This window comes from Urocitellus parryii, chromosome 5 (assembly GCF_045843805.1).
Source record: "Urocitellus parryii isolate mUroPar1 chromosome 5, mUroPar1.hap1, whole genome shotgun sequence".
Classification (NCBI taxonomy): Eukaryota; Metazoa; Chordata; class Mammalia; order Rodentia; family Sciuridae; genus Urocitellus; species Urocitellus parryii.
This window is the reverse complement of record NC_135535.1, coordinates 28,994,274-29,066,362: the sequence shown is the minus strand read 5'-3', so window position 1 is coordinate 29,066,362 and position 72,089 is coordinate 28,994,274. Positions and strand designations below refer to the sequence as shown.

At 34.5% G+C, this 72,089-nt stretch overlaps 1 pseudogene; it reads right to left on the bottom strand.

Moving 5' to 3' along the window:
• Positions 1-16,658: 16,658 nt before the first annotated feature.
• LOC144254978 (long-chain-fatty-acid--CoA ligase 1 pseudogene) lies at positions 16,659-46,611 on the bottom strand (annotated as a pseudogene).
• Positions 46,612-72,089: the final 25,478 nt, after the last annotated feature.

Below are 72,089 nucleotides of genomic sequence, written 5' to 3'. Positions count from 1 at the left end.
CAGTCTTATTCACTTCCCTGCCAAGGTCAGGTAAGGACCAGGCCTCACATCCTATCTATCATCTTCACAGTCCCATTCCATGACCCAAGAAACTACGTAAACAAGATCTCACACACCTACACACAACACTCTAGAAATAAAAGCATAATTTTCAAAGTAAAATTCAAATGCATAATTTTTAAGAACACATTTTTTTACAAGAGGAACATAGTCTGCAGAGGCAATCTCTAACTACAAAGAGAATTGTTTGTCTTTTAATGGAGCAAAGAGTGGATTCATTCCTTAGGGCCATAATTTCACAATCACCGCCATTTCAAGAGAATGTTCACAGCTTTATAACTAAAAGTTACATTTTAACAGCATAGAAAACAATCTTCTCCATAGTTGAGTTTATGTCATTTCTTCTCTTGGCATCAAAAATTTTAATGCGAGTGTAGCATGCTTGCATTCTGGTTGTTTTGTTGCTATCTGTTAAAGGTTTTGAAGATTGATGCTAAATTCCAAGGAGAAAACCAAGTCGTGTTATGAAATAACTTCAAATTTAGTTGCAGTTTAAGGATAAAACAGAAAAGTTCAAAAAATTGAGGTTCTGTAGTAGACTTTTTTGATTCAAGCTTCCCAAACTACTGTGTGATACAAGCTTACTTTTCCCAGGTTGAGAACAATTTCAGACATTAAGAAGCACATCGTGACAAGATGAATCTAATAATACAGACTTTGAGTGGAATTTGTACATCTACTTTCTACTGAGGAACAGTTGGAAAGGAAAGGCATATGTTGGAGTATGTCCTCAGATAAAAGAAACAGAAAGAGAGAGTATGAGTTTAAAGACAAGGAAGGAAATAAAAGGGGAGAGGTGGATACAGAGGTAGGACTTGGGGTTGTTTCTAGAGGGTACAATTTCCTACCTTTTAGGAAAATGAAAAATATAGTCTCCTAAGATTGTATGCAAAATTGAGGACTAGTCACCCCAAACACAGGAATATGGGAGGATCTATGATAAGCCCCAATACTCTGAGAACGTGGCAATATGCAGAACACCAAAGAGTGACTAAAAAAGTGCTGTATGAAGTTTGAGGCTTCTATTAGTAGCACTTATGAGATGCAATAGGAAATTTTGCAAGTAGCAGTTAGTAACTGGAGTATAAACAAGGAAGAGAGGGAGAGAAGTCAAAGCACAGGCTACTGCACATCCATGAAGTATCTGCATCGTCGATGACATTAGAGAGATGGGTTTGGAAAGAGTGGAAGTCAAGCCAAGATGGAACCCTGATGCAAATAAGGGTTCATCATGAAGGTGATGCCCTTCAAAGTTATTACGTACACCTGTGTCCAGAGCCACTTGTGAGCTACTTGAGGGGTTTTTACTCAATACCAAGCCCTGGAGACCTAGGTTTTTTCCCCTTGGGAACTATCCTGGATTTCCCGTGTGTATAAGATCACCCAAGGCATGAGATCTCTGCTTCCCTCTACTAGTGGGACAGCTCTCATAGCTCCAGAGTTGGGAGTAACTTGCTGGGAACTGGACAGCCTACCTCCTATCTTATTTGGCAAAGAACATTCTGTGGAAAACCTTTGATGTCTCCCATATAAATAAAGCAAGCATGGGCTCTATCACTCTCTGTCCAATGTGGAAGCTCCATCCCTAAGATTAGAGAGCTGTCCTGCCCCCGCTTTCTAAAATTACTTCCCATGTACTGTTTTTTTTTTCTTTTCACCAATTTCTTTCTTAGCTTTTATTCTGCAGCCAACCCACTCCACAAAGAAAGACCCCAATTCCATTGCCTGCACATGATGTGGGCGAGACACCTGCTTTTTCTCGTCTACTCTGGTTGTAAGGAAGCAACACATATGCATCCATATAATCATTACTTGTATAGAAGCATGTATTTATTGGGGCCTATTCAAAAACTCTGTTGTGTATAGAATTCCAAAGAGGGAATGATCTTTATTTTTTTTATTGGTTGTTCAAAACCTTACAAGGCTCTTGACATATCATATTTCAGACATTAGTTTCAAGTGAGTTATGAACTCCCATTTTTACCCCAAATACAGATTGCAGAATCACATCAGTTACACATTCACCTTTTTACATAATGCCCTATTAGTAACTGTTGTATTCTGCTACCTTTCCTATCCTCTACTATCCCCCCTCCCCTCCCCTCCCATCTTCTCTCTCTATCCCATCTACTGTAATTCATTTCTCTCCTTGTTTTTTCTTCCAATTCCCCTCACAACCTCTTTTATGTAGTTTTTTATAACAATGAGGGTCTCTTTCCATTTCCATGCAATTCCCCTTTTCTCTCTCTTTCCCTCCCATCTCGTGTCTCTGTTTAATATCAATCTTTTCTTCCTGCTCTTCCTCCCTGCTCTATTCTTAGTTGCTCTCATTATATCAAAGAAGACATTTGGTATTTGTATTTTAGGGATTGGCTGGCTTCACTAAGCATAATCTGCTCTAGTGCCATCCATTTCCCTGCAAATTCCATGAATTTGTCATTTTTTAGAGCTGCGTAATACTCCATGGTGTATAACTGCCACATTTTTTAATCCATTCATCCATTGAAGGGCATCTGGGTTGGTTCCACAGTCTAGCTATTGTGAATTGTGCTGCTATGAACATCGATGTGGCAGTATCCCTGTAGTACTCTCTCTTAAGGTCTTCAGGGAATAGACCAAGAAGGGCAATAACTGGGTCAAATGGTGGTTCCATTCCCAGCTTTCCCAGGAATCTCCATACTGCTTTCCAAATTGGCTGAACCAATTTGCAGTCCCACCAGCAATGTACAAGAGTACCCTTTTCCCCACATCCTCTCCAGCACTTGGTATTGTTTGACTTCCTAATGGCTGCCAATCTTACTGGAGTGAGATGGTATCTTAGGGTGGTTTTGATTTGCATTTCTCTGACTGCTAGAGATGGTGAGCATTTTTTCATGTATTTGTTGATTGATTGTATGTCCTCCTCTGAGAAGTGTCTGTTCAGGTCCTTGGCCCATTTGTTGATTGGGGTATTTGTTGTCTTATTGTCTAATTTTTTTGAGTTCTTTGTATACTCTGGATATTAAGGCTCTGTCTGAAGTGTGAGGAGTAAAAATTTGTTCCCATGATGTAGGCTCCCGATTTACTTCTCTTATTGTTTCTCTTGCTGTGAAAAAACTTTTTAGTCTAAGTAAGTCCCACTTGTTGATTCTTGCTGTTAACTCTTGTGCTATAGGCGTCCTGTTAAGGAATTTGGAGCCTGATCCCACAATATGTAGATCGTAGCCAACTTTTTCTTCTATCAGGTGCAGAGTCTCTGATTTGATATCCAGGTCCTTGATCCATTTTGAGCTCACTTTTGTGCATGGTGAGAGGAGGGGATTCAGTTTCATTTTGTTGCATATGGATTTCCAGTTTTCCCAACACCATTTGTTGAAGATGCTATCCTTCCTCCATTGCATGCTTTTAGCCCCTTTATCAAATATAAGATAGTTATAACTTTGTGGATTAGTCTCTGTATCCTCTATTCTGTACCATTGGTCCACCTGCCTGTTTTGGTACCAGTACCATGCTATTTTTGCTACTATTGCTCTGTAGTATAGTTTGAAATCTGGTATTGCTATACCACCTGATTCACACTTCCTGCTCAGAATTGCTTTTGCTATTCTGGGTCTTTTATTTCTCCATATGAATTTCATGATTGCTTTATCTATTTCTACAAGCAATGCCATTGGGATTTTGATTGGCATTGCATTAAACCTAAATGTTCAGCAACGAGCGATGTTTTCCAACAGCAAGTAATACTTAGGACGAACTTTGTCACATAAAATGATTTAGGGAAAATGGCATCGGTGTACAAGAGTGTGATCCTGGGTAGCTAAAAGCCAGCTGAGAAGAAAAATCAGAAATAAGGTCAGAAAGGTGTGTGATAATGGTCAGGAAGGAGCCAAGTGAGGCGGAAATGAGAATCTGGAACAGCAATGTATCCAGACACAGAAACAAGTTGTTGAGGCTTGTGATAAAGGTGTATGACAAAGGCCAATACAAAAAGGTGTGTTTTCATTCTCTCTTGAGCTTTCTGATAAAAATTTTATTTTTTTTTGTTGCCTTATTATTATTTTTTGTGGGGGGGTGGGGTGGTACTGGAGATTGAACTCAGAGACACTCAACCACTGAGCCACATCCCCAGCCCTATTTTGTATTTTATTTAGAGACAGGGTCTCACTGAGTTGCTTAGCTCCTCACCTTTGCTGAGGCTGGCTTTGAACTCACGATCCTCCTGCCTCAGCCTACCGAGCTGCTGGAATTACAGGCATATGCCACAAGGCCCAGCTCATAATATTATTTTAACCCATATTTAAACTACTATTAGAATATGTCTTGAGTATTGAATTAAATAAGAATATAAAATGGATATTTTTATCTTCAAATAATTTATATTGTTCCTTAAGTCATAAAGAATTATGCCTAAAAATATTTCTTTTGATGAAAACAAAGTGAATAGGGGCAGTAATCAAATACCTTTAAATTAAATCTTTCAAGTACATTAGGGTAAAAAAGAGTAAAAGATTTTGAGTCTGGAAATCAAAAGGCCTTAATAAGTTTCTAGGACAAACTAATAAAAGAATAAAAGAAACATCCACCTGGAAGCATGTCTAAAATTTTGAATGTCAAAAATAAGAACAGAATTCTGAAACCATCCAAGCAAGTATTATAAATTATCCCCTAGAGAAACAGAATCATGTTAATAAGAGACTTCAGTAAAACAATAAAATTTCATAAGATCAACAAACAATGTTTATAGACCTTTAAGGGTAAGAAATATTGTAACCCTATAATTTTATAGCTACACAAATCATCTTTTATAAAATTTAAAAGGTTCATATTACGCAAATTGTGAAAGGAAGAACTAGCGGTAAATGAAGAAATGTATTAACCATTAAAAGATCAAACGTGAACGTTCATTTATTCTCAGTAGAAATGAACTGATTCCATATCCTAAATATTGTGAATCATGTTATAATGAATATTGAAATACAGGTATCTCTTGGATGCAATGATTGCTTTTTCTTTAGATTTATACTTCATAATGAGATGGTTGGCTCGTATGAAAATTCTGTTTTCATTTTTATTTTTAAGGAACCTCCATGCTGTTCTCTGTAAAGGCTAAACTAATTTATACTCCCACCAACAGTGTTGGAAACGTTCTCCTTTCTCCACATCTTTGCCAGAGTTTGTTATGTTATATATTTTTTTCATAATAGACATTCTAGCATTAGTGAGATGATATCTAATAGTGGTTTTGATTTGCATTTTCCTGATGATCAGAGACATTTAAAATCTTGCCTGGACTCACTGGTCTTCTTTATGTCATCTATTCAGATGATTTGCACATCTTTAATCAGACTTTTTATTTTTGTTATGTTGTTCCCAATATGGAAATAATAATTATTTGAGGAATTGAAAATGTTAGTAGCCCTAATTTGATGCTTATATATTACATTATACTGAACCCCATAAATATGTACAAATATTATGTGACAATTAAAAATAACATGAAAGACAACATATAAAAAAGAATTGTTCTATAGGTCATATGAGTATTTCAAGAAAAAAAGAAAAAACTGAAGATATATTACATATTGATAAAGTATAGCTTTATTAGGACAAATGATTTGGGGTAGCTTCCAAATAATGTAAGACATTTTTTGAAAAAAAAATTTTACAAGAATGTCTAAAGACAATTACTGCACAGGTGAAAAATAGTAATTCACAAGGTACTACATTTTTGGAATTATTAACATATAATTTTTATTTCCTAATATCACTTAGAAATATAGTGTGTAATAAGTAATATGTATTTGCTTTATTAAATTTATTAGAGCTAATGAATAATTTTTACAGTTATACAGTGAATACCTACCTGCTTGGGAAAATCATTTAGTTTTATTCTTTTGTTATTTTTTTTATTAGTTGCTCAAAACATTACAATGATTAGTTTCATTCTTAATAAACATCATATCTAGGGCCTAGGAGTAAAAATGGACACCCAGATTCTAAATTTCCAAGTGTTCAAAGTTATAAATTCTTTTAACTTATATTTTTATAATAAAAGTCAAAAATGCATAATGAATTGTGGTTTTATATATCTAAACATAAGCTAAGTGTAAAAGATGATTGAACTTAATTATTACCACAGATGTTTGGTGCTTTGGGGTTGAGCCATTATAGTTTGATTTATGGAGCACTAATTCATGAATTATTATACACTTTCTGCACAACATTCATTTTCTTTTCTCCATTATAACAAATCAATAATTGTATTATTATCAAGATTTCAACGAAATTAATGTCCTGTTGATAATAATGCCAAATTAAATGACTTTTTTGAATATATATAGTTCTTTGACAATTCTTTGTTAATGTTAATTTATACAAAGTTTGTACTCTCAAGCAGAGTTAACTAAATTTATGGATAAAATTCTTAAAACCTGGAATGATTCATAAATTTCACATGCTTGTTTTTTATTTATTCTTTTTCAGTTTTACATGACAGTAGAATTCATTTAAACATTGAAATGGGGTTGAATAAACTAGATATTTTTACCACAGCATATGTTACAAAAATGTAAATTTTATCATATAAACTAGTATAACTTGTTCATCAAATTTTTATTGCCTTGTAGCAACATGTAGATCTAAAAAACCAATGTAGTGTATAATAATATATCAATTTTTCCTGGATGTTACATCTGAAACTCTATATGTTCCACTTAAAGAGTACTATTAACTATTTAACATTACAAAATATTTCTTCAGACACAATGCACAACTACTGATTGTATCACATTAATTCTTGAAAACTTCTACAACTGTAAATTAGAAGACAAAAAAGAATAAATAGAACAACTGCAAAATGACATTTCATTTTTGTATAAAATATAATCATGTTATCTAACAGGTAGATTTTTATGACATACCTAGTTGGATCTTTATCTACCAACTGGTTTTCATCACTTAAATTTCCCCTATATTTCAAAGCAGCATCTATTCTGATAAAGGAGTAATACAGCCCACACACCGCCACAGCATTTTAATGCAGTTGCCTTTCCATCAAGGACAGGGGGCAAGATATATGGAGAAACATTTTTCTGTGTCCTAATATGTGTCATTATGAGAGTATAAATTGAGGACTAGGGATTATGCAATGTCATAACAGAATACTGAGGACATGAGATTTTATCCTCCTTAAATAAGTAAATTAGTCTTTCACAGTTATGTAGCTGCTTAGAGAAGACAGAAGATACCTGGATCAGAGACACAGGATTTTATTAGTTATGGCATAACAAACAGCATGAGTTTTTGTCTTAGTTGAGGCTCCTATAACAGAATTCTCCTATAACAGAATGACATAAATACATCTTAAAATTCTAGAGGCTGGGAAGTTCCAGATGAAGGTGCTTTCCAATTTGCTGTCTTGTGAGGCGCTAATTCTTGGTTCATAGATAGGACCTTCTCTGCATGTCCTCACAAGGCAGAATCTCGCCCACATCCCCAGCAGGCAGTGGAATTTGGGTTTACTCCGCTGCGTGGAGTGAGTGCCCACGTCTGGTTTATTTATATGGGGGAAACATCAAAGGTTTTTTACAGACTGTTCTTTTGCCAAATAAGGTAGGAGGTGGCTGTCCAGGCCCAATGGGTTACACCCAGTTCCGGAGCTACCAGAGCAGTCTCCCTAGTTGAGCAAAGACTGAGGTCACGTGCATTGTGTAATCCATTAGGTGGGAGGCACTACAAAATAACTTGCAAAGCCAAACCATGATCTCCTTGGCTCAAGGCCAAGTAAAGCGGCTAAATAGCTCAGGAGTGGTTCCCATAGTGGAAGGAGGAAGGAGTTTTTCTTGAGCATCTTTGATAGAGTACCAACCCCAGACCCTCATGATGTAATGACTTCCCAAGGGCCTACACTCATGACTCAACCATGTCCCAAGGTTCCAGCCTTCTAATCTCATAACCTTAGAGATGAAAATTTTATCAAATGAATTTGAAAGATGGCATAAATTTTCAGAACATAGATGTTATAGTTTAGATATTCACAGTCTCTCCCCCTAAAACTCCTGTTAATGCAGGGAAATTCAGAGGTGAAATGATTAGATCATGATAACTATACCTAATTGGTCCATCCTACTTTGAGTGGGCTAATAGGCTGAATAACTGTAGGCAGGTTGGGCTTGCTGGAGGAGTTGGGTCATTGTAGGCATGTCCCAGAAGCATTCTTCTTCCCTGCGGCTCCTTCCTATTTCCTATTCTCTCTCTTTCTCTCTCTCTCTCTCTCTCTCTCTCTCTCTCTCTCTCTCTCTCCTTCCTGGATACCACTTCCTGAGTTGCTTTCCTGTGCCATGCTCTTCTGGCATGATGCTCTGCCTCACCTCAAGCCCAGAGCAGTAGAACTGACCTACCATAGACTGAAACCTCAGAAACTGTGGGCCCCAAATAAACTCTTCCTCCTCTGTTTTATTCTTGTTAGGTATTTGGGTTACCATGCAAAAATCTGACTAACACAACAGCAGATTTGATAGCCATTCATTCCATAAAAATGAGGAGGAGATGATTTGTTTCGTCACAGATATGGTCACGAATTTTCAAAACTCCCGTTCTTAGAGAGGAGATGTTGTAAAATATGTCCAATATTTGCCCCGGAGAGGAAATTATTATTATTATCCTGACTATAAACCAAGTCTCTAGAGTAATATGTTATCTCTATCTTTCACAGCTATTTACTATGAAATCGATCTTTGATAGTTCAGGACACAAGTTGTCAATGTTTCCTCAAAAACCATACAGCAATGCAAGAGATCATGGGGAATTCTCTCCAGCAGGTGACCATCTTATTTTAAATAAATTATGTCATGTATGCCTATAAATTCCAGGGCCTCAAACAGACAGGGAACAAAGAAGTCTCATTTGCCTCGGTCAACACATAGTATTTACAACAGTGAACAAAATGTTTAATTTCACAGAGCTTATATTCCAGTAGTGGAGCTTATCACTAAAAATAATAATAACACGACAGAAAAACAATATAGGGTAAGGAAACAGAGAATGGGCAATATTCTGAATACAAAGAATGAACAGGTATGCTAGAAAGGGTAGGTATGAAAATTCATTCTGAAAAGGACAGCTCTGAAAAGAGACCAAATTCATTACAGAGAAAACTATTTGATATCTGAAAGAAAAACATAAAGTGAAAAATAAATAATGTACACTAAAGCTGAAGGAAAGGGTCATTTGTCATGCTTAATCAATACCTGTGACCCCAAATTGGATGAGATGAATGCGGTAACAGGGAGAGGAAGAAGAAACAGGTTAAGAGAGATGTGTCGCAATCTGGCTGGGCACAAATCACCAGCCACTCAAGCAGGAACAAATTTTATTTCCGAACTCATGCGAACACCACCCAGACGGCCCTTCCAGGCACACCACACACTAACCAGAACTCCCTCCACTGGAACTTCACCAACCAACAGGAACTCTAAAGGAAGCCCTGTGAGTGCTCAACCAGAACTCAATGGGAACTCCCGGAGAACTCAAAAGTAGCAGGCGCCCTCCCAAGGCAGCAGGAGCCTCCCTATTGCTGGACAACAGGGGTCTAATACACAACTGAATACACAGCCTGTTTCAATCCAGCATCATTCAGTCACAGCAATTATACACAGCTTAACTTAATTATCATCATCTTAATGGCTCGCTGGCATCACCTCTCAACCATTACTTCTGGCAAAATGCCAGGGGCCATTCCGACTGGCTGTGGCTCTCAACAGAGATGTATTGGGGTCAGCTTATGTAGAGTTCTATGTGCCATGGAAAATTCCTTTGCTTTTAATTTGAGTGAGACAGGAAAATCTTGGAAAGTTTTGAGTGACATGATCTGATTCATGATTTTAAATACCTCCTCCTACTTCTTTGTGCTGAGTGGTATGAGGACAAGAGTGGGAAAAGGCGGATCAGTTTAGGTAGACTGCAGTAGTCAAAGCTAACAAGTCAAGATAATGCCAAGTTTTGGGGATATAGCAACTAGAAGAAAGGATGGGGGAGTCTGGGGAGAAAGAGTTTTCAAAGAAGAAATCATAAAGTTTTACTTTCTGGACACGTCGAGTTTGAACTAATTTTTGTTATCCAAGAAGAGGCTTTGCTAAGGAACTGGTAAGTAGCAAAAGCTCCTCCCCTTTCTGAACAGGTAAGTGAGAATGAATAAAAATTGTAATTTAAAATTCAGCAATATGGTTGTCTTAAAACAAAAATTAGAATGCATTTAAAGTGAAATCCTAGGTTTGAATTTCTTATTTCCAGAAAATTTATAAGAAAGTTCTTTTAAATAAGTACATACTTTGTGTATACTAAATTTCAAGGTTTCATTCTGAGGGTTTGGATATCTATACATTAACAGCAGATTTTTACCATGAGTTCTAGGGTGTTCCTGGAACCTACACCAAGGAGGGTTAAGTAAAAAAGGCATTAGGATTTTGAATTATTTTTGTTAAAGATCTGATTCAGCAAGGACAAATGAAACTATTTATGTAGAGTAGGAACAATGCAAGTAAGAATAACAAAAAGCACACACTAGTATTTACATACATTTTTAGACATAAAAAGTACAGGCATCAATCTGCCACACAAGCTTGCTTCAAAAGATATTTATTTCTTCTATAAAACAAAAGTGCTCTAAAAACTGAATGCTGATGATCTAATTAATACATAATAAGGTTATACTTCAAGATAAACCTAGGAATGAACTCAATTCTATATTAGGTGCTCTATTGCAAGGTAATAGTAGTGTGTGATAACTTCTAAGATTGCTTGGGTTTAATCTAAGTATAGATATGCATAAAATGATAACATAAAGTTCCATAAGTATTTGTGTCAGTTTTTTGAATCAAAGCTTTATTTGTCTCTAAATCTTTGGAAAGTGCCTAGAAACTAATTATTCTTGGCTATGCAAATTCTTCTTCTCTCTCCCCTCCCCACCCTTTTCCTCTTCTTTTTTCCTTCCCTATGTCTTCCTCCTTCTTAATATCTTCTCTCCCTAAAACCTCGGCAACAGATTAGGAAATCCTTTATTTGTAATTTTATAAAAAAGGAAAAATTATGTTTATATAAAAGAAAAAGGTCATCATCAAGGTATGCCATAAAATTTGAGATAGACTTAAAGCTTAGTGTTATTTTCCAAATATCTAATGGAATGACAGACAAAGACACGGAATTGAAATTCACTGGTATTGGGTGCTAAATTAAGACTAACCAGAAATTAGAGAATTCCTGCCGTCTTTTTTTTAGTCAGAAAAGTGTTCCCAGAGAACTGATCTGTGCACTCAGTCCTGAGTTATGGAGCAGTTGGCCTGGTGAAGAGAGATGCTGCCGAACACGTGGTCAGGTCTAGAGAGTCCTCACTTCAAGGATCCCCAAGGATTCCTTCTCATCACAGGAAAGTCAAGGAGAGTTTACCTGTCACTGTATCCAAATTCCCCTTCCCTTAAACAAATCTTTCCTTTTTTTTTCCCAATCTTGTGACCCGATTTTATTTATTTCAGAGCACTTATACTTACCTAAAACTATCCTTTATTATTCTAAAACTACTTGACATTTACTCAAAAGGAATATTAAATGAGACCTGTCTTTTCATCATAATTGTATCTTGAATGCTCAAAACAATATGTAGTAGATACTATTTGAATGTTCATTGAATGAATAAACAAATGAAAAAAAAAAAAAACACACCCAAAGGTGAAAAACAGTTGAGACCTCTTAAACAAATCCAAGTAGTTATGGTAGAATGTCCCAGGGGGAAGTTGATGAAAAGTGGAATCCTTAATGTGGAATGAATTTTTATATAAATACTTCCTCATTTTTTTTTCCTCTGTGAAAGACATATTGTTGGTTATTACGAGGATTAAGGAAAATGGAGCTGGATGGGTGATGATTATTATAAAGAAAAATAAGAGAAAAGCACATTCCAATGAAAGTGAAACTCAGATTAGGAAAAGTAGAAGTTAGTTTATAATGTAAACAGTGACTTACTATTCACTATCATCTAAACTTTCCCTTCTATTTTACAACATTCATCTCTATGTCTTTTGTTTTTGTTTTTGTTTTTTTTTCCATATAGGGCATTGGCCAACAGAAAAGTCCCCAAACTTAGTACAATTTAATCCTTATTCATGTGTGTGTGTGTGTGTGTGTGTTTGGTACCAGGGATTGAACTCAGGGACACTCAACCACTGAGCCACATTCCCAGCCCTATTTTTTTGTATTTTATTTAGAGGCAGGGTCTCACTGATCTCACTGATTTACTTAGTGCCTCGCCATTACTAAGGCTGGCTTTGAACTTGTGATCCTTCTGTCTCAGCATCTCAAGCCACTGGGATTACAGGTGTGTGCCACCACACCCAGCCTTATTCATATATTTTAACCTATTCTGTTATGCCCAATTATAAGAAGGATAGAAAACAAAAGGCAAACTGCAAAATAGATTGACAAATCCAAAATAACCTACTATTAATTATGTTAAAAATAGTTAAGCATTTGTCAGCATCTTATTAAAATCTTAAGGCAAGGAGAACAAGCTGTACTTGCTTTAAGATAAAAGAATTTTCAAAAATCAGATATGTATTTTGGGTATCTTGACAATAACTGATAATGGTCCTAATTAAAATCTTGCCACTATGGTTTTTAAATATTAGCAGGATTTCAAGTGAAATAATGTTCATTGGCCCATAAATACTTTATTTTTATATTTAAAAAATAGATTGAACAATAGAGCCTTAACTAATACAACTCAGAGTATTAGGTATGATGGACAACTATGATATACAATTTGTTCAATGTCACATATAAATTTCTATTTGCAATTAGTCAATTGTTAGACTTGTTAAGTCTATTTAAAAATGGAATTTATAAATGTAGAACTGATATACAGGAGAAAATAAATATGCTGGACATAGTTTCCTCTATGAAAACTTTCATGAAAGTAGAGGTATACAGGGACATCTTCAAAATTGGAGGATTTAAAGGAAGATCTAGTCATTGTTTGGAGTGACTTCATTTTCTTATTTCTTTATCACAACTTCCTGCAGGCAGTTAACTCATGCTGGGAATGGAAATTGAATGCAAACTGTCCCCCAACCTGTGGTGCTATGAGGAGGCCAGCAGGACCCAGCAGAACCAGACCAACTGAAATTGTTATGCATATGCATAACTCTGGGCTCCCCAATTTGTTCTTTGCCTCTATAATCCTGAAGCTGTTGTTAGTACAAGAAAGACAATTTTCTAGACCAGCTGTCTTCATAGTCTGGCCAAAACAAAATAAATTCCTTTCCTGCTTCATTATCATCTCTCTCTCATTCTCTCTTCCTCCCTCCCTCTCTCCCCCTACCCCCTCTCTTCCCCCTAATGTGCTCTCTAAGAACAAGTGGCCAGACCTAATCATTGAAGACCCCAAGAGTCTGGCCTCTGGCCCAGAACTACAGTAAGAGGATTGGTGAGCCAGCCAAGACAGTGCCTTCTAGTGACATAAGTTTTGCTTCTCTCTAGGTTTACCTCTGGAGGTTGGATGTGGTGCATAACAGCAGTGTGCTGCAGCTAGTCAGACCTGGTTGAGGACAGAAAAGAAGGTCCAGTGCAGCTGCTGAATTTGATTTTGGTGTTTGGACATTGCTTTCTTTCCATTTTGAGTCCGTATTGAATGTTTGTACTACTTTTTGGATGGAGCAGACAAGCAAATATTTTGGAAGCCATAGGCTGAAAAGTTTGCTCCCTAGAAAGTTCTTCTCAGTTGTAAATGTTGGACCTCACACTTTCTTTCTTATTAATTTGGGGTTCTTCTGAGCTCTTTCGTGGGTTCTTTTGAATCTCTTTGGCCTTCAGCTGTTTGGTTGACAGAGGAGTTTTGGTTTTTGTAATTTTGTAGTACCAATTTGCAGGGAGCGGGTATAAGGTGAAGAGAGAAACCAGGGTGCTTGTAAGATCTATTTTGTGATTTAAATAAGTACAGGAATCATTAATTATACTGGTAGACCCCTAGGGAGAATTTTAATTGACTGGTCTACTTATAAATATAACCAAAAAATATTTTGCTACAGGACAGCATGACCTATGTGTCTAAAAGTATACTATGCTTTAATGTAACTGATTCATGTGTACTTTTGTCTATTTGGTTATTAGTCTGTGTTTGTTATAAGTGACTCAATAGAGGATAAGGAATTTGATGACTGTAACACCAATCCTATTAGAAATTTATTTCACTGACTCTTGCTTCATTCACCAGATGAGCCTCTCACAAAATGAGTACTAGAGACAACATTGGACAAAATTTAATTAAAACCCATCAAGACAAACTGCCTAAAAAATAGGTTTAACAGAATACCTGCTGCCTGCCCTCTGTTTGGGGCAGGAATTTTTCTTGTAATTTTTTTCATTGAACTCATGATAACATTTTACAGCCTTTCCTAATAAATTTCCTTTTGAATTCTTCTTGCTTAAGTTGATATATTTGTTTCATGGGTATATCTAACTTAAAAGACTTCTTGTAAATATCTTTAAGGTAATTCTTAAACTGTAACTGAGAGTTAACATATAAAGGTTTGAAAGTCTATTTTATCTCATGTGGTCTTTCTGCTGTATTAATTTTCTTATTTAAGCTTTCTTAGTTGTTATCTCAGCCAGTTTTAACTGTAATATAAATATCTATAAGTTAACTCTAGTTAGGATAAAAAGAAAATAAATTGATTCAAGACTTAAATAGAATTTGCCAATAAAAATCTTAAAGTTAAGCCATTTCGTTTTATCATAAATATAATTTGGATTCAACTGTATAGAAAACTGGAAAATATATATTACCACATTGTTCTTTCTCATGACTTAAATCTTAACATAAAGGCTACATGAACTTGATTCATGTGTGTAGATGATTCTGTGTGCTACCTTTGAGGATATGTTATATGTTGTCTCTCATAATTGCTAGCATATGTTTTTGCCTGGATTTCTAACTAATCAGAATTATGTTTATTTGTCAGATGTTTAAAATATAATGTATATTGATTTATAAACTTCAAATACAGAAAATTTTAGGATTTTTCTTTGACCAAGAAAAAACTTAAAATTACAGGGGAACCTGTTGACCAGGTTCATTGATATTTTGGTTTTCATAAGTAGTCTAGGAAAACTGTTCAAAATAAATTATATATATATACACATACATACATATATATGTAAGATAAATGTTTATAAATGTACACGGTAGAGATATTACTTCTGAGTCATTTGTAAGCTTAAATACTAAAACATTAATTTAATATAAGTCAAGTACTTTTGGCTTCTTAAAATATATAAAAAGGCAATTTGGGCCTATTAAATGTGTTCTCATAAGTTGTCTGTAAATGGAAAAATAGTTTATGTTTGCTTCCTTCCTGAGTGTTCACAAAAAATAAGGTTAACTTAAAAATATTTTATTTTATTAAAAAAGATTTTTTCTAAATTCAGAAATCTCATAAGGATGTTTCAAACTGTAAATCTTAAATTAATTGCTATAATTAAAAATATTAGTTAAAAGATTTCCTATAAATGAAACACCAATGTAGTAATATAAAACCAGAATCTAATCTTTATATTTGAAGCAATTAGGTTTTCTTAAAATATTGATCTTCTCTTAGTAAAATTTCCAAGAACTGGCTTAAAAAATGATATTGTGTTGTACAAAGATAACTTCTTTTGTTTTTTGCTGTCTTTTATTAATTTTTTTTCATCTTATAAATTCACTTTTGACAGTACTGGGGGTGGAATACAGGACTGTTCTGAGTTACATACCTAATCCTTTTTAAACTTTTTCACTGTAAATTAGAGTCTTTCTAAGTTGCTGAGGCTGGCCTAGAACTTGCAATCCTCCTAAGTTTCCAGAGTTGCAGAAATTATAGTGTCTAGTTAGGTTCTTTTTTGTTTTTTTAAACTTTGTTTTAAAACTTTGGTTTGTTATATATGACAGCAGAATGTACTACAATTTATATTACACAAATAGAGCACAATTTTTCATTTCTCTGGAAGTACACAAAGTAGAGTCACATCCTTTGGGTTTTCTTACAAGTTTTCTTACTTACCTAAAGTAATGATGACCATCACATCTAGGTTCTTGATTACTTAAAAACAAAATGTCTTTAAAAAGTGATTTTATTTAAGTACCTGTTTTAAAGTCTTTTAAGCTATTACTTTTAGCTCTGCTTAAAGAGCATTGATATTTCTGGTTAAATGAAATACTGTTACTATTCAATTTGTGGGGACAAATGTTATTGATGGACATATTCTTAAAATTCTAAATTATATAAAATTCTGATTGTCCTTGTGCAATGCTATCAAGTCATGATTGTTATCTTAACATGTTTAAAAATAGCTAATTATCCTGTCAGGTGCTAGACACTAATAAAAATTCCAACCATGGCTGTTCTAAATCTTTTTTCATCTACCATTTTAATTCTTCTTTAAAGCTTTGCAGTCACAATCATGGAAAATCTTCTAGCAAACACACTTGTATGCAGTTTTCTGGCAAAACTAAACTTATTTTACAGACCATTTAGTTTTCATCTATTATCTTCAGTACAACGTGCTATGACAAAAAATTATGCTTCTTTTTTTTTTTGAAATGCAGAAATATTTATTTTGGTTTCCTTCATTGTTTTTTGGAAATTCTGTTTTTGGTTTATAAAACATAGAAATAGCCAACACGTAAAGCAAACATTCAAAACTCCAGTGTGACAAATTATTGATTTTTTTTGTGTGTGCAACTAAGAATACACATATGAAGTTAGGCTACCAAATAGTGTTATTACAATGACAATTCTTCAGTGCAAACCCTGTTGTGCTTGTATAATACATGTACTCTCACATATCCAACAACAGTGGCTTTAAATGTATAAACGACGGCTCGATTCGGTCAAATGTGGCAAAGACTGTCAATAAAGCGAAATGCTGTTAATTTCCCAAATTAACTTTGAAAAAAAAAAAAATCCTTGAGAAGTTAAAACCAGGAAGTGATCTTTTTTTTCCCCCCATATTTCTACATCCCAGAATTTTGGCTTGTCAAATACATTTCCCTAGAAGTCAGGTAGTATTACCATATAAGAACATTTGCTTATTACGGTCTGTTTCAATAAGTACCCAAGTGTATATACTCCCTTAATATTTTTGCAGACACATTTTGCCTGAGAGTTCATTTTGGGGGAGGGGGAAGCGACTGAATCACTACATCAACATTTGATAGGAAAACCACATTAAAAACCCTTGGCCATTACAAACAGTGAGTAGTTCAGTAAGGATCAAGTGGAGAGTTATTCAGGCATCACAGTTGAGCGTGGTAGATCCAGGTGATTCTTCCTTGTAGTGCTGTCTTCACTGTAGAGTCTAAGGCAGATTTTTTTTTTTTTTCTTTAATAACCCCTGGGAAGGATGGAGGGAGGGAACCAGATCTGGAGTAGTCCAAAAGAATCCTGCTGTGTGAGTGAGAAGCCATTTTGCTCTGACAAGCCACCCTTCTTCCAAGACTCTGCACCCACAATGTTCTGAGGTGGATCTGTCCTTTGGTTTACTGAGAAATTTATGTCCCAGCAGGATCAACAGGGGACTGTTGTGAACCCTTAGAAATCGGAAGGGTTGTGTGAGATGGGGAAGGGAAGGTGGCAGGGATTAAAAAAAAAAAAAAGACAAAATCTCTGGTCCACTTGTGACCTTCTCCAGCCAGGACAGTTGCTCTTGTTCTTAAGGGGACAACTTCCCCCCAGTGCACTGCACTAGTCAGAGCAGCAGACAGCCGCAGGATTTTGCAGCAAGTAGCAGACATCTCAGAAAACAGCACAGTCCTAACCCCTTGGTTAGAAAAACAGGGAGACAAGAAGTTTTAACACCCACCTTATTATTAACTGAGGAAGTCTTAAATAACTTAGCACTTTTATAAATTTCCCCTTTACAATTTTTAAGGCTCATTTTGGAAATTGTGTTTCACCATGAACATGGTCTGCAACGCCAGGCGACTGTAAGGCAGTGTTCCATTTCCTCTAATATTCCTATGACAAGACCCTGCGCGGACAAGTCAAACATGGACATTTCCTTCCCTAAGCTCGCTGCAGTCAAATACCAACGTGAAGGCCATCAGAGAAGAAGGGACTGTGGCGGTGCGCCCGTTTCTTCCGAGCTCTCTGCCTCCCGTTAAACCTTGATGGTGGCGTACAGTTCATCTATCTGTGACCTGAAATAGTTCCGGAGCTCTGGCCTTTTCGCCTTCATCGTTGGGGTCAGAAGGCCATTGTTGACAGAAAATAATTCAGGGTGCAGAGTAATGCCCTTGACCTGTTCAAATGGTTTTAGACCGGAATCTTTCCCAAGTCTCACCATGTCGTCTAGGATAGCTTTTTTGACGTCCTTATTTCTGCACAATTCCTCAAAGGTGCCATCGAAGCCTTTCTTTCGGGCCCAGGCACACAATATCTCAACATCTGGTACCACAATTGCTATGAGAAAGGCCTGTAAGCTTTCTCCATGGACAAACACCTGAGCAACAGGTTCACTTCGCAGGTAAACATTTTCAATCTTCTCAGGTGCTATGTATTCTCCTTGTGCCAGTTTAAATATGTGTTTTTTCCTGTCAATAATCTTCAGTGTGCCATTTGGCAGCCACTTTCCAATGTCTCCTGTGTGCAGCCAGCCATCCTTATCCAAAGCTTCGGCTGTTTTTACTGGGTCCTTCAAGTAGCCCTTAAATACATTTGGCCCTTTCACACACACCTCGCCCTCACCCTTGGCAGCCAAGTAGTTCATTTCTTCCACATCAACAAGTTTTATCAAATTGCAAGGCATGGGGGCACCGACATGGCCTGCTGTCCAGTCTCCAGGCACACTGAGAGAGCAGCCGGCCGTGCACTCGGTCTGTCCATAGCCTTCGTAGAACTGGCAGCCGAGGGCTGCTCTCAGAAATGTCAGCACGGTGGCGGACACGGGTGCGGCTCCTGTGACCATCAACCGGACTTTCCCGCCCAGGCTCGACTGTATTTTGTGGAAGATGAGTTTATCCCACAGGCTATTGTTTCTAATGATGCCGCTGCGAAGTTCTGCTTCTTTTCTCTTGGAGGCAAAGTCCAACAGCCATCGCTTCAGTGTGGTGTTTGCTTGTGCAAAAATTGGGTCAAACATCCGGTTCAGCAGTCTCGGAACCACAGGGAAGATAGTGGGCTGAAGCACCTTGAGGTCGTCCATAAGTAGCCTGATGTCTCCTTGGAAAAATCCTATTTTAGCTCCATGGCACAGCATTACACACTCTACAACTCTCTCAAACCTATGGGGGAGAGGCAAAAAAGAGATCAGAGTATCATCTGTGGAAGGAGTGACTGTGTTCTCTGTCACTTTCACAAAAGCCGAACAGTTGCACATGACATTCTGGTGAGTGATCATTGCTCCTTTGGGGTTGCCTGTAGTTCCACTTGTGAAACAAATTACTGCAAGATCTTCAGGTGCTGGAGGCTTGGGTTTCCTTTTGTTGGCTCTTCCGAAGTCCTCCATTGCCTTCATGCTGATGACTTCCACGCCACACTTCTTGCCCCGTTCCACCAAATCACTGCCAAAGGTGTCCATGAGAACTATGATTTTAAGGCCTGGTGTCAACTTATTTTCTACACCATCCAGTAAGAGATTGGCCTTGTCTGGCTTGTCAGCAAAAATCAGAGAGAGCTCAGCTTTGTTGACTATGTACGTGATGGCTTCTTGAACAGGGATGCTTCACTTACTCAATGGTGGTGGTTCCCCTTTACGAAAATTATGCTTCTTGTTAAAAGAAAAAACAAGACCAACGGAATTGATTTTTGCTCTTGTTGATTTTGCTTTATCTTTTCCTTAAAAGCTTTGTAACTGTTGTCTGAAAAAATTCCTAACAATCTGATCTAGTCCAATATTTTGAGAAGCTAGACATAGACTACAGAACAGAAAGCATGAAACTAAGAATGAAATCCAGGTGAGGTTAGCCCAAAGAACCACTCTTTCTAAAATAGTTTTAATGCTGCCTCCTAGTCATCTTTCACTTCCCCTCTGACATGGACCAGATCAGGCAAACAACCAGGAAAGGGACATCTGGTTAAGAGAGACAATTAAAAAAAAGTGATTTTATTTAAGTACCTGTTTTAAAGTCTTATAAATGATCACTTTAAAGCTCCGATTAAATAGCATTGATATTTCTGGTTAAATGAATTACCGTTATTGTAGGATTGGTGACACATGATTCATACGTAAGAATCACAGGGTAGTTTATCCGTGTTGCTTTTAGAAAAAAGAAAAAGAATATTCAGATTCAAAAGGAGAAAGTTGTCAGAATCAAACTGGACTCACCTGTATCAGTCCTACCAAGAAATAAGCAAGATGGAGAGGTTAGAAAAAGGGTTCTTACAAGGATTACCTGACACTAAAAGTAAAAGCCTTCCCACCAGGTAGAGACCGTAGCTTTGATAAGGGCAATCTGTTCAAACAGAAATAAGAAAATATAGCAGTTAATGCATTCATGCAGTCACCTGAGGAGAGAGGATGCTCTACATGATTTGTGAAGTTGGTTTTTAGTTTCTTTTTGTATTCTACTTTTAAGTTTCTAATAGCACTTCTACTTTTTAGACTCAAATATCTGAGTCCTCATGTCTTATAGGTTTAGTGATTATTTAATGACCCAGATTTTCAATAACATTGTCACAGAAGCAAAGAATACCTTTGAGGAGTTTATTCTGCCAATACATATCTATGCCCCTCAAGACTGGAATGAACAAAGACAAGGGGGGCATTGTAACTGGGGTTCCTTTAAAATTGGCATATTTATTTATTTATTTATTTATTTATTTATTTATTTATTTTTAAAAGAGAGAGAATTTTAATATTTAATATTTATTTTTTAGTTTTTGGCAGACACAACATTTGTTTGTATGTGGTGCTGAGGATCGAACCCGGGTTGCACGCATGCCAGGTGAGCGTGCTACTGCTTGAGCCACATCCCCAGCCCAAAACTGGCATATTTAAAGGAAGACCCAGTCATTGTCTTGATTGACTCTATTTTAAGTTATTTCTCCATCCTAGCTCCCTGTAGGTAATCATCTAATGCTTGGAATGAAAACCATCCCCCAAGCCCTGGTGCCAAGGGGAAGCCAGCAGACCTTCACAGAAACAGACTAACTGAAATTACTATGCATATGTATACCTCTGGGCTAGAAGGCCTTGTCAAAATTGTTGTACTTATGCATACATTCTGGCTCCGTGATTTTGTTCTTCCCCTATATAATCATGAAGCTGTTGTCAGTAAAGGGAAGACAATTTTCTAGGCCAGCTGTATTCCTGGTTTGCTCAAACCAAAATAAATTCCTTTCTTGCTTCTACATCATTATATCCTGTCTCTGTCTCTCTCTGTTAATTGGACTCTAAGCAGCAGGTGGCCACGCCTAGTCTGTGAAGGCCTCTAGACTAAGGCCTCTGACTGCAATGGATACAGCAGAAATTTCAAAAGAGAAAAAAATACATATATGTTTAAAGCTTATTAATGCATATATATTTATTGTTTATTCATTCATTCGTTCATTCTCCATATAGTCCTGCTGAGGTTTTAAACCTGTTGACTTTTCTCCATTGTTCTATTTTTATTTGCTCATGTTCTTTTGCTGTGACAGTATTCTTTAAACTCAAAAGACAGATTTCAAAGTAAAAATCATTTTAGCACCAAATCACTTGACAATCTTGGAGAGATCAAATTCTACTAATATATCTAGGTGAATACATGTAAAGTAAAAATCAGAACTTAATTCACTTTTGACTTATTCATTTTGTTGATATCAATTTAGCACAGTTGTTATCCCTTTTCCTATGTTTGCTTCTCATCTAGAAACACATGAGCCAAAATATGTGTTTCATTATAAAATATGTCAATCAATCAGGGACTGGGGATATAGTTCAGTTGTTAGAGTGCTTGCCTTGCATGAATAAGGCCTGGATTCAATCCCCAGCATCACAAAAAAAAAAAGTATGGCAATCAATCAAATGGTATTAGAAAATTGAAGTACAAAAAATATTAACTTGTGTCTATACTAAAGCATAATTGCTATATCTTTAAGTATTTTGATATTCTAGAACCATCTTTCCTTTCATTATAAATCTTCCACTTCAAATTATGGGAAGCTCAATATCCTTCCCAAAATTTCTGTGGATACCAAGGAAATACTGGCTTTCTTTTTCTGGTTATCCATTGTTTCTTGCTCCTTAGTCCTTAATTAATTTAGGCTATCTCCTGCTAAGATCTGTACATTGCTTCATTTTTCTTCAATAGCTTCATGGTCACATAATTCTTATAAAAATTATTCATAGATAATTCTAATTTTAGTCCATTGGTCCTGATTTTTCAGTTCTTCAGAGAAAGCTTCTGTTTCTCTAAGGAAATTTAAGAAACATTTGTGAAAATTATAGAATAACTTTAAGTCAAATACAACATGCCAATTTTCTTGAATACCTGCTGGCAATCCCTGGTTATCAAAAAATCATGTGTTTGTCTCCTCTTTTCTAAAGTTCTGGCTGTGATACTCTTGACGCACGCACCTTCAAAGAATCTAGTTTAAAAAAACAGTAGAAATATTTGCATTAGTGATTTTCTTTAATGGCTTCATATCTGTGAATTGAATTCCAAAGCAGAGTGTAAGATCAAAGAATTTATAGAGAAGAAAGTGGAAGATTTATTCTTCCCCTTCTACAGTTTGTTTGTTTCACTTCTAGTAAGTAAGTGAGGTTTAATTGTGCTCTGTTGAAAGCTTGTGCCAATTCAGTCTTTAGAAAGTTTTGCTTGAAGTCAGACTTTCCCCTTGACATTTGGTAAACAGAATTTTGAGTTGAATATTACTTTCTATTTCTCTAGGAGTGATACAAAGGTCAACTTCATTAGAAATTCAGGAGAGTTTCAAGAGAGATCTCTGTGCCCCAAACCAATTATAAGGAAATAGTATTTCTATGCACTTAACACTTTACTTGACTAAGCTCTACAGATAATTCTCATATGCAAGAAATTTTCTTATACTTGCTACATAGTTTTAAAAACTTAAAGTTATGATTTAACCTATAAATATAAAGCTTAATTACAATCCTTTAATTTCTATACGTAGCACTGTTATTGCTAAAATATTCTGAATAGTCTGTTTCTGATACCTTCTTTCTCTTTATTTTTTCAATACTTTTATTGGTGCATTATAGTCGTACATAATGGTGGAATTCATTGTTACACACTTTTACATGCACACAATATAAAATATGATTTGGCCAACATCACTTCTCAGTATTTCCCCTTTCCCTCTCTTCCTCCCTTCCATTGGTCCTTTTCGTTTACTCTAATGATATCCTTCAATTTTCATGAGATTCCCTACAACCTTTCATTTCTTTTCTTTCTTTTTAGCTTCCAAATATGAGAGGAAATATACAACCCTTGACATTTTGAGTTTGACTTATTTCACTGAAAATAAAGTTCTTAAGTTCCATCCATTTTTCTGCAAATGACAATTTATTTTTTTATGGTGAAATAAAACTCTATTTTATAAACACATCACATTTTCTTTATTCATTCTTCCATTGATGAACACATAGCTTGGGTCCAAATTTTGACTACTGTGAATTGTGCTGCTACAAACATGGGTTATGCATCTACTACAATAGGATGATGACTTTAACTCATGATAATAAATGCCAAAAGTGGTATATATGGTGGTCTCACTCCTAGTCTCTTGAGGAAAATCCATACTGATTTCCTTAGTGGTTGTTCTAATTTAGAGTTCCACCAATAATGTAAAAATGTTCCTATTTCTCCACATCTAGAATACTGTTTATATTCTTAATGGCTGCCATTCTAACAGAAGTGAGATTAAATATCAGAGCATTTTTGATTTGCTTTTCCCTAAATGTAATGATGTTAAACAGTTTTTCATATATTTGTTGGTCATTGGTATTTTTTTTTCTGTTGATAAGTGTCTCTTTAATTTATTTGCCCAGTTATTAACTGGATTGCTGTGGGGTTTTCTTTGGTGTTAATTCTATGTTTTTTCATTATAGAGATCTTTCACTCAGTCAGATTTATTCCTAGGTATTTTTTGAGATTGTTGTGAATGAGATTGTTGTCCTGATTTCTTTCTCAGCAGATTTTTGGTGTACAAGAAAGCTGTTATTTTTTGTATGTTGACTTTGTAAACTGCTATTTTTCCAGATTTATTTATTAGCTATAGCAGTCTTCTTATGGGGCATTTTGGATCTTCTAAATATAGGATCATATCATGTGCAATGATAATTTGATTTTTTTCCTATTTTTATCTCTTTCATTTCCTTTTCTTATCTAATTACTCTGGCAAGAATTTCTAGTTATATATTCAGTAGAAGTAGTGAGAATGAAAATTTTGTCTCATTCCAGATGTTAATAGATATGCTTTCATTTTTCCTCATTTACTTTTATATCAGCTTTGGGTTTTTGTATATAGCCTTTATGATGTTGAGATAGGTTCCTTATAGCCATAGTTTCTCCAGTGTTTTAATCATGAATGAGTGTTAAATTTTGTGGAAGGTTTTCTCTGTATCCATTGAAGTGACTCTGTGACTTTTTTGACCTTAATTTTATTTGGGTGGTGAATTATATTTATTGATTTGCATATGTTAAACCATCTTTGACACTCTGGAATAAAATCAGCTTGGTAATGATGTATAATCTTCTTAATATATTGTTAAATATGATTTTCTAATGTATTGTTAAGGATCTTTTATGTAAATTCATCAGGGACAATTGTCTATAGTTTTCTTTCCTTGATTTGTCCTTTTCTGGTTTTAGTACAAGAATTATACAGGCTTCATGAATCAATTTGAAATAATTCCATCCCTTTCTATTTCATGGAATAATTTGAAGATCATTGGCATTAGTTCTTTACAGATCTGGTAGAGCTCAGCTGAGAATTCATCTGGTCCTGAGATTTTCTTTATGAGAATGTTTTTTATTACTAATTTTATGTCATTTATAGTTATTGGTCTGTTTAGATTTTTGATGTCTTCTTGATTAGATTTTGGTAGGTGAAGTTGTCTAAAAAAGTATCTGTTATTTTTATGTTTTTCAATTTATTGGAGTAAATGTTTTCAAAATAGGCCTTAATGATCCTTTGGATTTGTGTGGCATCTATGGTTATTTCTACTTACTCATCTCTAATTTTGTTAATTTGAATCTTCTCTTTTTTTTTCTTTTAGTTAGTTTGGCTTCTTAGCCAAAGATTTGACAAGGTTTGTCAAATTTGTTAATTTTTTCAAAGAGCCAAACTTATTTCATTGATTTTGGCTCTGATCTTAATTATTTTTTTCTTTTCTTTCTTTTTCTTTCTTTCTTTCTTTTTTTATACTGATTATGGAATAGATCTTATCATATTTTTCAAAGGTCTTGAGATGCATCATTACGTTTTTTATTTGGAATATTTCTTATTTTCTTATAGACTCTCTAGACATCATAAAAATAGTTATGGACTTTCCTCTTAGAACTATATTTATGATGTCTAGAGATTCTAGTTTATTGTATCACTATTCTCACTTGGTTAAACTATTTTTTAATTTCTTCCCCTTTCTTCTATCACTCATTCTTTATTCAAATGTGTATCATTATGATCATATGAAATCAAGAAATTTTAATGATTTTTTTCATACTTGCTAAGCATTAATTTGTAGCCAAAAATGTGGTCTGTTTTGGGGAAGGTTCCATCAGCAGCCAAGAAGAAAGCATATTCAGCTGTTGTTGGATAAAATATTCTATAAATGTCTGCTAAGTCTATTTGATTTACAATAGTTTTTATGTTTGAAACATCTTTACTGAACTTATGTCTAGATCATCTATCTATTCATGTGTTGAAGTGACCTGGTATTATTGTACTGAGATCTGAGTTTTTACATTGACTAGTGTCTGCTTTATGTAATTACATGCACTAATGTTTGGGGGCTCAAATATTTACTGTTTTATTACCTCTTGTTATATTTTTACCAGTGTTAACTGTTCATTGTTATTATTTCTTTTTTGTTATTGTTTCTGAAAATTTTGCTTTGAAGTCTGCTTTGCTATACTTGAGAGTAGCTTCTCCAGAATCTTTCAGGCTTCATTTGCATACTCTATCAACTTCCATTCTTTCACTTTCAATATGAGGCTCTTTGCCTATAAAGTGTGGCTCTTGCAACAGTATGTAGTTGGACCTTGTTTTGTAAACTATTCTGCCATCTAATGCCTTTTAATTGGACAGTTGAGTTCCTTCACATTCATTATTATAGAGAGAGGTTCACTAATTGATTTATTTCTAACTGTTAATTTGGTTCTCTTTCTTATTTGCTTAGCTTCTTTTCAATAGAGATTTGTACTTTTTGTGCTCTGGTGTTTGCTTTTGATTTCTTCTGTGTGAATTATTTCTTCAAATATTTTCTGTGGTGCCAGCTTAGTATTCAGGAATTCTTTAATTTTTTGCTTATCTTGGAAGGTTTTTATTTCTTCTTCTTCGATTCTAAATAATAGCTTTTCTTCTAAAGAACAGTGGTCTTGGTAGACTTGCTTTCTTTTAGGACTTGGAACACATCATTCCAGCCCTCTTGGCTTTTAGAGTATATGTTGAAAAATCAAAAGTATTTCTCATTGACTTCCCTCTAAATATAACCTGATGTTTGCCTCTTGAAGCTTTCAAAATTCTACTCTTGTTCTATATGTCAGGCATTTTAATTATAGTGTGTCATGAAGAGGTTCTTTTTTGATCTTGTTTATTTGGGGTTCTTAGTGCCTCCTGTTTCTGGATGTACATCTTACTCTCAAGCTTTAGGAATTTTTTTTTATTATTATTTCCTTAAAGATGTTATCCATTACATCAGCCTGCTTCTCAAAACGCTCTTTAATTCTGATCTAACAGGGTTGATACAGAGTTTTTGTATACTCTGTTTATTGTTACTTATTTCCTTTTCTTCAATTCTCTCTAAATGCTGGTTACTTTTCCTCCTAGCTCTGAAATTCTTTCTTCAGCATAGTCTAGTTTATTGGAGAGACTCTCAACTGAAAATTGTATTTGATCTATTGTGTCATTCATTCCCAAGATTTCTGTTTTGTTTTCTTTCAATAACTCTACCTGCTTATTGTATTTCTCATTCATATCATGTACTGACATCCTTGATTCATCCTATTTTTCTATATTCTCTTCGAATTCATTGATCATTTTTACAATAATTTTTTGAAAATTTGTATCTGAAATTTTACCCATTTCACTATCAATTGCTCATAAATTGTGAACTTTAATAGGTTTTGTGTTACCTTTTTTCATATTTCTTGTATACTTGTGTTGAGTTTTATGCACCTGTTGGGATGGATTTCTCTGATAGAGTGATCTACGTTTCAGACCGCTTGTAGTTGTTATATCTATAGACTTTATGTTAATTCTCTCCATTTTTGTTGTAGGAGTGAATGTCCATTAGTGGGACTTGAAGGTGCTACCTCATAATTTCTACTTGGGGATAGGTGCTTTGGGGTTTTTTTGTTTTCTATTCTTTGCATTATAGTGTCACTTAATTTTAAGCATGGCTAATTTGTGTGTGGAGCAAGGTGCTCTGTCTCTTGGCTGAGGTTAACTCAGCAGCAGAATCTGTACCCTGTGAACTTGTAATGCCCCAGTAGATTCACAGGACCTCACAGAGTGAGGAAAAGCAAATAATAGCAAAAAAAAAAAAAAAAAAAACAGAGGCAAACAAATTAAAATGAATACCCAGTGCTTACTATGACATCTAAAATACTAACTACCACAAAAACAGGAATGGGAGATCAGCAATTGCTAATCGCAAAAACAACAAATAACCATGAAGTAGATCTGGCATTAAAACAAACAGAGATTGTCAACTATGCAAATTCATAGAACCAATAACTACAACAACATGAAAGGTTGGGGCTTAAGTTACATAGATAGTTCTAAAATATGGTAAAAATACTGTTCATGAAGATTAAAAAAATGTGATAGCAAGGTAAGAAAGAATTTAGAATGTTCAAAATATAAACAGAAATCAGAAGAGATACAGTGAGTAGTGGCTATCAAGAAGGAAGAGAGAAAATAAATAAAACAAAGCAAGTGCAGGGAGAAAGAACAAATGCATTTGGCTGATGGAGAAGAAAGGAGAGAACGAGGAATAAGAGACATAAGCAAACAAAAATAAAACAAAGAAAAACCTTAACCCTTAAAAGACAAGGGAAAATAGCAATTGTAAACAACAATGCTGAAAATGAGAAAAAAAAGATATACGTATGTATAGATATCCAAGAACCAATCAACACAACATGTGTGTGTATGCGCAAGCGCGCGCGCGTGCGCACACACACACACACACATACACAAACAAAATATTCTTAATAAAAAATGAAAACTCTGCTTCAATCATGGTCAAATTTTTTAATAAAAGATGAAAACACTGCCTCAAATACGGTCAAAATTGTCAATAATGATGGCTATGTCTGAGTGTCCTTTCCATTGGTTCTTGGGCTATAGGGGGTGGGGGGACACCTGGAGTTGTTAAATGTTTCCTTTTTGTGTTGCTCAACAAGCTGTCAGTTGGAGTGACCTCAAACTGAAGGTGATTGAAACAGCTTTCAACTTCCCTTCTCACTAGTGTAATGTAGGATAGAATGGAAAGTACTGTGGATTGGGTTGTTGTCTGCACACACAAGATCTATGCTTCCAAGATGAGGCTTCTGCAGAGTTCTAAGAGGGAAGTTCCAGTGGCTGGGGATTAGCTCTAATCAGGCTTTAGGGACTTTGTTCAATGGTATCTTCCGGATGGCAGGGTGGATTAGCTCAACACAACCCCTAGATCTTGGAAGATGCTGCTTTCTTCTGGGAGTCTAGATCCCAGGAGCCTCCCAGGGATTCTACTCCACAGGTCTCACACACTCCACTGTCTTCAAGTATATACTGCCCAGGCTTAGTTCTTGAGGGTATGTATTTCAAACCCTCTTATCTAGTTACATGAATCCTCCAATTCAAAGGGAAAGGAAATTAAACTCTCCTCTATATTGCTTTTCCAAATCCTTGTGGATTTGAAACTTCTCTTTGCCTGTTTCACTCAGGTTTTGCTAGGTATACCCTAGAACACACAGTGGCTACTTACCAGGACCGCATGGCAATACTATATCTCCTAGGTTCCCATAGCACCAAGCTGCAGTGTGGTCTCCAAAAGATGACTCCTCTCTCAGTTCTCTGCTTGCCAGTTGAGAAACCCAGAGCGATTTTCAAACACTAGTTCACTGTACAGCTTATGTATCAGCTAAGTTCAGGCTGCTTTTCTGCCTTTGTGCTTTTTCCAGGCTAAATTTGCCCATTGCTTTTCTTTCTCTGTTGTGATGTCCCTCCCCTCTGTGGTAAACCAGTGTCACTACTGCTGCCACAACTAACTTGGGTCCTTTGTACTCTTGTTCTTTGTTCAATGCTCCTGAATTTCTGAGTTTCTAAGAGACTCCAACTGTCTAATATAGAATTTTAGTGAATTCTTCCTTTATAACCACCTTGTGGAGAAATAGTACTTCCACTTCTTAAATCCTGAACCTTGGAGAAATTGGAAATGCGGACATCCTCTAATCTACCATCTTGAATCTCCATCTGGTTTTTCTTCAATCAAATTGTTTAATTTAAGATAAAACATAGTTCAAATTTTCCATCGTTTTTAACATTTAAAGCATACCAAGTCTAAGAATTAAGTTAATGACTATTTATTTTCTATCTTTTCTTACTTAATTTGATTTTAGTATTCTTCAAATAGTTTTGTTAATCTTCAAAAATGTGTGTGTGTATATACATATTCTCACTCTTATGTTTCCTTATTTTAATGAAACTTAAAAGAATTTTATGTCATTATTTGTAAGGAGTCTTTCCATGAATATTTTACTTACTCATTTCATTGTTGAAGTTCATTTGTTTCCAATTTTGACCTCCATAGACAGTGCACACATAGTGTATGTTAATTAGTAAATGTATGTATACATTTCTGATGTATACATTCCTATACTTCAATTGTAGTGAAAGCTACCAGCTTTTAAAGCAACAATTAGAGGAATTCCTCCTCTTTATTAATATTTTTCATTTTAACTATATTAAAGGTGTGGAATGACATTATGGTATAATTTTCATTGAATTTCATTAAAAACAAAGATCTTGTAACACTTTTATACATTTAATATTTATTCCAATAGCTTCTTTTGAGAAGTATCTTTTCAAATGTTGCTTATCTTTCAGTTTATTGCTAATATATTTTTTCAATACTGTATAATACTTATGTATTTATTATTTTTGGTGTTTTGTCCTGCATTTATTCTTTTAATTTTAAATGTATATTTACATAGATATTAACACAGATATAACATATTTTTAGGATGTCATTTTAATTAATCTGCTGACTTTTGCCTATCTATTGCATTATTTTAGGGCTTTTCCTAGAGATTAAAAAAATGTTAATTTTCACAATCTATATAAAGTTAATTTTGAACCACTTTATAGTTGTCATAATATAAATATTTTATTTTTTATTTGAATTTCAGTAGTTAGCTTGAGCCATAAAATTAGCCTGCTTTTATTTATTCTGCTTCAGTATGCTCAGTTGTTTAACTTCATGAATTTATTTATTTCAAAGTTGAGAATATTTTAACTGTTATTTTTATAGTATTTGTTCTTTTCCAATTTGCTTCTCCTTGGACCTCAATAGCAAATATAGTAGACCTTTTGATATTCTCTTTCAAGTTCCTGAAACTATGTTATACTTTATTCTCTCTTGTTCAAACTGGATGATCTCTATTGATGTAGCTTTAGTTTCACTGAATCTTCTGTCATCTGCATTCCGCTTTTAAGCCCATCTGGTGAATTGTTCATGCCCAAATTTACTATCTTTGCTCTTTTTTTTTTCTTTTTGCATGCTTATTTTTTCTTTCCTTAGTTATGAGAGCTTTTTTAAAGTCCTTGTCTGATAAAGCCAACATCTGGGTCATCTCAGTGTTTCTGTTGTTTCTTTTTCATATTTTTTAGAATGAGTCACATTTTCCTTCTCCATATGGGAAGCAACTTCAGATTCTGAACATTACATCGTGGAAACTTTGTATTCTACTATAGTTCTCTGAAGTTTGCTTTTATTTTTGCTTTAACAGGCAATTAACTTGGATAGAGACAAATTGCAAGACTAGTCATTAGTGCATCAGCTTGAAGCTTGGCTCAGGTCTTCTATCTTTAGCTGCATGCCTTTGATTTTATTCTGGGCCCATCTATTTCAGGTTTAGCCAGAGACTTGACACTTAATGCATCCATGCTCCTGCTCTTGTTTTCTCATGTTCAGGCTTGACCTTTCACTTTCTAGAACCAGTACCTCTCCTTTCCTCTCCCCTCTAGTTTCTCAGGCCAAAAAGATGGTAGCATTTCTGTAGAACTCATACTGCTTATTGCATAGCAACCAAAACTTGTCCTCTGACAATAGATAACCAAATAAGTAAGTGACCAGAAAATGACCTCCATCCTTCCATGTATAAGCTCTTATTGAATATATGCTTTCATTGATTCTGGTAAAATTGTTAATTTTTAGTTTTTACTGGCAAAAATTTGGTAATACAAGTCCAAATTAATGCCATGTATAGTAGCATTCCAACTTGTAAGTAAACATAGGAAACAATATGTAGAAAGGAAAAATAAATGCCACAATTTCACTATTGAAGTTTTCATCATTGATGATTTGGAAACCAAACAAAGACAGGATTGGGGAAAATATTGCTATGTACTTTTTAGTTGAAAATGTGAAGCCTTTAAAGTTTTCATGACAGATCTATATTTATCGACACTATACAAATCTATAATACATTGCTGAGCAAAAAGTAAAAACAGATTAATAAATAAAAATAATGTATAATTCCAACAGTGTAAAAAATCATATGTATATTACATGTACATCAGTGCTTTGAAAGATGTACAAGAGAACATTAAGCAGTGTTAACAATGAAAATTCATTTATTTCATGGGATATTTGGCAATACTTTTGTATTATCTAAACCTGATTAATTATGTCACTTTACAAACACAATACTGCTTATGAAAAACTGAATCTTTCTCTTCTTTCCTCCACCTTTTAAATGCCATTCCCAATTCTGAAAACACCCTCTGTTTCTACCTATTCAAACATCTCCCTTGAGGAGGCCCAGCTGAAATTACACTCTCTCTAGGAAGCTTGATGTATTTGGAGGACTGGAAAAACATCTTTATCTCTTGCTTCTTAGTTTTGACCAACTCTTCAACTAGTCAGACATAATTTATCTCTCCTTTCTCCATATGTCTTGTAGACAGATTCTAATTAATAAAGTTTAAAAGTATCATCATGATTTTACCAGGATGAATAAGCATAGAAAAACTGAATACTTTTTCCAATGTTAAAATCTGATCAATAGGCCACCTGCAATGGTCATAGATCACTTAGAGGATCACAAATAAAGAACAACAAAAATAATATTAACTTGATTGCAACAACAACAGAAAAAAAATTGAGACTGGAAAAAATATGGTTAGATGTAGGTAAAAGTTTCTGGTCAATTTAATAAAGTCACCATGACAGTAATAAGCAATAATGACAAAAGTATGATCATTAGTATAGTTAAGATGGTTGTTCTGAAAATTTCAAATATAATTGTAGCTCTTAGTAACTAACTTATGAGATACAAGAGAGAATTAAGCTCATTTTGTATTATACCAAATCCAATATTTTTTTTAGCCCCATCATGCCATTTAAATATTTAAAGACAGGTTGAATCTATTTTAGAAATGATCTCTTTCTCCAAATTTCATTTTTTGACTGGCACATAATACTTGTACATATGTATGTGGTACTATATGAGGCTTTGATTGATGTATGTGTTGGGTAATGATGAAATCTGAGTAATTAGCATATCAACAACCTTAATTATCCTTTACTTTCCCTAGTTGCCAGTCATCAATTTTCTACTCGTAACTTCTATTAGATCAACTTTTTTAGTTTCCACATATGAGTGATCACCTTCTCATTTTTAAATGGGGAATTAAGACATTTAGTTGATTCTGAATAGCCATTTCAAATTAAAGTTAGTTCCTTTATTTTATCAGTCTTAGATTGCTCCTGACAATGATTCTGTCAAACTTTAGTGCATTACAGTTCTTCATCAGCCAGTGTTCCTGATTACAAATAGAGAAATTAGAGCTGAATATCTACAGTATAAAATGATTCATAATTGGGCATCACACAGATCCAACAAATATAGCTTCTTAACAGAGTTCAGAAAGTGGACTTCAGGAAATAAATATAACACTGAACATGCCAAAACACAGACTTTTCAGGATAATGGGAGTGTTACTTAGATCATGTGTGATAATTTGACTCCCACTGAATAGACTTTTTTTTTTAAAGAGAGAGTGAGAGAGAGAGAGAGAGAGAGAGAGAATTTTTAATATTTATTTTTTAGTTATCGGCGGATACAACATCTTTGTTTGTATGTGGTGCTGAGGAGCAAACCTGGGCTGCACGCATGCCAGGCTTGAGCATGCTACCGCTTGAGCCACATCCCCAGCCCACCACTGAATATTCTTATCTCTGTGTCTAGACTCTGTCTATTGCCACCACTAGTTTATGACCCCATTCACTAGATTTAATGTCCTGGAATAAATTTTAAATTCATCTTGCATTTATGACTCTTAATTTGTATCTGAAATTATAGGTAGATTATTCAATTAGCAAAATGTCTAAAATGTGTCAATATTCTTCATATTGGTTTCATGGAGAAGAACTTGAATTTTCTAATCAAAGCTTAGGAAGTTATGGTGGATTTTTTTTTCAATCAAGAGGACTCTATTATACTGTGAAAAGAAAATTTCAACCTGATCACTTGCTTAAACATATCAAATTTCTAATACCTACACTACATTTTCCGCATTCATACTTATTTGATTCCATCTCCAAATAAAATTCTTGTAAAAATTACAAGTATTTTTAATTTAAAATCACATGTAAAACTCTTGCAAAATGTTACATGAAATATTACAATTGTAAAACTTTATAAATCATACATAATTAAAAATATTACAAAGTTTGATGCTAAGTTCTCGTCCTTGTGTCATAGAGCTATTGCTTCAGCTGTAGAGAATACAAAAAAAATATATTATTAAGAGACTCGCAAAAAAGGGAATCAGAAGAAGTTATATAATCCCTCCTGTCTGTAATATCTGTGGCAGTGTATTAGCAACAGCAAAGCTTCGTAGTAGGTTCTTCTTAAGTAAAGTGGTGCCATGAGCCAATAGATTGCATGGTGATAAATGAGGACCCTGTCTTTGGTAATGAAAGGATGCAGCTGAGAATCTTGGCATCTAGCACTATTTTATGTTAGTTCTCATTGGCCAGCAGGACACCAGCCCTTAACCAGAGATAATGTGGTAGCTGAGCTTGAACCTTAAATATGCACACATGTGGTATGTTAAAAACTTGACTTGTGATCCAATTCTGCCATCTCATCTTTCATGATTATAAAAGTACCTATCCATCTTACCCCACCTTATGAAGTTGTCTGAGTGCTGGAAACGAAGTCCTGTGGTTGCAGCTGTGTAAGGTTGCACAACTTGTGCCCCGAATCACCAATCCTATAACTTACCAGAATTTTTATCTGAGTTGTTTGGCAATAACATCTTTTTTGATTCTTCTCAGACATGAGTCTATAGGTAATCAATCTTAGAGTAGTAAATCCTAAAAATAAATGTAATTCAAAGCATCATACTGTACATGATAAATACAGCTAAATTAATAGATCTGTAAATTTTCTTTATTATAATGTCCATATCAGTTTGGTCTTTGAGGTTTTGCTAGCATTGTATAACTTTTCGGGAAATCTCTCTCTTTGGATCTTATGAAAATATTTGTAGAAGAATGGATTTATTCACTCAGTGTTTGCCAGAATTTTCTATGAAGCCACCTGCGCTTGGAAATTCCATTGTGGGAAAGTTTAAAACTACATGTAATCAATCTCTTATTCAACATTTAATTATATAATTATTCCTATTTTTAATTGTATGCGTGTGTGTTTGTTTGTGTATGTCAGTTTTGGTAATTTTTTTCCCCAGAGTTATCTATTTTGTTGAAAAGTTGAAAAATTTTAACACAAATTTATTCATTATAAATTTTATAGTCTTATATATCTATTAGATCTGAGATAGTGCTATCTTCTTTTATATTTCTTATAATGATTGTCTTTTCACTTTTGAACAGACTGTTAAGAGCTATTAGTCCAAATATTCTTGTAAAATAATTAGATTTTGCTTTTTAGTTCCATTGCATTATGAATTAGTTTTTTTCTTTTACTATTTATTTTCATTGAATTAAAATAGTTCTATTTTCATTTTATCTTTCTTCATTCATGGGTTATTTAAAATATACTTTCTAATTTCCAAACTTATGGATATTTTCATTATTCATATTTTCATAGATCCACACATATTTTATAGAATTTTAATCTTTTGATATTTGTTGAGACTTTGTTTATGACCACCATGTAATAAATATTTATAAATGTTACAGTTATTTTTATAATGAATATGTTTTATGCAAATTTGGGGTTGTTATATAAATGTTAATTAGGTATAATTTTAGTGCTATTATTGAAATCTTATATATCCACGTTTTTGTCAGGTATGAAGCTTTATGTTAATATATCCAATTTTAATTATAAATCTGACTGTTTTTCTTGTGGTTTTGTCAAATTTTGCTACATATACATTTGATCTATAAATTTACAATATATATTTCAAGGGCAAATAAAACTTTGTGATTTTTTTATTTTTGTGAATTTGGATTTTCATAGCTTTAAAGTTTTTTTTAATTCTTAAAATGTTTTTGAATCAAAACTTTACTATTTCTAATAGTAATATAACCACATCTTGTTTAAGATTAAACTCGAATAATTCTGTCTTCTTTTGCTAATATATTTGTATATTTATGTTATGTATATACGTGTCTTGCATAAAACAAAATTATTTATTTGATTGTTCATTTTTAAATACACTCTGAAAATTTTGTCTTTTCATTGGTGCATTTAGACATTAAGAAGCAATAAAAACTGGAAGGAAATGGCATCTTTTGGGGAAAAAAGAAATAAGAAATGGCCTGGCTAATCTCAAATACAAGGATATATGAATTCTATGGTAGGTGGATGGCTTACTAAAGAAGAGAAGGTGGAATGTCATTGAATCTTAAAAGCTTCTGCTTAGAAACTTTTGTGATCATAGTGCCTGGCAATAATTATATGGCTGTCTAATTTAATGAGGTTTCAAAGAGCAATCTTAGCATGTACCCCAAAAGAGAAGCCCTGGGAATATTGAGGAGTAACAGTCATGCTTACCAGTGAGCCAAGAATAAGGAGAGTCTAATTCTGCTGAAGAAGTCAAGGAAGGCTTCAAAAGGAAGTTGTAGCTGAGTTGAGACTCATTGAATGACTATGAGTTTGAGAGAAAGAAAAAGAAATAAGAAATTTACTCCAGAATTATACTAGAAATCTGGTTTACATTAATCTTGGAATATAAACAAAATGCTTAGAAAAATCTTAATATTTCATTAATAGTAAAATATAAAGTGTAATGGGAAAGGACAAAAGTCTTCTTAGTCAGTAATCAAAAAGAGTATAATGAAAAACTTTAGCTGCTACACCTGGTTATGTCCTGCAGTCCATAGAATGCAGTTGATAACTGATGGTGTGAAGTAAGATGGGGTAAGGAAGGAGTGGTTCCATGCATGGCTTAGTTTTGGCTCAAATGTGCAGTAAATAAGTTTTATGTAGAAGACAGCAAATAGAAGTAAAATAAGGGTGAGTAAAAGCTGGTGGCTAGTTTAGATTTAAATATATTCTCTTTATGATAAATACCAAGTTATATTTTCTTTTTTAGTTTTCTAATGAAATGACACATTCACAAAGTTTAAAATGTTAACTGTTTTAGACCAAACATATGTATCATTTTAGCCTCAAAAAGTACACATGTTTTAAAATAAACCAGAAAGACAATGAATATTTATTCTTGAATGTTAATAGTTTATATTACTATCATGAGTATAATGATTCTCTTTTTTCCTTACAAGTCATAAGAAAATATGTGAACACCTCATTTTAAAAGTCTGTAGAGCTGGGTATAGTTGAGCAAACCTGTAATCCTAGTGACTCAGGAAGCTGAGACAGGATTGTTGGTTCAAAGCCAGTCTCAGCAACTCAGTGAGGATCTAAGCAACTCAACAAGACTCTGTCTTTAAATAAAATACAATAAAGGGCTGAAGTTGTGGCTCAGTGATTAAGCAACCCTGAGTTCAATCTCTAGTACCAAAGGAAAAAAAAGTCACTAGAATCTGTTTTTACCTTATATGATAACCATTTATATGTGGAGCTCTGACTCTGCCTGGAATACATGGTTATTATAATATGGTAGACACAGAAAGAATTTGAAGTTTAAGAATAGACAGATGAAATTTAGCATGAGTTTTAATTCTACTTTTATTTGCCAATATAATCATAGGGCCTTAAACAGTTCACTAACATCTTCTAAGATACAATTTTCAACATGCAAAGAAAGCAAGATATTAACATAATATATTTTAATGGTGCAATGTACTAATAGATGAAAAAATATTGTAGCACAATTATGTAATTAACAAATTGCCTGTTTTCCTTCACCAAATTCATTAATCAGCTTGAAAATTTGTCAATCTTCATACAAAATGAGAAAGCATATCCTATATGTCTCACAAATTAAATTATTTTTTAATGAAATGAATTATTGGGAACAGAATTATTCCAACTTCAGAAACATACAAAATGATTAATTCATTTTTTCTTGAGATTTCAAGGACAAACTAAATAAAAGCACATTAACAAACACTGTATTATGACAGGAAACAAGGATAAATGCCAAAATGGTAGATATTTTATATCACAATACTGTGAGACAGAATATGATTTGTTTCCCAGAAAGGAATATGAGGAAAATTCCATAAAAGACTATCATACATTATATTGCACTCTTTTGTATATATTCCATCATTTTCAACACTGGAAGGTCATAACTTTTAGATGAATTGCAATAATTCCATAGGAAAATCTAATTGAGATATGCCTCATTAGAGTTTATATTACCATATTGAGCTTCTGTTCTACGTAAATGAGCTTTTCTACATAAGCAAATACTATTAAAAAAGAGTAATATTTTCACTCCACAAATAAATTTATAATATTGTATCATATGGGCCAAATATTAGCAAATGAATAGAAAATATCCACTAAATCCACATGGACAGATTAAATATGACTAACATTATACAAAGAGCACAGAGTGTCATATGAAGAGAATGATGGCAATATTTGTATGACAGAAAATAATGGTGAAATAGATCCACAGATATTGTATGTGCTTTAAGAGTGGACAGATGAGATTTAGCATAAGAAAAGTACTAATTATTCCATAGAAATCAATTGCATGAGCTTTTGTATGTTAGTAGAATGAAAAAACTCGTGAGTGCTTTTGTGCAGGTAATTTCAGATGTTAATGTTGATCCAGCAAGATGTTTTGGGTTAAAAAGTTTCAGGGCACAGTCTACACATTATGTGTGTAGAATTCCAAAATAATTTTCTAGAATAAATTATTCTTTAATATATCATTTCTCCTGTCTGTAAAATCTTTTTTGATCTGAAGAAAATTATCCCATGACTTCGCTACATAATGTTTTTTCCTTTTGTGCTTCATTTAATCTCTACCAACAAACCTAGTAAAAGACATTTATTTATGGCATTGATAGATTGTTCACAGAGGTGGCCTTGACCATCCTGTCCAACTGATAGTAGGTGGCTTGACACTCTGCACTGTTGATGGCTTCCCAGAGGATACCTTGTCAACCTCTCTGATAGGAACTATCATTAACTTACTACTTATTTTTCTTTTCAAGGTATATGGCATTACAATGCATTAAATGTTCCTTCTCTGAATAATACCTCTGCAGAATAATATATGCCAGACTTATGTTGCTAAGGAGCATAAATGTAGCTTGTTTTCCTGAAACTTGTAAGAGTGTTGTGTGTAGCCTGGGAGAGAAGCTTTGGGACCAACTGTTTCTTTTACCTCAGCTGTGAGAATAGCCTGTTTTGTCAACCTGGATTTTGGTGTACAAATCATGAAGAATAGCCTTGTTGATTGTGAGTGGATATGTACTGTGAGAAATACAGAAAACAATTTTGTCTTAAGGTACTAGGATTTTGTATTGATTTGTTATGGCAGTAAAACCAATTATTCTGACTGATATCTGCCCTGCACCAAATTAGAGATATTTTAGAGAAGGACAAGCTTCTAAAATCTGGCATACAGTGAGTGCTCAGAAAATAATTGTTTTGCTGACACAATAAAATAGTAATTGTTAATTGATTAAAATAATACAATGGGTTTTATCTCAATCAACATATTGACAAAGAAAGTCAATAATGTCTATTCTTCAAAGTTTATTTATTTGGAGAGCTAGAACACACAAAATCTGCACTTTGTGATTGGCAGGTTGATATTACTATTTAAGTTCAGATAAAAGGGAAGTCATTTGGCACTGAGCCAAGGAGAATTTCTTTCCCAAAATGAAAGTAGAAATGAAATGGACATAGGTAATCCATAAGACAAATAACATTTGTATAAAGGGAAGCTTATAAGCAAGAAATTAGAAGCACAAATCAGAAAAAAAAGAATTTTTATACAATAAAATTTTAAAAAAGAAAAAGAAGAACACTGTAGAAAAAGAAATATAAGACTAAAATTAATAAAAATAACTTCATCTTGCTGATTCATGATTCATTATTTTCAGAGTCATATGAACTATCCATTGATTATACAGAAGGATAAGTTGGAAATCTAAACTTTACACAATTCTTTCCTGTCCATGTAGTTCTTTTCCTTATTTGTCCTAAGTAGTTATACATGACAGTAGAATGCATTTTTTGACACATCTTGCATAAAAGGAGTATAACTTCTTCTGATTGTACGTGTTGTAGAATCCCACTGGTCATGCAATCAGATACGAGTAAAGGATCTTACAGAAGTGAACTTGGGCTTTAATTCTGAAGTCTGTCTGCCTGGGTTTGATGGCAACTTTTCTGGTTGTTAATTGTACATCCTTGGAAAAGCTAATTGTCATCTCTTTTCATAGAAATGGATTAAATAATATTATAAGCCTCATAAGATCATCATGGGACTAATTTAAAAATTCAATTAGAAATGCTTATTAGAGAAGTCGGGGTGGCGGGGACCAGGGTGGCGGTTGGCAGCTGGGGTTATGGCTCAGTGGTAGAGTGCTTGCCTAGCATACAAGAGGCACTGGATTCAATCCTAAGCACCACATAAAAACAAAATAATGTGTCCACCAAAAACTAAAGATACATAAATAAATATTTTTTTAAAAAGAGAAAAGTTTGGTACTTTTATATATTCATATATTCATCATTCAAGAGGACAAAGGTTACCAGTATTGATTAAATTTAAACAAAAGAAAGAAAAATCCATTTGCATTTTTGAAAGAATTCAACCAGAAAAAAAAAATAGTAAGAAATCAGCTCAGAGCAGCCCACCCTAATCTATGTGCAATGCTGGTATTTTTAAATCTCAGACATCCAGGGAAGGTTTCTGTATCTTGGCAATTGGAACTGTACGGATTCAAGAATTCCTCCCCAAATTTGTTCTTTTTAGGGGATCTTTCGTGAGAAAATTCAAAACTCCCTGCAGAAGACTATGAGAACCAACAGCTCTAGAAAATCTCTTGTTCAGCATATTAGCTTTGCCACCTAGTCATTTTATTCTTACACACGTGCTCACACACTCATTCTGAAATGGTCCTCCACTGATTCCTTATTATGCACTAATTTCCCAAATTACTAAAATAATAGGCAGTATTAGCACAATTACATGTGTTTATAGTGCTTCACATGATTATAATAATCATTTTATCCTGCCACTAAAATATTAATAATCTAGCAATTATAAAAATCCTTCATTAGTATTAACTTCACAGTCTACCAGAGAACCCTGGATCACACAACTCAGAAAGCTGACAAAGTGATAAAGAGAAGACTACTCTGGATGTCTTCTTTTCTACAGAAAGTTATTTTAGTGGTTCAGAAGGAAAACATATGCATGCTAACTCACTGAAGCTAGCTGTTCAAGTTCCCCCAGGGAGGCAATTTTTTCATGAAACAATATGTCTATTATTAGTTCTTTACATTAGCCCTTAGTAAATAGTACTTATTTTGTCTGCATATCTTGACAATGACTTCTCCCAGCCACCCACTGCGACAATCATTGCCACCATTCAGACATACAACAAACTAAGGTTTTATTACTTTAATTTTCCAAACAAATTATTCCATGCTAAATTACAACACATGGAAATAATTCTTAAAAGACAAAGAGAACACCAGATTTTGCATTTTTATTAAGTGAGCTAGGCGTAATTTCAAATAATGGGTTATATTAAGTATTGTCCAAATTCACACATACATGTGACTGAGTATTTTAGTTAGCTCAAAGTTTCTTGAACTCTTTTTGAAATTAAATAGAGAAAACTATGCAAATTATCCTGATCCTGGTATTTTATAGTTCTAATAGTTGGAAATCACAAAGTATTTGCTTTTGAATAGGTGTATATATGTATTGGAATTTAAAACATGTAGATACACACATATATATCATAACAGTAAAATCTCTAAATCCAAGTTGTAGAATGCATCCTTTATGTTTACTGCTATAGCTGCAAAGTAGTCTTACAAACATTGGAAGAGTGTGTCCTAAAAATACTTGATTTGAATTTTCATAGAACAATGTTAAATTAAGTACAAGTCTACTCTGAAAGAGAGCAGTGGGAAATTATACTAACATCAAAGATCTTGAAATAGGAAATGTTCTTTATAAGGTTTCTGCATTTCTCCAACACTTTCAGGGAAACGAACCAAACCTGGAAGAAGATGGCAAAACATGGCATACACTTTCAGTTTGAAGAAATTGGAAAATTTTTGTCTAACCATTACCATTTCCAGTCACATTAATTTTCCCACTGTTTTAAGAAGAAGACTCAGTTTTGGAAACAAAACAGTGGGAACCTATTAGGTTAGCAATTCAAATGCCACCCAGCTGAGTAATGATCTGGTTGTCGTTACCAAACCTATTATTTCATGGTTACTCAGGGAATAATGTCACTTGAAATTATTATATCTTTCAGTTCACTCTTAGATGGACAAATGCCACCATTGAAACATCATCACTGTGTTACCAGTTTGTCCCAAGAAGCTATTTAATACTTCAATGGCCTCTTCATGTTTAATGAAAGATTGAAGAAAAGAATGTTGTTTGTCCCATAAAAGCAACTGATTACTGCTAATTTTCATGATGCCCCTGTAGTGTCCATTTAGTGGTCATTTCAATAAAACTTAGAGCAGCTGGTCCCAATTTGGGTTGTACAAGAAACCACCGAGGGAGCTCTTAAAAATATATATTACTAAGATTTAACCCAAAGCTACTGAATAAGGATCTCCAGGGGGTTATTCTCATTAAGTTATATTTAAATATGTTCTCTAAATAATGTTTTTGCAGCTGTCAAGGAATATAGCCTTTGGGATATATTGACTTGAAGGATAGATTTTTGAAATCAGCCTCAAACACCAGCTCTGATGATTTTTACCCAGACAGTCCTGATTAAGTTAAAATATTTTTGAACTTTTTCATCTGTAAACTGGAGATAATATCCTATTTAAGTTTCTGTGAGGATTACATGAAAAACAGGAGGAGCCTGTCTACAAGAGCATACAGCAGACCTTCAGTAGATTGTGAAAGAGGTAGGTAAGTGTTCACCAAAATCTATTTCCTCTTGTTCCTGAGCACAGAATAGATTTTTTTCCCCACCCACTTTATGGTTAGTTGTGATTAAGTTTAAGCCAATAGAATACAACAAGATGAAAAGGAACCCCCTCCAGTCTTGGGCCATGAAAAACCTCCACAGTGAACCATGATGATTGTTTCCTATTGTAGCAGACTAACTAGGATAGGATATCCTGTGGCAGGATAATCTATAGAATGACCTTAGTATTCACACAGCAATTCCACAAGATGAATCAAAGGAGGGTTCCTGAAGGACCGTGTGGAAGGTCACTGGCCAAGGCACTTCATTCATGTAAAACACCTATAATATGGGATTTAATTATTATACAAGTTAGTACCTTTTTATTACTGTTAATTTTTTTAACTTTTTTTTAAAAAAAATAACTGTAACATTTGAAGGATAGTGTTTTTTTTCTTTTTACCTATTTGTCCATTGGATTATGGAAATTGCCAGGAATTCCATTGCTCATAGGATACAAAGAGAATCTTGCAGATTTCTTTAGGGGACGATAATAATCCAATATATCAGGGGACCATATGTTCCCAAAAGGAGATCCAGAGACACTGCACTTAATTCCAAGGAAAGAAAGATAGATAAATATGCTGGATTATATTTAGACCCTTTACTGAAATTAATAAAGGATACTGCACTTTTATGGACCCCAAGTCACTATAGTTATTCCTTATCCCATTGTGTGTGTGTGTGTGTGTGTGTGTGTGTGTATGTGTGTGTGTTAGAGTTATTTAGGGGAAATTAATCCTAAAATGACAGTTTTTCATTTCTTTCTTCACCATTGTTGTTTGAGGTTTAGTTTTTCTTCTTTGCCTGCTATTTCTAAGCAGCTCCTACCTTCATATCAACTCTAATGCTCTAATTCTATAGAGGGCTGATCAAAGCAGATATTGTTTTGGGATGATCATGAATATTGGGGAAGGAAGATAGAGGGAAGAATAAAAACAAACTTGTAAAAAGATGATTTCAAGGACTTGCCTTTTTCTTTCTAAAAATCTCAAGGTAACACCTGTAATGCCATTTGTATATATACTATTTTTCTCAGTTCATTCATATTGCCCCAGTGTTGTTCTACCACCTATATACCATCATGCATTCAGTTTATTTAGTACAATGTCCTAGCAAGGCAGTCTCTGTTCTCAGAGAAAATGAAATCTTCAGTTCTCTGTACACACAAAGACCCATGTTATCAAAGCTGGGAATTGATTTTTTTTCCTATAGGATCTAATTTTGACCTTACATATACACTTACTAACTGGTAGATTGTTAGTTTCTCCTAGGAGTGATATGCTTAAAAAAGGTTGTGACTAATATATGGTCTCAGCAAGAAAGAGCATGCTCATCCATCAGTGATGTTGTTCACAGCTATGGGAGGAGAAGAAATAGCATTCAACAGAGGAGTTTGTCTTCCAAAGTGTGCCTCCCAGCTAGCTCAAAAACATTAAATAAAAGGAGAAAGAGAATTATTATTAAAAGAAGTAAATACAAATGGCCAATTGTTCCTGTCATTTGGAATTTAAGAGTGTAGGCGTGACTTTCCTGGTGGGGGGGAATTAAATTTCAGTCATCCTTTTGAGATTTAAGCATAACAAAAATCCAAGAAAGCACTAGGCAACATTATAAATATGGCACTATATTTTAAATGCTTAATTTGAAAAATTAAAGGCCAGTGAATAACATCTTTTAATTCTTTCAATGTAATATTTCCATTACTAAATTCATGAACATGTTTGGTGATTGAATAGAAGTCAAAATGTGAGGTCCTTTATTCAAGGACCATTTGGTCCAAATGGCATCCTGAATACAACACTGACGATTAGCATGTGGTCTCACTGACTTCTTTTCCCCAAAGGAATAAACAATCGGAAATTCTTGTCAGAGGGAGGAGTAAAAGAGTGAAAGCATGAACATCAGGTCAATTTTGCAAGCAAGTGACTGACAAGTCACATTAAGAAGGAGTCATATGGTATCAGAACTCCTGACACATATGATTGCTTAGACATAAAGTGTCCCTTCCTGATATTTACTTTAATCTTCCTTGGGTCCTCTTTTATGAAAGATTTAGCCACCTTGGCAAATAAATCCCAGCTAACCTACTGAGAACTTGGAGGTATTCTACCCCTGGTCCTTGTAAAGGCAGGCTGTGGGGCAGAAATCCCTGACTCATTGTAGCAGGGCTGTAATGTGCTGGGGAGATCAAATTGGATATCAGATGGCATGCTTTCTTAGCAGTCCTTTCTTACTTCGTGCATAATTTTAAATTTTGGACTCATGATGAGTTTAATAGGTTTTCCTGGGTGGAGTGGATAGTAATAATTGTGTATAACATTGTTTCCATGGGAAAATATCTGTCAATTTCCAAATAATTGGCTTCCAAAAACCATTTGCATTGTACCAATTTGTAATTGGTAAGCTCAGCCCCTTGTTTTCTTTTTTTTTCAGTTATGTAATGAAATTGAATGAAGCAGGTGTCAGATCCACATCTCCCTGCACACTCATTTTAGCAGTGGAGAGAATAAAGAAACAAATTTAATGATGCCCAGTCACCAACTGGGCTACTTGTGTTTTCCTAGATCCTAATAATTTCTCACAGTAATGCATTCCTCTATCATCTTCATGTTACTTAAAAGGAAAAAGATGCAAAGAGTAAGTAATAGCTTACCAGACTGAAAGCTAGAACCATTGGGCCACTGGAGAGTAACACAGTAGTGAATGTTTAGATCAATGTTCTTATGTCTCATGTTGATATTTCTTTGATGAAAAGGTGACAGTCAACGGAGTTATTTTTGACCCATATTCTAATTAGAGATAGCTAAGCATGTCATCTGACTTTATTGTGATTTTAATTATGATTTGAGGGAACATAAAAAATGAAGTGCTATGTACAACATGAAATTGCTTATGTAAAATTTAAAGCACGTAAAACATTAATTGTCAGTGGTGCAGACATATGTGCTAAGATTATAAATACATTCATGGGAAAGATGTGTGCTGATATCAATTTATGCTTGCTTCAGGAGAGGCAAAAGAATGAGATGATAGGTAAGGCTTTTGTTGTTAGATGATAAAATATTAGCAAATCAATTTTATCTCTTATTTTTGAATATTGAAATATTTGAATTAGTATTTAAAACATACATTTTAAAAGAAAGTGAACTATAGGACTGCAAAGTAAAAAAAGATGGATTAAATTCTTCTGTAGTGTTAGGCTATAACTCTTCTATGTGAACTGAATCATTCAGTTAATTTAGATTTTAAAATCCTGCTCACGCTCTGGGAACACCAGATCTGAGCAGTGGATGCACTAGCCCAGCCTCTCCAAGTCACCAAGGACAGTGAAGCTGAGGTGTAGAACTACCCCTCTATCTGATATTATGATTCAAAATACAAAATATTGAGACCTGCCTACACTGACCTGCACAGAACCCAGGCCCAGGATAGGCCGAAGTTCATCCCGCTACCAGCATACACCCGCTGGAGCTCCAGCACTGGACCACCTCCTCCAACCAGCAGACCCCCACTAGAGCTCAGGCCCAGCCCAGATCTACCAACCCTGACAGGGCAGACCCAGGCACAGGGTAGGTCCAAGTACATGCCCCCCACCTGGAAGCCCAGGCCTAACCCACTTCTATCTTGGGACACTTCAGACCTCACCATAGCCTTTCAAATGCAGTAGTCTCTACTTTTTTGACAACAGACATGGCCTACAAGCAGCTGATTCTCAGAGTAGGCATTCAAAAGACAATGTAAGGCCCACCCTTTCAATGCCATCTCTGAAAGATGTGGCATCCATGTTAGGGCAGCTCAACTGCTATCTTCAGATACCTCCACTATTTCTGCCACCACCTTTAGTTGAATTAGCATACATTGAGGGACACCTGCAGGATCTGGAAGCTCAACATCAAGGTGAGGTTCAGATAGTCTGCATGGATATTATAAGATTATAGGGTAGAAACTGTAATATACAGATACACAATGAAAGAAAGGAAGACATATAGACAATATGAAAAAACAAGGGAGGAAAGTGCCCCAAACAAACCAGGATACTACAGTAACAGAACCCATGATGAAATGCAGTTGATGAAATGTCAGAGAAAGAGTTCAGAATGTTCATAATTAAAATAATCTGTGAATTAAAGAATTAACTAAATGATCAAATATAGGCAAAAATTGAACAGTCAACAAAGAGATAGGAGAGCAAATACAGGTAGAAAAAGATTGCTTTAAGAAAGAGATAGAGACTCTGAAAAAAATCAGAAACCCTCAAACTGAAGGAAATAATAAACCAAATAAAAAACTTAATAAAAAGCATAACCAACAGACTAGATCACCTGGAAGAAAGAATGTCAGATAATGAAGACAAAGTATACAATCTGGAAAATAAAGCTGACCACACAGTGAAGATAGGAAGAAACCATGAACAGAACATCTAAGAATTATGTGACAGCATCAAAGGACTAAATCTGAAAGTTACTGGGATAGAGGAAGGCACAGAGTTTGTTGAATTTAATGATGCCCAGTCACCAACTGGGCTATTTGTGTGCACAATCTCTTTAATGAGATAATATCAGAAAATTTTCCAAGCATGAAAAATAAATTGGAAAACCAAATATAAGAGGCTTACAGGACAACAAATGTAGAAAATTATAATAGATCTACACCAAAGCATATTATAATGAAAATGCCTATCATAGAGAATAAATATAGAACCTTAAAGGCCACGAGAGAGGAATCAGAGCACATAGGGTGAGACAAATTTGTTTCTCAGCAGATTTTTCAACCCAGAACCTCAAAGCCAGAATATCATGGAACAACATATACCAAGCTCTGAAAGAAAATGGATAACAACCAAGAATCTTATATCCAGCAAAACTAAGCTTTAGATTTGATGATGAAATAAAAACCTTCCATGATAAACAAAAGTTAAAAGAATTTATAACTAGAAAGCCTGCACTAAAGAACATTCTCAACAAAATATTCCAAGAAGAGGAAATAAAAAACAATGATGAAAATCAGCAGAGGGAGGTATTAAACTAAAGGAAAATCTAATCACAGGAGAAATTAAGTCACGTTAAATAACAAAAATAAACAAAAATATCTGAGAATACATATTATGTATCAGTAATAATCCTGGATGTCAATAGCCTAAACTCACCAATCAAAAGACCTAGCCTAGAAGATTGAATAATAATAATAATAAAACAACAATATGCTGCCTCCAAGAAGGTCATCTCATAGAAAAAGACATCCAAAGACTGAAAACATCCAAAAATCATACCATTCACATGGACTGTGGAAGTAAGCAGGAGTTTCCATCCTCATATCAAATAAAGTAGACTTCAGGCTAAAGTTAATTAAAAGGGATAAAGAAGGACACTACATACTGCTCAAGGGAACCATACATGAACAAGATTTAACAATAATAAACATATATGCCCCAAACAATGGAGCATCTATGTTCATCAAACTCTTCTCAAGTTTAAGAGTCAAATAGACCTCAACACAATAATTTTGGGTGACATTAACATAGCTTTTCCACCACTGGATAGATCTTCCAAACAAAGGCTGGACAAAGAAACCATAGAGCTCAATAATACAATTAATAACTTAGACTTAACTGATATATGTAGAATATTTCATCCTTCAATGAGCGAATTCACTTTCTTCTCAGCAGCACATGGATCCTTCTCCAAAATACATCATATATTATGCCACAAAGGAACTCTTAGCAAATAAAACAGTGGAGATACTACCCTGAATTCTATCAGATCATAATGGAATGAAACTGAAAAACAATGATAAAATAAAAAAAGCTACTCTAACACATAGAAACTAAATAATATGCTACTGAATGAAGAATGGGTTGCAAAAAACATCAAGAAGGAGATTAAAATATTCTCTTAAATGAGAACACAGATACAACATATTGAAATCTCTGGGACACTATGAAGTCAGTACTAAGAGGTAAGTTCACTTTAGGAAGTTTCTTCCTTAAAAGAAGAAAAAGTCAACAGATAAATGACCTAACATTACATCTCAAAGCTCTACAAAAAGAATAAACCAACACCAAAATTAGAAGAAGACAGAAAATAATTAAAATCAGAGCTGCAATCAATGAAATTGAAACAAAAGAAACAATTGAAAAAATTGACAAAATAAAAAGTTGGTTCTTTGAAAAAATAAATAAAGTTGGCAAACCCTTAGCCATGCTAATGAAGAGAAGGAGAGAGAAAACTGAAATTACTAACATACTTGATGAAAATGGAAATATCCCTACAGACACTACAGAAATATAGAAGATAATTAGAAATTATTTTGAAAACTTGTACTCCAATAAAACAGAAAATATTGAAGGCATAGACAAATTTCTAGAGTAATAAAATTTGCCCAAATTGAATCAGGATGATATACACAATTTAAACACATCAATTTCAAACAACGAGATAGAAGATGCCATCAAAAGTCTACCAACCAAGAAAAGTCGAGGACTGGATGTATGAGTTCTATAAGACTTTTAATGAAGAACTTATACCAATAATCCTCAAATTATTTCATGAAATAGAAAAAGAGAGAGCACTTCCAAACTCATTCTATAAGGCTAGTATCTTTTTGATTCCAAAACCAGGTAAAGACACATCAAAGAAAGAAAACTTCTAATATCTCTAATAAACATACATGCAAAAATTCTCTATAATTCTGGTAAATTGAATACAAAACATATCAAAAAGATCACTATCTTGATCTAAAAAAAGATCACTACCATGATCAAGTGTGGTTCATTCCAGGGATGCAAGGTTGGTTCAACATATGTAAATCAATAAATGTAATTCATTGCATCAATAGACTGAAAAATAAGAATCACATATCACATGATCATCTCAATAGATGCAGAAAAAGCATTCAAAAAAATACAGCACCCCTTCATGTTCAAAACACGAGAAAAACTAGGGATAATAGGAACATATCTCAACATCATAAAAGCTATCTATGCTAAACCCCAGGCCAACATCATTCTAAATGGAGAAAAATTGAAGGCATTCCCTCTAAAAACTGGAGAAATGTCTTCTTTCACTACTTCTATTTGACATAGTTCTTGAAACAGTGGCCAGAGCAAATAGACAGGTGAAAGAAATTAAAGGAATATGGATAAAACAAGACAAACTCAAATTAGCACTATTTGCCAATAATACAATTCTATACCTAGGAGACCCAAAAAATTCCACCAGAAAACTTCTAGAACTAGTAAATGAATTCAGCAAAGCAGCAGGATATAAAATCAACACCCATAAATCAAAGGCATTTCTGTATATCAGTGACAAATCCCCAGAAAGGGAAATTAGGGAAACTACCCTATTTACAACAGCCTCAAAAAAAAATAAAAAATAAAATAAAATAAAATACTTGGGAATTGACTTAATAGAAGAGGTGAGAGACCTCTACAATGAAAACTACAGAACACTAAAGAAAGAAATTCAAGAAGACCTTAGAAGATGGAAAGATCTATCTTGTTCTTGGATAGGAAGAATTAATATTGTCAAAATGGCCATACTACCAAAAAGCACTATATAAATTTAATGCAGTTCCAATCAAAATCCCAATGACATTCCTCATAGAAATAGAAAAAGCAGTCATGAAATTCACCAGGAAATATAAGAGACCCAGAATAGCTAAAGCAAGAAGATGAAGTAGGTGGCATTACTATACCAGACCTGAAACTATACTATAGAGCAATAGTAACAAAAACAGCATGGTATTGACACTAAAATAGACTTGAATACCTATGGTACAGAACAAAGGACACAGAGATAAACCCACAAAACTACAGTTATCTTATATTAAAGTTGCCAAAAACATACATTGGAAATAAGATAGCATCTTTATCAAATGGTGCTGGGAAAATTGGAAATCCATATACAACAAAATGAAATTAAATCCCTATCTCTTACCATGCACAAAACTCAAAGTGGATCAAGGTCCTAGGAATTAAACCAGAAACACTGTGCCTAATAGAAGACAAAGCAGGCCCAAATCTCCATCATATTGGATTAGGCCCTGACATCCTTAATAAGACTCCTAGAGCACAAGAATTAAAATCAAGAAACAGTAAATGAGATTGATTCAAACTAAAAGGCCTTTTCTCAGGAAAAACAAAGAAACAAACGAAAACAATCAGTCAGGCAAATAGAGAGCCTACATTTTGGGAGCAAATTTTTACCACATGCATTTCAGATAGATCACTAATCTCTAGAATATATAAAGAACACAAACATTTTAACACCAAAAATAAGTAAATAAATAAATAAATAAATAACCCATTCAATAAATGGGCCAAGGAACTGAACAGACACTTCTCAGAAGATGATATAAAATCAATCGGCAAATATATGAAATAATGTTCAGTATCTCTAGCAATTAGATAAATGCAATTAAGACTAAGATTTTATCTCACGCTAGTTAGAATGGCAGCTATTAAGAATACAAACAATAATAAGGTTGGTGAGTGTGTGGGAGAAAAAGGCACACTCATACATTGCTAGAAAAGACTGTGGGATGAGATGGACATCATTACCCTAAGTACATGTATGGAGACATAAATGGTCTGACTCTACTATGTGTACAACCAGAGATATGAAAAATTGTGCTCTATATGTGTAATATGAATTGTAATGCATTTTGCTGTCTTACATAACACATTAGAATAAAATATAAAAAAAATCCTGCTCACTTTTTGGAGTAGTGAGTTGAATAAATCAATTTTAGAATGGTTTAACTATTGTGAGTTCACTTCATTCCTCTCAGTATAATTTCAGTGTTTACTTAATATAAAACTGCTTTATTTAAAATACAAATTTAAATAATACTCTTCTAATTGATTTTACATTTAGAATTAATGTTCTTATTTAATTAATGTTCTTGTTTAATGTACATTTACACATTATTGCTCTTTTTGTTCCTTTCTGTTAAATAATGTAGCATTGAGGGTGAGTAAAGTGAACTTTTCCCAATGGTACCACTGCATTATTGTAGATTTGCTCACATTTAGAGTTTATGAAGGAATTATGGTTATTTGGAAAGAAAAACCTGGAAATACATGAAATGTATATAGAGAGAGTTTTTTACTTTATTTGAATATAAACTTTAAATAGGTTAGGAAATTCCCATAAAATGTAGAAAAACATACAAAATTGGTACCTGAGCTTCTGACAACATAAACTAAAAAATAAATGAAAATTAACATTGGATTTTTCATTCATATAAATGATGGTCTTTCAATGAGGGCATCTAGCCTCCTAAATAGTCAAAAGCATTCCAGCATTTAGGAAATAATAGATTCAGATTAAAATAGGAGTCACACTCTATCTTAAGCCTAAATTAAATATATTCTTTTCTTGTTGTTTTCATTGTTAGCTAAGCTTAATACAGTTTATTTCAATACAGACCTGTGTTTACTCAAGTTCAGAGAACTATTTGTATCTGATTGTCAGAGTTCCACTGATTTACTACTTTACTATAAGCAATTGATCTATACCATCACTGATTTAATAAGAACTTTATACATAAGACTGTGTAAGATAAAACACAAGAAGAATCAATTAGAACAATTATCATCTTCATCTTCACCATCATTATTATCATAATAATGTCATCTTTTTAACCCTTCATAGATTGCAAAATTCTTTCCTTTCCAGCACCTCTCTAACCTCATACTCAGCTTGAGAATAGGTAGAACATATATTATTTATTCTGCCTGGTGTCGGAGGAGCTGAAAAATAGTGAAAACAAAGGTCACAAATAAGAAGACATTTATGTTGTCTCTATTAGATGACATTTTAGGAAAAGAATAAAAAAAAAGAAGAGTCCATTATGGAAAGAAAACAGTTAGCCAAATATACTAATGCTAAACCACAAGCATTTTTAAATGATTATCTATCACTTTCTAGTGTTTGGTTAATAAATAGCTCAAATAACATTAAAATACCTGGGGGAAATAAACATTTTTTTACTTGTTATCATGTAAAAATTTGAATGTCGTTTCCTCTATAATGCCTACCCTCCAACTCATGTAACCCATATTGGCTTATTTTGAATTGAATCTTGGCCATCATATCATTCCAATCAAGAAAATGAAAGTATACTTAATAAAGGAAGAGTAAGTCCATTTGAATTGACAATGGGTTTAAATAGAAGAAATAATTATTTGATTCAAAATATTGAGTTCAAATTCTTCATTATTAATTTTCTCACTAATACTAAATTGTAAACATATGTGACATTTGACTCATATTAAACTATACATTTTTCAGGATGTTTTTTCTTTTATTTTTTAGTAGATATTTCCTGATTGTTTCTTATTTTTAACCAAATAAAATACACTGTATATAATATATAACATGTCAAAAATGGTACTCTAGCTATTAACAATATACATATATCTGACCATAAACTGGTAATTTATATATGTGGGTAAATCAGTTTCTCTACTGCTGAAATCCACTGTGGAATATAAAAGCTATAGACAATGGAGAGGTATTTTTTTTATAAGTTATATTTTGGAAGTACTCTGAGTGTGTATATGTGTATGTTATTAGTGATATAACACAAAGGAAACAATCTATTGCCTGTAATTTATGGAAAAGAGGTTCACCCAAAGTATGTTATATAGTCGCCATTGGTAAATTAAGTGGTAAAGCTTCTTGAATTTTTTTTTTTAGCATGTGTCTATTAAATATTCAGCATGGACTAAAACATGAAAAAGTTCTGAAAATACTTTCAATATCCAAAATAACATTAACTTCCATACTTTTGAATTTTATTGTGTCTAGTAACCAGTCATTTCTAAAATCATGAAGCCTTGCTAATATTTTCTGTATACCTAAGAATAGTATCAACAGACTTCATTTTCTAAGAGCTGAGAAAAGGAATGAAAGATTAGTGAAATTGGAATTCACAGAAAGATGTGTGTATGTACACACACACACACACAACACACACACACACACACACACACACACACACACACCCTTCTCACTTCAACTCAAGTCAGCATTGGCCTAAGTTTTTGCCTGTGGAGGGAGAATAGATATATTTTTTGAAAGTGTGCTTCATCTAAAATTGGCTGGTTCTACCATCTAGACATAACACATTATACTAAAAAGAATGACTAGTAACCTTTGAGAGATATGTGAGTGCTTTGAAATAGTTATTATATGAAAATACAGTGTTTTGAGCTTCTTTAATTTTTTTTAAATTATAGATCTGTGAGCCATAGCTTTAACATTTCAGTTTCCACATTGGAATTTAGATCTCTTGAACTTCTGTGCCAAGAACTTTAAGTCTCATTTAAAGGTAAAGATTTCCAAAGGTATTTGTATCAGGTAAGTGCTATATCAGTCCCCTGTTTGAGTGAGTTGCATCTTTGGTATAATTTTTTTTGGACAACTTAAAAAATTATTTATCTCCATACATAAAAAATGATTCCATCTAAAATGTAGCTTTAGACTTGGCTTTTCTGCGTGAAGCAAAAAAATAAAAGGAAATATATAATTTAAAAAATAAAGTATCTTTTTTAAAAGAAAGACTGATGTGGTTTATATTTAGGATATAATTTTTATAAAACCTATTATGCATACTATTTCCTCTTCAACTTTGTATATTGAGTTTATATTTTATAAGTCAAATTTGAAACTTCTCCCCTAACTTTAACTCAAGTTTTTAGGCATTGAAAATTCTTGAAGACTCTTTAGGTGCTGCAGGAATAAGTAATCATTTTTGTCATTGGAATAATTTTGAGAGAAACATCAGAAGAGCTCTTTGAAAAAGGTACTGTCAACAGTGGTAATTGAGTGAAGTCTACTGTGAACTACATGGGAATCCTTACATTTTTGTTTTATGAGAAGAAAGGGGAATGTAGAGGATATAGTTGATGGACACAGTTCACAAGACAAATGTATAACATTTGCCTGGAAATTTCCATTACCAAATACACTTTCATTTAAATTCCACTCTGTTTAGAGCTTGGTGAAAAAGTTAGTTTATAATCTTGCTTGAACTCATGGCAATGAGTTCATGGTAGGTATTTGAACATGGATCACACCACATGCTTGAACTCAAACACTATGCATTCATAAAAACCTAGAGATGAGAAGTTTCGGTTGTGTACTGCTGAGATGGTTTTATTGTCAGCAATGGAAAACTACTGTGTCTTGCAGGCAATGAGACCCTACATCTGTCAAGCAGTCTTTGAAGCTCAGTTCTAAAGAGAGAGAGAGGGCATTTTGCGTGAACATTTGTGTCCCTTAACGATCATATGATGACACCCTATCATCAGGATGATGGTTTTAGGAAGTGGGCCATGTGAGAGATGTTTAGGTCCTGGAGGTAGATCCCTCATGAATGGGGTGAGTATCCCCAGAGAGCTTCCCTGCTCCTTCTACCAGGTGAAAATACAGCTAGACAGTGCCATCTATGATCCAAGAAACAGGCTCTCACCAGACACTCAGTTGGCCAATGACTTGACCTGGGGCTGCCCAACCTCCAAAATATGAGAAGATTTTTGTTTTTCATGAGCCACCCAGTTTATTGTATTTTGTGATAGCCCCAAAGAACTAAGATACCTATTTACTGCATTCTCTCTGTACTCACATGCTAATATGCTCATAGAATCCCAGGTAACACCTTGTTGAAGATAACCAAGAGTGTGGTGGTGACAATATATCTATTGCTCTGGGCCTGTGTCATGTTTCATTACTGGTTAAAATACTAGGAAGGAAGGAACAATTTAAAGGAGGAAACTTTATTCTGATTAATGGTTCCAAAAGTCTCAGTTCATAGCTGGCCAACTACATTGCTCTAGGCCTAAGGTGAGGCAGGACACCATGTTGGAAAGGCATGGCAGAGCAAAACTGTTCAGCTCTTGCTGCAGGAAAGGAGGGAGAATCAGAGAGAGAGAGAGAGAGAGAGAGAGAGAGAGAGAGAGAGCGCATTTAGGATTGGGGTGGGGCTATAATCCCCAAGGACATGACCTCAATTATCTACTTCCTACACATACTCCTACTTGCTTATATTCACCACCCAATAATCCATTCAAATCCATAAAGTAGGTTAATCCACCAATTAGGTTATAGCTCTCATAATCTAATCATCTTGCTTTTGAACATTTCTGCGTTAACTAACATATAAACTTTTCAGGGGACTTCTCCCATCTAAACCATAACAGAGTCCAATCCAATTTGGTTTGCAAGAATCTAAATTCCCCTAGCTCTTCATTCATTGGTGGATACTGACTTAGTTTCACATTTGGCCATTTGCTTTCTTGGGTTTCTCTCCTCAAGTGTCCTGAAAATAATTAAGCCAGTCAAGGAAAGTCATGATAACTCAGGTCCTTGGTCCTTTAAGTTGATCCTTCTTACCAGAACTCAGGAGGCAGGGTGAATGGTAGTTTAATTAAGGTTTGAAATGGAAGGCGATCCTCAGGGTTATACAAAATGACATATAAGAGGAAAGGAGGGGTAAGACAAGATAATTCAAATGGAAGAAGTGATTTACAGTAGAAGGGGTAGAGAGAGAAAAGGGGAGGGGAGGGGAGGGGAGGGGGGATAGTAGAGAATAATATAGACAGCAGAATACATCAGACACTAGAAAGGCAATATGTCAATCAATGGAAGGGTAACTGATGTGATACAGCAATCTGTATACGGGATAAAATTGGGAGTTCATAACTCATTTGAATCAAACTGTGAAATATGATGTATGAGGAACTATGTAATGTTTTGAACGACCAACAATAAAAAAAAAAAAAAAAAAAAAGGTTTGAGTAACTGACGTCCTCTCTTGTCACCTCTTCCATACCTTCCTCTGTCTTATTTTCCACTTTTTTTTTTTTTTTTTTTGCTACCTACCATTCTTGGAGGACTGCAAGGGCATTTTTAATCAGCTAAGTGCTTTTCCAAGATATAGCATTTCAAAAATCAGACTGGAAAAAAAAGCATGCTGTCAAAACCAAAAGAGATTATATGCTCCATTATAAAATAAAATATGCAGAATATCGTTTATATGTTTAAATTATTCATTACAATGCCAGAAAACTTAATGATTATTTTTTTCTCTGTGGTGTATGTCATGTTTCTCATAGCAGGCAGAAAATAGGACAGTTGGTCCTTTTATGTTAGGTTTAAATCATTTCTTCTGTCAATAGGTTCAGGTAAATTGTATACACCATTGTATTGAATTTAAGCACCTTAAGTAAAAGATTAATTATAAGTAAAACCATCACTTATAAGTGCTGGTCACAGCTCCAGATAAACAAAAAGAAACTAAAAAAATGTATGAGCTTCTTTTGTCATTTTAGAATATTGTTTTGTTTGAATTAATTTCAACTTTCACTCTCTGCTTGAAATCTATTATTGGTTCCTCATAAACTTCAGGATAAGCATAAAATTTAAGCCATGAGATGTGAAGTCTAATGACTTGTCCATTCATTCATTTTTCCATCATTTGATAGATGTCATTGAGAATCTATTATGTCATGCACTTACCTGACATATCACACATTTAGTTTCTGCCTAGCTTGAAATTCAGATGGAGAATTTCTAAAATATGCATGTCACATATCCAGCCTCAAGGATTTTGACTCAGTAGCTAAGATGCTGGTCTTTTAAATTTCATTATTTATAAAAGATTCACAGGGGGTTGAGATAAGAGGGATTTTGAAGCACTTTGCTAATCAATACCTCTTTATTCTTTAAGGCTCACATTAGGTACAATTTTTCCATTAACAACTTTGATTGACCTCATCAGTTTACTTAAGTGTCCTCTTCTACATTCAGTGACAGCACTTGTACTCTCCAACTCTACTCAAGTATTTATATTGTAATTTGTACTTTTGTTTTCCATCTGCTCTTGAGAAGCTTTAGCATCCTGCTTATTTTTTATCCTCAGTGATAAACAATGCAAAGCATGCAAATGACTGAATCAATTTTCATCTAATCTCTCTCACACACACACACACACACACCCCACACTGAGGATACCTGCAAATAGTGAAGACTTTTCAGAGACTAGACAAACTTTACTGACATTTTCAGCTTAGAAATACAATGCTTACTAAGACATAGCATGTTGTGCCAAGGCAATTAGTAACTTTTTTATTGCATTATAAATACATTGTATGAGAGTAAAATGAGGTTATAAAGAGAAAATTTCATATCATCTCTCTATTGCATAATTTCCAAAGGGATATTAATGCTTTATGGATATGGTCTTCTACTGTCATCTGGGTATGATGACTTAAAGCATTTCTTTTTTTTTTTTTCCTCAAAGTGTGGTCTATAGTCTACCTGCTTAAAATTATTTAAGGTCCTTCCTTGTTGAAAATTCAGGTCAAGGACTAAAGGACATACATAACAGACAATGAATTAGAAACTGGGAATACAAAAAGAAATGTAAATCAACAGGAACAAGGCAAACAATCCAAGCCCAAGGTTAATAAAGGAAATTCACATTAAAAACCACAATGAGACATCAGTTCAATCATTTAAATTAAAAATCAAAATCTCCAGCAATCTCAAGTGTTAGGGATAATGTAGACTCCCAGAAACAGGTTTACACTCTGGTTGGGGTTGTAAATTGTCAGTCCTTTGGGGGAATAATTTGGCACGATAGCACACTTGAATCTGTTCCTGTTCCATAAGTCAGCATTTCCAGTGCTTGACAAACTTTGCACATGCATTCAAGGAGATGTAAACAAAATCTTTTAACTAGTGTTGTTTATAAGAGGAAATTTGGAAATGTTAATAATAAAAGAATGAATAAACAATACCAAATATATTATGCAAAATAGGATACTCTATAACAGTTACAAGAATTGGCTAATGTCACTCATAAGTGTGCAAAAACTCACAAAACTAATCTTATATTAACAAAACCAAATTGCACAAAAATCCACACTATATGTAAAGATAATAACTGCAGAAAAGTAAATGAAAGAATTTTTCAGTGTGTAAGATACATTGATTCTAAATCTCTGTATAAATTTTTAATTACATGCATATAGACCAAATATTTTTAATGATATCTCCAAGTCATCAATAGTATTCTCAGTAGCATACACAATAAAGCTCTTTTTATGAAGAATCCCATCAAAATGATGTGTTTTCTGCTCTCTCTTAGCTTTGCTGTAAGAAACATGGTTCTTCCTATTTTATTAAAACAATTTCTATCTTTAGAAGACCTAAGTTTTTCAAGAAAATTAAAACCAAAATATCAAGTCAAGTCTTTTCTAGAATAAATATAAAGCATTTTTGTGTAGCGAGGAATCAGCTGTTTTACTCCTTTGCAGAAGTTAATTACTTAATTACTTTTTGTTAAAGTTAGAAATAAAAAATACAATTATGCTTTCTTTTCTAGTAATTGTAATGTTTTTTTGGGGGGGTACTGGGGATTTAATTTGGGGATACTCTACCACTGAAACATATCCCAAGTCCTATTTTGTATTTTATTTAGAGGCAGGGTCTCACAGAGTTGTTCAGCGCCTCACAGTTGCCAAGGCTGGCTTTGAACTTGCGTTCCTTCTGCCTCAGCCTCCTGAACTACCATTGGGATTACAGGTGTACTCCACTGCACCTGTCTCAGGAGTTGTAATTTTTAAACTAAAATTAATTAATATGTTCACATTACTCTTTAGGATCGAGTAAATATGGCCACAGATTCTTTGTAATAACTGGTATCAAGAGATGAACTCCAATTCCACATGTCTTGAATCCTGGCTGGCCTTATGATACCTGTTAATGAATATAACGTACCAGAAGTTAATGGAGAAGTTCAGGAACTGAAAGGTCTTATAGAGACTCTGAGAATTTGCCTTTCCCTCTCAGATCTTCATATAAGGAAGCCTAGAAGCCAGCTTCTAGAAAATAACAGACCACTGTAGAAGTAAGTTCCACATTAGAGAGAACATTAACTGCTAGACAGGTGACAGGCCAGCTTGGACTTTACCGTTTACCCTTTATCAGCCAATAAAAGGAACATGGGTAAATCAGTATGAGAATCATCTGCCAACCCATAAAATGGTGAGAAATAATAAATATTTGTACTTTAGTGTGGTTTATTTAAACCAAAATTTAATGGATGCAGGAATGTGTTAGTCAACTTCTTGATACTGTGACCAAAATATCCAAGAGAACAAATTACAGGAGGAAAAGTTTATTTTGACTAATGGTTACAGAAGTTCAGTCTATGGTTAGCTGACTGTCTCTCTGGGCTCAAGGTGAGGCACAGCATCATAGCCAAAGGGTGTCCAAGGGAGGGTGCTGTTCACCTCATGGAGACCAGAAAGAGAGGGGAAGGAGCCACAAGGAAGAGGAAGACCTCTGGGGCGTGCACCCCATGACTAATCTCCTTCAGCCACATCCCACTGTTTATACTTACCACTCAGTTAGTCCACTTAAACTAAGGTGGACCAATTGGGTTACAGCTTTCAAAAATCTATTCATTTCATCTCTGAATATTCCAGCTTTTGGCGGACACCTTGTATCCAAGTCATAACAAAGAAGCTGTACCTAGAGGTTGGGAGCTACTAAAAGAAAACTTTAACATAATTGTTTCACTGACTTTAGGACCAGATGGGTGCTAGAACATGAAAAAGGAGTGAGAAATCTATTATTATAAGACTAGAAAAATTGCAAAGAGACTGTTGGAGGATAAAGAAAAAAATAACCCATGTGATATAGGGATAGAAAAATTAATAAAAAAATACTGACTGAAGGACCCTAAAGGTTGAGAATGCATGTAATGAATTGGAACTGGTTGAAGGCATCTGTGGACAGAATGTTGAGAGTGCCAATTGGTTTGATCTAGCTGCCTGTGATAAGGTGTTGGAAGAAAAGATCAGCTGAAGAAGGAAATGGTTTGGAATCAGGGATTGAGAACATATGTAGAAGGCCAGAATATACTAGGTTGGAAATAAAAACTCCTCAACATCAAATAAGCTCTGGAGACAGAGACTTAATCAAAGCTGTGGCAATAAGGTTTTTATTAAGAACTCTGATGAATGATTTGAATTGGAGTCTCATATCCCAAAAGTGTTTGCTAGATGGGTGTCTAAAAATCTTCAGGACATTCTTCTCAGCTATCTCATATGCAGTTCAAGTTGATAGAGTTCTCTCTAACTTGAATCATAAATGAGCAAGGAAAGGTAAATCACCCAAGTGTAGTGGTAATAAGTGAAATGACAATAAAACCACAATGAGACATTCGTTCACTTTTAAATTAAAATCAACATATGGAGTAATGAAGTGAGGACTCCCAGGAATCGCTGTGCACTTGGGTGGGTTTTAAAATTAATTATTGATGTGGCTTTTGAAATATGGAATTAATTTGAATTCTTATGATATCAACAAAGGTTTAAGGGTGATATCAATGATAGCAAAGATCAGAAGCTTTAAGTTGAAATAGGAAAGAAAGTTCTGGGACCTGAACTTTCAATGGGCAGAAAATAGGCTTAGAGCACTTCTCAACTTCAAAAACTAGTGCATTTCTTATTAAGAGAAAAGATATCTCAGACCACAGAACCAAAGATCCAGAAGGAGGAGCCAAGAGTTACAGAGAACAAATGGATTATTTTGGAGCAGAAATGAGCCCTTGTCAAAGAGTACTCTTAAAAATAGGCAGAGATGATGGCAGGTACCCAGATATTTTCAGAATTATATGTCAAGTGGCTGCTGTATCCTTAGTATTCTTTCCCCATTTTGACTGTAAATGTCTATTATGCCTAAAATCTCCCTCATATTTTCTGTGTGTATAGGGAGGGAGTATAACTAGTCTTTTCTGTTTATAAATCTCTCAATCAACAGGGGCTACATTCAGAAAACTGCATTCCTACCTCAGCCAGTTTTGTATCAGTCCATAGTGAACTTTGGGCCTGATCCTTTCATTGGGTGACCATTTTGGAGACTTTACTGGTGGAAGAAAAGTAAACAATTGGGACCAGAATGAAGTACATTAAAAGTGGACACATGTTCTTTACAACTATTCCCATTAAGAGTCCTGGTCTATATTCCCTACCTCTTGAACCTGTCCTCACCTTGTAACTTGCATTGACAAACAGAAATGATTCCCAGGCCTGGCCCTTATGAGTATAGGACTTGAAGGTAGCACTTTCAGATGCCTTGAGAATACCATTTTAGAAGCCAAGCAAGAGTACCAGAGGACAGAAGGTTACATAGAAGGGAATTAAATTGCCTCAACACAAAAAGTCAGTACTGATTGATTGTCTCAATAGCAAATGAAACCATCTTGGGCATTCTAGCACCAGACAACCCTTTACATGAACGAACATGATTACTTAAATGAACACCAGAGAAATGTCAGAGAAACCACTATTTAACCTATGGACAACTCAAAAGTAATGCATTGCCTTATTTTGCTGTGCAAGTGAGATCTAGGGAGTTTTTTTTTTTTTTCAATAGTTGATAATTCAATATGATCTTTATTCCCTAAATAATGCCAAACATTAAAAGTACAAAAACTAATAAATTGATACAAATGATGATCCTCTGAGTAGTCAATGTACCTCCAAAACCTAGGCTCTTGAATATCAAATTATTCATCATAAAGGACTAATAAGAGTAGTCTTTTTTATTACTAAATGTCCTAAAACAAACATCAACTTTTAAATATATGGATTATGTCACTGCTATGGGCTAAATTGTGATCCCCCAAAATTCATATGTTCATAATCCCCAATGAGATTTTGTTTGGTGATAGGGCCCATAGGGACATAATTAAGGTTAAAAAAAGGGTGGAGCCCCAACCTGAACCTGATTGTTTGGTGTCCTTATAAAAAAAAGAGACACCAGCAACCTCTGTCTTCCTGTGTGCACAGAGAGGGCATGTAAGACACAGCAAAAAGATAGATAACTCTAAGTCAGCAAGGGAGACCTCACCAGAAACCAACCCTGAGAGACTTCTAGTCTCCAGAACTTTGGGAAAATAAGTTTCTGTTGTTTTAGCCAAAACCTCTGTGGTATTTTATTACAGTAGCCTTTGCTACCAGAGCCAACTAACATAATTGCTTATTTACTTTCTCTTACATTTGGATTTCCATGACCACTCCTTGAGATTTAAGTAATCAGGAAGAAAGACTGAGATAAAATCTCCCACTGCTACTACATTTTCCTTCTACATTGTTGTATTTCCTGCTAGTCTTCCTCAGTTATTCAATGATACTGGGGCTTATAAATGTTCCTTACCAAACTCATGATTCTAATTTTATATCCATTGTGATAACATAACTTTTTTTTAACTGAGTTAATCTTTCTGACTTTGATTTTTATTGCATTCACATTTGTATGACATAAATCACATCTGTACTAAATTACACTTGACTCTGTCCCAACTTGTCTATACATTTCATATATGGTCACATAGTGCTTAAGGACAGGCATATGTTCTGAGAAGTATGTCTTTAGGTGATTCTGTTATTGTGCAAACATCATAGAGTGTACTTAATGCAAACTAAGATGCCCGTGACATCACTGGGCGGCATAATCTTCGGGATCACTATCACATACACAGGCCCTTGTTGACTGAAACATCCTTAGGCAGCACTTGATTGTACATCGTTTTATTTTGTATGTAAAACAAACAGTAATTTTTATGCATTCTGAAGTTTGATAAACACCAATCTGAGAAAGGAGCAAACTAAGTATCTCTTTTGCAGATGTTCAAGTAATCAATCCCTTCTGCATTTAGAATAACCCTCAAATCATGAAGGATTACAGGATGGGTGGAGAATTTCAAAATGTTTCTGTCTGCCTGTAGCGCTAATTCTATGCTGTTTTTATGTTAATATGATATGTTTTAAAAATATTAACAGTTTTTATAATGAGCTATTAAAGTGCCTCATATGTGAATATAGCCTCTAAAGACACCTCTTGAGTTAAATGCTTTTATGATACAATCCCAGCAAATTATTATTCCTACATTCTTTTGGTAGCTTTTTTTTTACCCTTTTGTTCATCTTTATAAAGAAAATTTCTTTACTTACATAAATAAGGTGCATACTTACAAAACATGATGAATTTTGAAATATATCTACAAAGTAAGGACAATCATAATATTAATTTGCTTTTTAATAATCACTCCCCCAAATTTCAGTAACTCCTTTCCTCTCCTCCATCACACCTCCTCTTTCTTTCCTTACAGTTAGGCTACCAGTAATCTGTCCTCTGTAGATTATTTTGAACTCTGTAAAGTGTTATATAAACTAATACAATATGTTTAATTCTGCTTGGTATTTTTTCATTAAGCATAAACCCATCACATGATTATCCTTTTCTAGTTCTAAAGAGCTTCACTGAGGAACAGGTCTTTGGATTTTCTCACATTACCAATCAGAAAAAAAAAAAAACCCAAATACCAACAACAACAAAACCCTCCTTCCTTCATGTCTGATAGCATGGTTTCCTGTGGTTATTTTAACATGTAAGGGTTTCTTTGAAGACTTTGTCTCCTGAGTCAGACATCTGGTCCCTCTCACAAACTATTTCTGTTACATGTCTTTGTTCTTGTTGTTTTTCTATATATGGATCATGTTTTCCAGTTTCTTTGCTTTGTCTCATATTATTTTGTGGAAAACTGGCCATTTTAGACATTCTGGAGTAACTCTGGTTGCTGAAGTTTCCTGTTTAAGATGTGCTGATCCTTGCTTATTAGAGTAATAATTTTGGCTGGACTATTTTAATGGCATCTGTTTCCCCTGCAGTCTGAAGCCCCTCCTGTTGCTCATCCCTGTAAGAGTGTGTGCATGTGCACAGTCGCCCAGGAAGGACTAGGGCTAACAGTTTTAGCAGTACTCTCATTGGCTCTTCTGCTATTCTCTGTGATAAATTCTCTCTTGGTAGCACACCCAGATGTTAGGCTTCACTAATTGCCAGCTGATTGCTGTATTGTTTGGGGCAATACCTTGAGGTCTAAATTATTTCACTGTCTGATCCAATAAAAAGCAGGTCCCTTTGCATTTAAAACCAGTCTTTGAGGTTTGTTCTGAAACCAAAACTAGTTCTTTGGGGTCCTTTCTTTCTCTGGTTCTATGATACACTAATTGACCTACTTTTTACTTCTTTGCTCTCTCAGTGCTACAGGCCTCCTTTTAAGTTCTTACTCCAAATTCCCCTGTTCCTAATCCCCAAAGTTTTGGAGATCATCTTTAGACTTGAACTTTCCCACACAGTACTCTAAATAAAGTCCATTCATGTGAAGAGAGCATTGCAACTTTCTGGTCTTGTGTCCTGCTTCTCCCTTGGTTACATTCTAAGTCATTGCCTTGGAGATGGGAAGATGACATTGTGTTGAGAGCCACAGACAAGTCAAGATGGTGCCTGGCACTTTGCCAGAAGGAGTGGTTTGTGAAGTAACACCAGAGAGCCATCAAGTGTGGAGATTCCTTAATGACTAACTGCTGTATCTAATGATGTCAATTAAGTTAAGCTGTGTATTCAGTTATATATACATACCCCTCCTGTCCTACAATAAACGGCTCCTGCTCCTGCTGTATCAACCTTCACAAGTTCCTCGTCACTCGCCCCCCACGGTTAGTTTGCCCAGCCAGACTGTGGCAACATTGGACCATTCTCCTTGGAGTGACCACCCTAATTTATGAGTATGGTGCAGAATGAGGACGATAGTTCCAGTTTTGTTATTGTTGTTGTTGTTGTTGTTTATTTTCATTACTTGTGTGAAATCTCTACTCCTCCATGAACAAGCTGGGGCAAGGAGTATGTTTATTAATAATCCCATTATTGTCAATCTTCCTTGCCTAGTTAGAGCCTCCATCTATGAGTAAGGTCTGAGTGGATGAAGGGATTCCTTAGCCCTTGGGCTGCACTAAATCTGAATTTATCCTTTTGGGGACAGAACCTGTGAGTGTGATAAGTGCCTTAGGTTTCGCCTCTTGAGGAGATGTTGTAGTTCTTGACACGTACCTGGTAAGAGGCCAAACCTCATTATTTGGACACATTCGCCCAATTGGAGCTTCTGTCAAACTGAACTAGAGATGAGAGAAGACAGAGCATGTGTGGCTCACGTTTTTCAAACGTCCATTGTTATTATGGACATTTAGAAGACTATATTGAAGAAATGTTTCTTAATTTTTTTATGTCCTTAGGACAATTTCCAGTAACCTTAAGTAATTTTGGTTTGTGTTGTTCTTTATAATTTGTATCATAGAGGAGCAGCTCATACCATGTTTCTGGAAGTTCTATTTTCTGTTTTTAACTATTGTATATAAAGCTGAGGACATTGTTGTATGTCTTTAATGTGGGCATAAGTTTTTCTTATCCTTGGGTAAACACATCAAAGTTGGAAGGCTAGGTCATATTGCAGTTGTATGTCTAACTATTTAAGAAAGTATCAAACTATTTTCTAAGATATTTACAATATTTTACATTCCAATCAGGAGGGTATATGAGGTCCAGTTACTTCATTGCATCTACAACTCTTGATATAAATGCCTTTCACTTTTATAACTTCTAAGGTAGGTATATGGTAATATATCATTGTAGTTTTAATTTGAATTTCCCTAATGAATAATTATATTAAGCTATTTATTTTCATGGGCTTACTTGCTATCTATTCTGTATGATTTTTTTGCCCATTAAAAAAAAACATCTTTTCTTACTAATGACTTTTGGAGTTCACACTCTACTCTAAATTGCTGTGAAGAGAGCATTGGAACTTTCCAGTCTTATGTCTTGCTTTTAAAATTATTGAGCTTTTTAAATATTCAATAAATTGCTTTGCAGTATGAATTCTTGCTTGTAGCATATAGTTCAATTATTATTTTAAATTAAAACACTCACTAGCTGAGTTTAGACTATTTTCTTATAAAAACAAAAATGATACTCTAAAATGAATAAGAAATTCAAGTGCAAATGTTTATCTGGAATGATTTATAATATAAAGTAAAATTTCCCTTTCTTTCTAATCCTCTGCATTCTCAGGCATTTTGTAAGAGGTAATTATTCACTTTAACTATGTATGACTTCATTTGTTCTGAGAGAGGCTGGCAGCCTGGAAATGATAGGTTTTGATGTAGCCTCATTGTTATTGACTTTATCTTTCCTTTTTTTTCCTTTTTTTTTAAATGTTTATTGTTGGTTGTTCAAAACATTACATAGTTCTTGATATATCATATTTCACACTTTGATTCAAGTGGGTTATGAACTCCCATTTTTACTCCGCATACAGATTGCAGAATCACATCGGTTACACATCCATTGATTTACATATTGCCATACTAGTGTCTGTTGTATTCTGCTGCCTTTCCTATCCTCTACTATCCCCCCTCCCCTCTCCCCTCCCCTCTTCTCTCTCTACCCCCTCTACTGTAATTCATTTATCCCCCTTGTATTTTTTTTCCCTTTCCCCTCACTTCCTCTTGTATGTAATTTTGTATACCCCTGAGGGTCTCCTTCCATTTCCATCCAATTTCCCTTCTCTTTCCCTTTCCCTCCCACCTCTCATCCCTGTTTAATGTTAATCATCTTCTCATGCTCTTCATCCCTACTCTGTTCTTAGTTACTCTCCTTATATCAAAGAAGACATTTGGCATTTGTTTTTTAGGGATTAGCTAGCTTCACTTAGCATAATCTGCTCTAATGCCACCCATTTCCCTGCAAATTCTATGATTTTGTCATTTTTTATGCAGAATAATACTCCATTGTGTATAAATGCCACATTTTTTTTATCCATTCCTCTATTGAAGGGCATCTAGGTTGGTTCCACAGTCTTGCTATTGTGAATTGTGCTGCTATGAACATTGATGTAGCAGTGTCCCTATAGTATGCTCTTTTTAGGTCTTTAGGGAATAGACCCAGAAGGGGAATAGCTGGGTCAAATGGTGGTTCCATTCCCAGCTTTCCAAGAAATCTACATACTGCTTTCCAAATTGGCCACACCGATTGGCAGTCCCACCAGCAATGTACAAGAGTACCCTTTTCCCCACATCCTCGCCAGCACTTGTTGTTATTTGACTTCCTAATGGCTGCCAATCTTACTGGAGTGAGATGGTATCTTAGGGTGGTTTTGATTTGCATTTCTCTGACTGCTAGCGATGGTGAGCATTTTTTCATGTACTTGTTGATTGATTGTATGTCCTCCTCTGAGAAGTGTCTGTTCAGGTCCTTGGCCAATTTATTGATTGGGTTATTTGTTATTTGTTGTCTAATTTTCTGAGTTCTTTGTATATTCTGGATATTAGGGCTCTTTCTGAAGTGTGAGGAGTAAAGATTTGTTCCCAGGATTTAGGTTCCCTATTTACCTCTCTTATTGTTTCTTTTGCTGAGAAAAAAACTTTTTAGTTTGAGTAAGTCCCATTTGTTGATTCTAGTTATTAACTCTTGTGCTATGGGTGTCCTATTGAGGAATTTGGAGCCCGAACCCACAGTATGTAGATCGTAGCCAACTTTTTCTTGTATCAGACGCCATGTGTCTGATTTGATATCTAGCTCCTTGATCCATTTTGAGTTCACTTTTGTGCATGGCGAGAGAAAGGGATTCAGTTTCATTTTGTTGCATATGGATTTCCAGTTTTCCCAGCACCATTTGTTGAAGATGCTATCCTTCCTCCATTTCATGCTTTTAGCCCCTTTATCAAATATAAGATAGTTGTAGTTTTGTGGATTGGTTTCTGTGTCCTCTATTCTGTACCATTGGTCCACCTGCCTGTTTTGGTACCAGTACCATGCTGTTTTTGTTACTATTGCTCTGTAGTATGGTTTGAAGTCTGGTATCGCTATACCACCTGATTCACACTTCCTGCTTAGCATTGTTTTTGCTATTCTGGGTCTTTTGTTTTTCCATATGAATTTCATGATTGCTTTCTCTATTTCTACAAGAAATGCTGTTGGGATTTTGAATGGCATTGCATTAAACCTATAGACAACTTTTGGTAATATCACCATTTTGATGATGTTAGTTCTGCCTATCCATGAACAGGGTATATTTTTCCATCTTCTAAGAACTTCTTCTTTTTCTCTCTTTAGGGTTCTGTAGTTTTCATTGTATAAGTCTTTCACATCTTTTGTTAGGTTGATCCCAAGTATTTTAATTTTTTTGAGGATATTGTGAATGGAGTGGTTGTCCTCATTTTTATTTCAGAGGATTTGTCCCTGATATACAGGAATGCGTTTGATTTATGTGTGTTGATTTTATATCCTGCCACTTTGTTGAATTCATTTTTTAGCTCTAATAGTTTCTTTGTAGAGCCTTTTGGGTCTGCTAGGTATAGAATCATATCTGCAAATAGTGATAATTTGAGTTCTTCTTTTCCTATTTTTATGCCTTTAATTTCTTTTGTCTGTCTAATTGCTCTGGCCAGTGTTTTGAGAACTATGTTGAACAGAAGTGGTGAGAGAGGGCATCCCTGTCTTGTTCCAGATTTTAGAGGGAATGCCTTCAATTTTTCTCCATTCAGAATGATGCTAGCCTGAGGCTTAGCATAGGTTGCTTTTACAATATTGAGGTATGTTCCTGTTATCCCTAGTTTTTCTAGAGTTTTGAACATAAAGGGATGCTGTACTTTGTTGAATGTTTTTTCTGCATCTATCGAGATAATCATATGGTTCTTATTTTTAAGTCTATTGATGTGGTGAATAACATTTATTGATTTCCGTATATTGAACCAGCCTTGCATACCAGGGATGAATCCTACTTGATCATGGTGTACAATTTTTTTGATATGTTTTTGTATCCGATTCGCCAGAATTTTATTGAGGATTTTTGCATCTAGGTTCATTAGAGATATTGGTCTGTAGTTTTCTTTCTTTGAAGTGTCTTTGTCTGGTTTAGGAATCAGGGTGATGTTGGCCTCATAGAATGAATTTGGAAGTTCTCCCTCTTTTTCTATTTCCTGAAATAGCTTGAAAAGGATTGGTATTAGTTCCTCTTTAAAGGTTTTGTAAAACTCTGCTGTATACCCATCCGGTCCTGGGCTTTTGTTAGTTGGTAGTCTTTTGATGGTTTCTTCTATTTCCTCAATTGATATTGGTCTGTTTAGGTTGTCTATATCCTCCTGACTCAATCTGGGCAGATCATATGAGTTAAGAAATTTATCGATGCCTTCACTATCTTCTATTTTATTGGAATAGAAAGATTCAAAATAATTTCTGATTATTTTCTGTATTTCTGAAGTGTCTGTTGTGATATTGACTTTTTCATCCTGTATGCTAGTAATTTGAGTTCTCTCTCTTCTTCTCTTCATTAGCATGGCTAAGGGTCTGTCGATTTTATTTATTTTTTCAAAGAACCAAGTTTTAGTTTTGTCAATTTTTTCAATTGTTTCTTTTGTTTCGATTTCATTAATTTCAGCTCTGATTTTTTTTTATTTCTTGTCTTCTACTTCTTTTGCTGTTGTTTTGCTCTTCTTTTTCTAGGATTTTGAGATGAAGTATGAGATCATTTATTTGTTGGTTTTTTCTTTTTTTAAGGAATGAACTCCAAGCAATGAATTTTCTTCTTAGAACTGCTTTCAATGTGTCCCATAGATTCTGATATGTTGTGTCTGTGTTTTCATTTATCTCTAAGAATTTTGTAATTTCCTCCTTGATGTCTTCTAAAACCCATTGATCATTCAGTAACCTATTGTTCATTCTCCAAGTGATGCATGATTTTTCCTTACTTCTTTTATCATTGATTTTCAGTTTCATTCCATTATGATCAGATAAGATGCATGGTATTATCTCTACTCCTTTATATTTTCTAAGAGTTGCCCTGTGACATAATATATGATCTATTTTTGAGAAGGATCCATGTGCTGCTGAGAAAAAGGTGTAACTGTTTGATGTTGGGTGGTATATTCTATATATGTCAATTAAGTATAGGTTATTAATTGTGTTATTGAGTTCTATAGTTTCCTTATTCAAATTTTGTTTGGAAGATCTGTCCAGTGGTGAGAGAGGTATGTTGAAGTCTCCCATGATTATTGTATGGTGGTCTATTAGACTCTTGAACTTGAGAAGAGTTTGTTTAATGAACATAGCTGCACCATTATTTGGGGCATATATATTTATGATTGTTATATCTTGTTGGTGTATGGTTCCCTTGAGCAGTATGTAGTGTCCCTCTTTATCCCTTTTGATTAACTTTGGCTTGAAATCTATTTTATTTGATATGAGTATGGACACTCCTGCTTGTTTCCGAAGTCCATATGAGTGATATGATTTTTCCCAACCTTTCACCTTCAGTCTATGTATGTCTTTTCCTATCAAATGTGTCTCCTGAAGGCAGCATATTGTTGGGTCTTGTTTTGTGATCCATTCTACTAGCCTGAATCTCTTAATTGGTGAGTTTAAGCCATTAACATTTAGGGTTATTATTGATATATGGGTTGTTCTTCCAGCCATATTTGTTTATTTATGTTACTAAACATGGTTTGTTTTCCTCTTTGATTATTTTTCCCCCCTTTACTGTACTACCTCCTGCTGTTGGTTTTCATTGATATTTTCCATTTCCTCTTCCTGTAATATTTTGCCAAGGATGTTTTGAAGGGATGGTTCTCTAGCTGTAAATTCTTTTAACTTTTGTTTATTGTGGAAGGTTTTAATTTCATCTTCCATCCTGAAGCTTAATTTCGCTGGATACACAATTCTTGGTTGGAACCCATTTTCTTTCAGTGTTTGAAATATGTTATTCCAGGATCTTCTAGCTTTCAGAGTCTGTGTTGAAAGATCAGCTGTTATCCTGATTGGTTTACCCCTAAATGTAATCTGCTTCCTTTCTCTTGTAGCTTTTAAAATTCTCTCCTTATTCTATATATTGGGCATCTTCATTATAATGTGTCTAGGTGTGGATCTCTTATGATTTTGTACATTCGGCATCCTCTAGGCTTCTAGGATTTGGGATTCTGTCTCATTCTTCAAGTCTGGGAAGTTTTCTCGTATTATTTCATTGAATAGATTGCTCATTCCTTTGGTTTGGACCTCTATACCTTCCTGTATCCCAATGACTCTTAAGTTTGGTCTCTATGTTATCCCATATTTCTTGGATGTTCTGCTCATGGTTTCTTAACAGTCTTGCTG